This window comes from Hyperoodon ampullatus (assembly GCF_949752795.1).
Source record: "Hyperoodon ampullatus genome assembly, chromosome: X".
Classification (NCBI taxonomy): Eukaryota; Metazoa; Chordata; class Mammalia; order Artiodactyla; family Ziphiidae; genus Hyperoodon; species Hyperoodon ampullatus.
This window is the reverse complement of record NC_136913.1, coordinates 80475086-80547174: the sequence shown is the minus strand read 5'-3', so window position 1 is coordinate 80547174 and position 72089 is coordinate 80475086. Positions and strand designations below refer to the sequence as shown.

The following is a 72089-nucleotide window of genomic DNA, read 5'->3' as shown; positions in this document are numbered from 1 at the left end:
GATGGGTGGGAAGCTGACACTACTTCATGGGCTTTTTTTAGCTCTTCATGCCCCTAAACCAGTATGCAAAGAAGGGACTCACTGTATTGAATTAGGTAATTGATTCCAATTTTAGGGGGAAATTGAGCTGTTGCTACACAATGGGACAAAGAGGATTATGTTTGGAATCTAGAGGCTTGACAGTTGGGCAAGGGAGTAACAAGAGGCACCCCCTCTTGTGCCTCTTGTTACTCCCTTGCCCAACTGTCCTCATCAACTGAAAACTGCAACAACCCAACAAAGTCAGGACCACGGGACTCAGATCCTTCAGGAATGAAGGTTTGTTACACGCAACCAGGTGAAGAACCCCATCCATCCAGGTGTTGACAGAGGGTAAGGGGAGCAGAGAATGGGAGAGGAAAGGCAGCTGTGGTTACCAATATAGCCTCATGAATAGTCACAGAGGAGAAAAATACAGCACTATGTTTTTTGTTCTTTTATCTTCTCCCCTACACTCCACCACTGTTTTAATGAATAACCTCAGTAGTGGCTAATATTTTACATGGAGTATGATCAAAATGACATCACCCTGCAATGATATGGTAGCTTGTGTGACTTCATGCAACCCACTGGGTGGAGACATGAAATTTTTACTCAGATGAAGGTCAAGAACGGATGCTGAGGTGCAAAAGGAGTGTACAGTGCTGGTTATCTTTCATTTGCCCCCGCAGCTGTTCTCTCCACCCTTTTTTTTTTTTTCTTTTTTGCGGTATGCAGGCCTCTCACTGTTGTGGCCTCTCCTGTTGCAGAGCACAGGCTCCGGACGCACAGGCTCAGCGACCATGGCTCACGGGCCTAGCCGCTCCGCGGCATGTGGGATCTTCTCGGACACGGGCACGAACTCGTGTCCCCTGCATCGGCAAGCGGACTCTCAAACACTACGCCACCAGGGACGCCCACTCTCCACCCTTTTTCAACTGGCTTGGTGCCCCAGGAGGCTGACTTATGTTGGACTATACTGACGAGATCCCATGACTTCTGATTTACAGTTGAGTACAGCTAATGGGGAAAAAAGACAGGAGGTCAGAAAGAAAGAGAGAAGTGAGATCACGGTATTTGTTCTCTGAAATGTCAGCTCAGGCTGACTGTGAGCATGCTCAACTCAAGGCGGTCTTCTATACACAACTTTTACCTCTTCAGGTCTATAAGTTGTAACAGCTCATTATTACTAGCCCCAGGTTACTGCACTATCTCATACGGTTCTCCTACATTCTGCCAACACCTTTGTAAAAAAAACCCTTTTATAAATAAACCCTTTTAAATTTTCCTAATTTGTGTGTGCATTCTGTTAAATGATTGGATCTCTGATATAATCCCCTAGGCAGTGCTCTTGGTACAGCCTACAATCTATGGCTGGGTGGGTATGTGCCAGATATCTATAGGCAGTTTCTAAAATTTTTATGTATATACATGGATATATATTTTGGGGGCAATCACTTTTTGTCCTGTTACTTAATAGCAATTGTCTTTTAGAATTTGATTGTTAAAGATGTATGCAATATTACAAAGGACTATTGGGCTTATAGAAATTATTCATATGGGATTCTTCGTTATGCCTAGAAATATATGGCCATCAGGCTTGAGCAGTCATTAAGTGACTGCTAAATGGCAAAAATATGTCTTTTTAAAGTTTCAAATTTGGTGGGTTGTTATTTATTTTTCTATTTTATCTTGTTTTATGTACTGTCATATTATTGAGATTGTTTTGAGTTATACTAGGTCATGGATTTTATTCACTGGTTTCCCTCCTGTTCATTTATGATGGATGTAATGGGATTAAAACATATGGTTCTTTACTTTCTATTGTTTGTTGTACTGGTAAAATCTTTATCTGAGTAAAGAGGCTATAACAAAGCAAAACATCTTCCTGTGGATTATATCTGAAGAAGGTCTAGATAAATTAATATTGTGAAGTTTGGGATAAGAAATAAATAGGATACATTTTTAAAAAGAGTTTTAGGTAAACTAATTGAATAAAGATTAGAATGTGGGGTGGATGGGTTGAAAGTGAGATATACTGATAACAAAATAAATTATTTTGTTTTGGGGCACTGAAGACAGAAAGACAATTACCTCTGTGAAAGAAGACAATCTGTTTCATGAAGAGAAGACAGGAGAAAATGAGATCTTAAAAAATACAGGGAATTTATTTTACTACTTGCACTTTGGTGATGTATTGATGTAGATATATATACACACATGTGAGGCAAGGGAGTATTAAGACTTGGGGCACAGTGGAGTGCTATATTGGGATGCAAAGGGATATCTGAAATGGAAATGATAGGAGTGGTGGAAAAGCTGGAGAGTTTGAAAGCCTAAATATTTCCATGGATTAACTCATTTAATTGTAGGGCTTCTGTGAGGCAGTCTGTCTCCAGGGTCTACACACTTAATCTCCACACTGTACTGCCTCTAAATTTGGCATTAAGTTTTTGCACCTAAATTTGCAAATAAAGTTAATGGTAAAAGCTGCAACATGGACTAATCCAAACCAAATAACTTATACCAAGCCCCTGTTTCATAGCATTTAATGTCAACTATATAATAACTATGCTTAGGTAAAGTGATCGGAAGTTGAGGTCTGGCCTAGATTCTGAACTGGGATGGGAGGAAGGTAGTCTCATGGCTATCAACAGACAACTGCAATTGTCTGTGTATAGAAAAGACTTAGAAATACTAATATGAAAAGGGGTTTTCAAGTCCAGAAACAAAGAAGTACGTTAAGTACTTATTTTAAACATATGCAACAACAATCCTGCCATGAGGTTGGGGAGGAGTTAATGCAAAGTTCCCTTGGTGGGAGACTTTATTGCCTACAGTAGTCCTTCAAAGAATGTGGGGTGGGGGTGTCCTTTGGTCACACTATGTATTTGAATCCTGTAAGAGGTTGATACAATGCTATCAAAGGAAACAAGATGGGGAACAGGGTTCAAAACCTTTATTTATTTATTCAAAATCTTTAATTTTTATTATCAACTAAAGGTTTTTGAAGATATACTTTTAGTATTTCTGCTAAACAGGCTTTTCATGGAAGTACTACGTATAGTCAGACTCCATAAGTAAAATAATGAATGAATGAATGAATGAATGAATGAATGCTTTCCTGAGTTGTCAGCATTATTATCTGAAGCTCTTTGATGTAATTCCACAGAATCTAAAAACATCAGGGAATAGCCTGAATGGTGGGAATACTAACCTCATAGTCGGCAGGCCTGTCACAGAGCAGGATGTACAAACCAAATGCAGAGACCCTCAAACCACCCAGGTTTTTCTTCTTGTATGCAGAATAACCTGGATTTTACAAGATCATATTTTAACCATTCATTCTTAGATAGTATTATTGCTAAAAACATTTGATCAAGATGTTTTTGAAAAATAAAGTTCATAAAAATTTGATGATAATATAATCATTTTAAGTGATACAAATGGCTATTTTAATGGTTAATAAGTTAGTTTCTATTTATATTTCATTAGTTTCCATAGAGCTATAGCATTTTGTGTTCTCAGTAAGATAGCAAAATGGGTGATCATTTTTCAGCATATAAAATAATTCTATAAACTTTATTTCAGCTTTAATTCAAGGAAAAAATAAAAAGTTTATTTTCTCCACGTGGGAAACAAGATGTTAAAAATAACTAGCAATAAGATGATTTATCATGGCAATATTATTAATTTTTGTAAACAGCTTCTGAGAAAAGACATCTGAAAATACCATATATAGAGTTCAAATTATACCATTCATAGTAGCTTATTGTAGGGAATATTAGCATATCCAAGCTATCCTTAAAATAATTCTGCTCTTGGCAAGTTTCTGAGCACAAAATCATACTTGTGTTGTGTTAATATTATCATCCTCCATCATAAAAATTGATCCAATTTCTTCTTATGAATACTTATTTGAACATTTTTACATCTGGAAAATACAATCCCTCAAGTAGCTTGCTGTATAATCAGGATTTTAAAGAAGTGCAAATCAGCACTATTCACAACAGCCAAGACATGGAAACAACCTAAATGTCCATCGACAGAAGAATGGATAAAGATGTGGTACATATATACATGGAATATTACTCAGCCATAAAAAAGAATGAAATAATGCCATTTGCAGCAACATGGATGGACCTGGAGATTATTGCACCAAGTGAAGTAAGTCAGAAAGAGAAAGGCACATATCATATGATATCACTTATATGTGGAATCTAAAGTATGATACAAACGAACCCATCTATGAAACAGAAACAGAATCACAGACATAGAGAACAGACTTGTGGTTGCCAAGGGGGAGGGGGCTGGGGGAGAGAGGGAGTGGGAGGTTGGGGTTAGCAGATGTAAACTTTTATATAAAGAATGGATAAACAACAAGGTCCTACTGTATAACGCAGAGAACTATATTCAATATCCTATGATAAGCCATAATGGAAAAGAATAAAAAAAGAAAAAAATAAAGAAGTGCAAGTCAGATTAATGATGCCCACCATATCTATGTACGGAAAGTGGCGTTTCTTCTGGTTCTAGCAGAAATTTGGTAAGATGCACTAGATTTTCTTTCATTTTTATCTTGGTATAAATGTCCTTGATACATATTACAAAACACATGAACCTTGAAAGTATTATGCTAAGTTAAAGAAGTCGGCCACAAAAGACCACATATTGTGTAATTCCATTTATATAAAATCTATAGATACAGAAAGTATGTGGAGGCTGGGTGGGGGGAGGATAAAATATGGAGTTTATTTTTTGAGGTGATTAAAATGTCCTAACATTGATTGTGGTTATACTTGCATATATCTCTGAGTATACTATAAAAAACGAACCACATATTTTTAAAAAGTGAATTGTATGGCATGTGAATTATGTCTCAATAAAGTGTTTAAAAAGTGAGTCAGGGAGCTTATACATAGCATTGGTACATTGGATTTATTCAGATTCTCCTTTCTCCAAGGGCCTGACCAACTAATTCAATTTAATGAAAATCACAAGGCAGCTATCATGTGCAAAATGCTGTGTACCATCATTGCAAGAGATAAAATATGAAACCACCTTTACGTTTCAGGAGGTTACAGTGCAGGAAGGGAAATGATGATATAATAATAATGGTGATGATGATGATGATGATGATAGGAAGCGGAGGGAAAAGAAGAGAGAGCGTTCACTGAGTATTTGCTTTGTTCCAAGAACAGTGTTAAATACTTTAAATGTTATTTTGTTTTATTCTCATAGCAACCATAGAGATAGACACTGTTATTTTTCTGATTTTTATCTGAGGAAACAGACACATAAAAGGTGAATTAACTTACATAGGGTCACATATCAAGAAATGGCAGGGTGAGAATTTTAACATAGTGCTCAGCCAAGAGCCAGCGCTCTTAACAACTTGAGTCCATAGATACACAAAATACATAATACAAGGTAGATTCAGGTGTGTCATGAAGGAGTCAAATAAAAGTGATAGAGTCATCTGAAGAAAGAACACATCTTATTTGTGGTTCAGTAAGGACTAGAAAGAACACATCTTATTTGCAGCTCTAAAGTACATGGGTATGTTTGAATACTTGACTACAGTTTTCATGAGTCATGAAGTAGCTTCAAACCTACATCACAAATTTAATACTTCTTTTTTTGGTAAAATAAATATGGTCAAACAGAAAATGACTACAGAATCACAATGTCAAAGGTGAAACTTTCTCAAAATAAATTTATAACAGACAAAGAAACTATCACAAGATATAAAATCAGAACCCCCAATTCTATTCATTCTCCTTATCTCCAATCTAATCCTTTATTTTCAGCCTGAGATCTTTCAAACTCTTCTTTTTGTGCTTGCAATTACATTCCTAATCTAGATTGTACTGATTTTGCCCCCTCTCCTGTCTACTTTCTTATTGACTTTCCCACTGCTTCCCTTCCCACAGTTAGTTGAATATGATAGCTAAAGCTATTCTTATGAATCACATAAAGCACATCACTAATAACAACTTTAGTGATTTCCACATAAAGGCTAAGTTATTTTGCTTTCAGTCTGGAGGCTACATATTAAATGTTCACCTATATCTACTTAGTCCATTGTCCTTTACATATTTCTATATCACTTTTCTCTACCATCGTCTATACTTACATCTAAAAAATAGCATCCCTGTTCTTTGTTGAATTCCCATGAGTGCTTTTAAAATTGCCTTCCTAAAACCTTTACTGGAAGATTGTTTTGGCCATAATCAGAGGAATAATGAAGTAATTTTACTTCCTAGACAGTCAGCATTGCTGTTAAGTATGAAACATGCTAGACCGCCCTCCTCTTCAGTCATTACATAAAAACCAATGTAATTTTATTAAATAACATTTACTTCTGCTATGGCATAAGTGATCACCTCTGAATCATTCTGCTGACTACACAAAGATGTGATAAAAAATATGTGAAATATTTTATGTAAATAATGAAACAGACATTCTAACTTTGGGGATTTTTTGTTCTTCTTTCTCTAATTGCTTTAGGTGCAAGGTTAGGTTATTTATTCAAGATGTTTCTTGTTTCTTAAGGTAGGACTGTATTGCTATAAACTTCTCTCTTAGAACTGCTTTTGCTGCATCCCATAGGTTTTGGGTCATCATGTCTCCACTGTCATTTGTTTCTAGGTATTATTTCATTTCCTCTTTGATTTCTTCAGTGATCACTTCGTTATTAAGTAGTGTATTGTTTAACCTCCATGTGTTTGTATTTTTTACAGATCTTTTCCTGTAATTGATATCTAGTCTCATAGCATTGTGGTTGGAAAAGATACTTGATACAATTTTAATTTTCTTAAATATATCAAGGCTTGATTTGTGACAGAAGATATGATCTATTCTGGAAAATGTTCCATGAGCACTTGAGAAAAATGTGTATTCTGTTGTTTTTGAATGGAATGTCCTATAAATATCAATTAAGTCCATCTTGTTTAATGTATCATTTAAAGCTTGTGTTTCCTTATTTATTTTCATTTTGGATGATCTGCCCATTGGTGAAAGTGGGGTGTTAAAGTCCCCTACTATGAATGTGTTACCATCAATTTCCCCTTTTATGGCTGTTAGTATTTGCCTTATGTATTGAGGTGCTCCTATGTTGGGTGCATAAATATTTACAATTGTTATATCTTCTTCCTGCATCAATCCCTTGATCATTATGTAGTGTCCCCCTTTGTCTCTTCTAAGAGTCTTTATTTTAAAGTCTATTTTGTCTGATATGAGAATTGCTACTCCAACTTTCTTTTTGTTTCCATTTGTATGGAATAAATTTTTCCATCCCCTCACTTTCAGTCTGTATGTGTCTCTAGGTCTGAAGTTGGTCTCCTGTAGACAGCATATATATGTCTTGCTTTTGTATCCATTCAGCCAGTCTGTGTCTTTTGGTTGGAGCATTTAATCCATTTACATTTAAGGTAATTATCGATATGTATGTTCCTATTCCCAATTTCTTAACTGTTTTGGGTTTGTTATTGTAGGTCTTTTCCTTCTCTTGTGTTTCTTGCCTAGAGAAGATCCTTTAGCATTTGTTGTAAAGCTGGTTTGGTGGTGCTGAACTCTCTCAGCTTTTGCTTGTCTGTAAAGGTTTTAATTTATCCATCAAATCTGAATGAGATCCTTGCTGGGTACAGTAATCTTGGTTGTAGGTTTTTCTCCTTCATCACTTTAAATATGTCCTGCCAGTCCCTTCTGGCTTGCAGAGTTTCTACTGAAAGATCAGCTGTTAACCTTATGGGGATGCCCTTGAGTGTTATTTGTTGTTTTCCCTTGCTGCTTTTAATATGATTTCTTTGTATTTAATTTTTGACAGTTTGATTAATATGTGTCTTGGCATGTTTCTCCTTGGATTTATCCTGTATGGGACTCTCTGTTCCTCCTGGACTTGAATAACTATTTCCTTTCCCATATTAGGGAAGTTTTCAACTATATTCAAATATTTTCTCAGTCCCTTTCTTTTTCTCTTCTTTTTGTATAACCCTTATAATTCGAATGTTGGTGCATTTAATATTGTCCCAGAGGTCTCTGAGAATGTCATCAGCTCTTTTCATTCTTTTTTCTTTATTCTGTTCTGCAGTAGTTATTTCCACTATTTTATCTTCCAAGTCACTTATCCGTTTTTCTGCCTCAGTTATTCTGCTATTGATCCCTTCTAGAGTATTTTTAATTTCATTTATTGTGTTGTTCATCATTGCTTGTTTCATCTTTAGTTCTTCTAGGTCCTTGTTAACAGTTTCTTGCATTTTCTCTATTCTATTTCCATGATTTTGGATCATCTTTACTATCATTATTCTGAATTCTTTTTCAGGTCGACTGCCTATTTCCTCTTCATTTGTTATGTCTGGTGGGTTTTTTATCTTGCTCCTTCATCTTCTGTGTGTTTTTCTGTCTTCTCAGTTTGCTTATGTTACTGTGTTTGGGGTCTTCTTTTTGCAGGCTGCAGGTTCGTAGTTCCCGTTGTTTTTGGTGTCTGTCCCCAGTGGCTAAAGTTGGTTCAGTGGGCTGTGTAGGCTTCCTGGTGGAGGGGACTAGTGCCTGTGTTCTGGTGGATGAGGCTGGATCTTGTCTTTCTGGTGAGCAGGTCCACGTCTGGTGGTGTGTTTTGGGGTGTCTGTGGACTTATTATGATTTTAGGCAGCCTCTCTGCTAATGGGTGGGGTTGTGTTCCTGTCTTGCTAGTTGTTTGTCATAGGGTGTCCAGCACTGTAGCTTGCTGGTCGTTGAGTGAAGCTGGGTGTTGTTGTTGTGATGGAGATCTCTGGGAGATTTTCGCCATTTGATATTATGTGTAGCTGGGAGGTCTCTTGTGGACCAGTGTCCTGAAGTTGGCTCTCCCACCTCAGAGGCACATAACTGACTCCTGGCTGCAGCACTAAGAGCCTTTCATCCACAGAGAAAAAGTAGAAACGAAGAAAGAAGAAAGAAAGAAAGAAAGAAAGAGAAAGAAAGAAAGAACGAAAAAGAGGTAAAAGAAAATAAAATAAAGTAAGGTAAAATAAAGTTATTAAAATAAAAAAAATAATTATTAAGAAAAATAATTTTTTAAGTTAAAAAAAACAAAAAACGGACAGATGGAACCCTAGGACAAATGGTGAAAGCAAAGCTAAACAGATAAAATCTCAAACAGGACCATACACATACACACTGACAAAAAGCGGAAAAGGGAAAAAATAAATAAATCTTGCTCTCAAAATCCACCTCCTCAATTTGGGATGATATGTTGTTTATTCAGGTATTGCACAGATGCAGGGTACATCAAGTTGATTGTGGAGATTTAATCCACTGCTCCTGAGGCTGCTGGGAGAGATTTCCATTTCTCTTCTTTGCTCGCACAGCTTCCGGGGTTCAGCTTTGGATTTGACCCTGCCTCTGTGTGTAGGTCGCCAGAGGGCGTCTGTTCTTCGCTCAGACAGGACAGGGTTAAAGTAGCTGCTGATTCGGGGGCTCTGGCTCACTCAGGCCAGGGGGAGGGAGGGGCACGGAGTGCGGGGTGAGCCTGTGGCGGCAGAGGCCAGCATGACATTGCACCAGCCTGAGGTGTGCCATGCGTTCTCTTGGGGAAGTTGTCCCCGGATCACGCGACCCTGGCAGTGGCGGGCTGAACAGGCTTCCTGGAAGAGAGGTGTGGAGAGTGACCTGTGCTCGTACACAGGCTTCTTGTTGACGGCAGCAGCAGCCTTAGCATCTCATGCCCGTCTCTGGGGTCCGCGCTGTTAGCCGCGGCTCTCTGGAGCTCCTTTAAGCAGCACTCTTAATCCCCTCTCCTCGCGCACCAGGAAACAAAGAGGGAAGAAAAATTCTCTTGACTCTTCAGCAGCTCCAGACTTTTTCCTGGACTCCCTCCCATCTAGCTGTGGTGCATTAGCCCCCTTCAGGCTGTGTTCACTCAGCCAAACCCAGTCCTCTCCCTGCACTCCGACCGAAGCCCGAGCCTCAGCTCCCAGCCCCTCTCACCCCGGTGGGTGAGCAGACAAGCCTCTCGGGCTGGTGAGCGCTGGTTGGCACCGATCCTCTGTGCGGAAATCTCTCCGCTTTGCCCTCTGCACCCCTGTTGCTGCACTCTCCCCCGCGGGTCCGAAGCTTTCCCCCTCTGCCACCCTCAGTCTCTGCCCGTGAAGGAGTTCCTGGTGTGTGGAAATCTTTCCTCCCTCACGGCTCCCTCCCATTGGTGCAGGTCCCATCCCTATTCTTTTGTCTCTGTTTATTGTTTTTTCTTTTGCCCTATCCAGGTACGTGGAGAGTTTCTTGCATTTTGGGAGGTCTGAGGTCTTCTGCCAGCGTTCAGTAGGTGTTCTGTAGGAGTTATTCCACGTGTAGATGTATTTCTGGTGTATCTGTGGGGAGGAAGATGTTCTCCACATCTTACTCTTCCACCATCTTCCCCCTCTCCCTTGAAACAGACATTCTAGAGTTATATGTTACTATTTAGAGTAGGATAGGTGATTGCTGTGGTAATAAAAAAAGACCCCAAATCTCAGTAGCTTAACACATAACAGTTTATTTCTCACACTCAGAATATTCACTGTAAGTCCATTAGCTCTCCAGGGCAGGTCCCTTACAAATAGCAACTTAGAGATACAGGTTGCATCCATCTTGTAGGTACACTATTTGGAGGACACTGCTTTCAGTTCCTCATGGCAGGTAAAGAGAGCTGGAGGGTCACGCAGGAATTTTTACTGCTCTGGTATTGAAACGACAGATTACTTCTGTTTACAATCTCTCTGTAATCCCTCTGCTAGAAGTAATAAATGGCATTGCCTAACTACAAGGGGCTGGGAAGTGAATGGGGGCACATAGATATTTGATAGCTGTTAATGTCTTTGCCACATTCTACAAATAATATAAGCTTTTTTTCATATTTTAATGAAAAACAACTTTTGAAAAACTCTATATGGATAGAAAATATCTCTTAAATACAATAGTTTTTATCAGCATATAGACATATACTTTAGGAAACAGCTAAAGTTATGAAGCTTCAATGTGACCTAACAAGGCATTACATTTATAATGGTCCAAGAATGTTACTGAGAGATTCCGGGGTATGCACTGCAAAAATTTGTGGACCCAATATGTTATTTATCTACCAGATGTTTTCTATCTTTATAATAATTTTACTTGTGATTCAAGGGAGCTGACATGAAATCAGCTATTTAAAAAAATAGCTATTTATTCTCTCCTCATGCTAAAATACTTTGTACATATGACATTACAATTAGCACATCCTCTGTAACAGGTGCTTTTGTTAGACATCAATTTATCATTCATATTACTATGATATAAAAAATGTAGAGTAAAAATAAATTTCAACTTATTTCAGCATAGTGGCAAATGTGATTCAGCAACAAACACAAGGCAACAAACTCCAAATGTTAGTAAAATGTGAAACAGAAAGATTATAATCTCCTAAATTTAACTCCTAGTTTAATTCAATATTAATGCTTAAGACAAGAAATTTTTAAACAGCATACTTGCTAAGATTTTGGCAGTAGTTTTATGTAACAAGATATACAGCATACTAGATGTCTGGCACTCAACTTGCTTACAGTAAACCAGCTTCAATATGAAGGCATTAAATATTTTTTTTAAAACCTTCTTTTTACATGCTAAATATTTTGGCAAGTGTGCAATTAAACACAGTCATGAAATTAATATAGTAAGATTAAGAAATTACAAACTTGAAACTTGTATCCTAAGCATAAATCATATAAAAAAAGGATTACTGGTTATATAGAATATCTCTGGATAATCAAAACTTAATAGTATATAGCATGCAAAATATTTCAGAATCTTTATTAATCAAAATATACCAGGGTCTATTTAAAATTATTCCCCTCCAAAGGGTATCAAAGTTAATTCAAATCATGTAACACTCTAACACTAAATATTATTCAGTACTGTCAAAATGGAGGTAAATTTCATAAAACTGGGGCCTTACATATACTGTAAATTGCTGCCTTTCTTGTTCATGTGAAACAGCATACATTACTAAGTAAGAAAAGAATGGCTGCAGCACTAGCAAAAATAGGATGTGTAAGGATCAAAGGCACACTATTCAGCTCGCCAAAGTGAGAGCAAACTCTTTTTCCCCCACAAACCCTTTCCCCATGTAAACAAAAGTTCATTAAGGAGAAAAGAAAAATAAACTAAACTTTTAATCTTCAAAAGTAAGTATTTTGAGACAATGTTAAGTCCATGCTTCAAAAATATCAGCTATTGTCCCCTGGATATTTCTGATTATATTTTAAAGATGTAGCCATAAATCAGAAACTAAAAAAAAAAAAAAAAAAAAAAAAAGATGTAGCCAAATTAGATACTTTTAACATTAGATCCACTGTTTGGTCAAAATTATTTACCATCTAAAACATTTTACTTTAATTTCAAACATTTTAACCACTAGTATGACAACACGGTTTTAGCTCTCAGAAGAATTAGCCAGTGGAGGGAAAAACACATAAAACCCCCCAAAATCCTACATTTAAGCTGCAGGCAACAATTATGGCCCTTTCTGGCACAGTAGCATTTGACTGGCAACTCAAAGTCCAGGAATAATTCTACTAACACAGGGAAACTCATGCATTTTGGTAAATATGCCCTAGCATTCACAGTTGAAGTTTCCTTTACACCTTGCTTTTTTCAATAGGGAAATCTTGCTTTCTTTCTTGATATTATCAGGACTTGTGGCTTGAACCTGACTTCTTTTTCTTCTTCTTACTATGTTTTTTGTGCTGTTTCTTCTTCTTCTTCTTTGCTTTTTCCATTGCTTTTTCTCTCTCTTCATGTCTTCTCTTCTTTTTTGCTTGTACCTCCTCTTCATAATCTGATTCTGATGAGGACTCCAATGATAAAGGTTTATCCTCAGGACAAGTCTTCTTTCTTTTTTTGCTGAGACTTCTAATATACTTTTCTTTTTCTGTTTCATCCTTTGACTTCTTTTTCTTTTTTACAGATTCTTTGCTCTCTGATTCAGATTCACATGTAGAGCTTTCTGATGATTTGTATAAATGGTTCTTCTTTTTCTTTCTCTTTTTTCCTTGTTTCTTTTCCTCATCCTCAGAATCTGAAGAACTGCTTGAAGAATCAGAGCTTGATGTAGAAGATGAAGACTGACAAGATTTCTTCTTTTTCTTTCTCTTTTTTCCTTGTTTCTTTTCCTCATCCTCACAATCTGAAGAACTGCTTGAAGAATCAGAGCTTGATGTAGAAGAAGATGAAGACTGACAAGATTTCTTCTTTTTCTTTCTCTTTCTTTCTCTTTTTTTGGATGAGCTCTCATTTCCACTTAATAATTTCTCTCTGCTTTTTTCTAGTTCCTTCTTCCAATTCTCATTCATTTTTTCTTCAAATTCAGCTAATGCCTTGGAGCCTTTCTTTTTATTTTCTAATTGTTTCTTCACTTCTTCCCAGGTGGGCCTTGGTCGATTCAGATAATCTTGTATTGTTGGGCCTGCAGATTGAGATGGGCCCCTCCATCTGGCCATTGCTATAGGATTCATATAGGCCACCCGATTGTCCCGCTTCCCCATGGTACCTGATGGTTCCCAGAGCTGACTCTCAGTTGCTAAAGAGAATAAAGATAGACATCCTCCTTAAATTCTTCATCTGCTAGTATACCAAGTAGGCTCCATTCTGTGAGAGAAGCAGATGGAATGATTACAAAACACCTTTAATATAAGACAAAGTAAGCACATAAGTTTAATTGGTCACTATGTATCACACAGTACAGTAGAAAGATTTCCAAAATCTTAGACCTTGAGAAAAAAAATATACACACAAGATTTTTGCATGTTTTAGACGTTGTGGTATGAATATAATATAAAGTGTTTTTTATATTTCATGTAGGGTTCTGTTATCTAAATTTTTTAATAACTATTTCCTTTTATATTGTGTGATAATTACCTTTTTTCTTTCTTTCTTTCTGCCTTACATGGTATAAAGAGAGAGAGGAATTTCTATAGCTAATTTCTATACCAGGCAGACCTTCTCCATTTAAGTAGAGTGCAGCACAATCCACTCCACTCTTTGATAGAAACCTAGGAGTCATACCTGAAAAATCCTTCTCCCTCAATTCTCATATCCAATTCATATTAAATCCTGCTGTTTAAACCCCCACAGCAATAGGTCTCATGTCCATTCACTTTTCTCCAAATATATTGTCATCAACATTAGTCCAGGTACTGTCATTTTTCATTTTGACTATTAATCTCTAGTATTTATTGTTTATTATCTGCCAGGGACTGCTTAGTGTTGTGCAGTGGATTATCTCATTGAGTCTCCAGACTAACCCTACAAAGTTGATCCTATTATTATCCCTGTTACACAGATGAAGAAACTGAGGCTTAGAGAATTTGAGTAATGAGTACTTGCATAAAGTAGCATAAAAAATGGCAAATGGCCAAACCAGGATTTAAATCAAGGCAGCCTGACGCCAAACCCTGCACACCTAACACAACATTATATTGCCTCCTTATATCAACCTCTTATTTATTTATTTATTTATTTATTTATTTATTTATTTATGGCTGTGTTGGGTCTTTGTTGTTGTGCGCGGGCTTTCTCTAGTTGCGGAGAGCAAGGGCTACTCTTCGTTGCAGTGTGCAGGATTCTCATTGTGGTGACTTATCTTCTTGCACAGCACAGGCTCTATGTGTGTGGGCTTCAGTAGTTGTGGCTCGTGGGCTCTAGAGTGCAGGCTCAGTAGTTGTGGCACACGGGCTTAGTTGCTCTGTGGCATGTGGGATCTTCCGGGGCCAGGGATCAAACATGTGTCCCCTGCATTGGCAGGTGAATTCTTAACCACTGAGCCACCAGGGAAGTCCCTCAACCTCTTAATTGACAGCGCTACGTTTACTCTTACTCTCTTCCATTCCAGTCCCACACTGAAATCAGAAGGATCTTAAAATACTCCAATGGCTTTACATTTTAATGAGAATTAGATCCACACTCCTATAAAGATCCTGCATGATCTGTCTTGCTTATCTCTCTTACATTTCATTGAGAGTTATTCACTCTTTTACTCAATTCTATCTTTTCCAATCTTCTCTTGGTTTCTGGAACATGTTAAGCTCCAAGCTTAGCCACCATGGCCAGTTCCACCTCATCTTCATGCCTCAGTTTAGAGGTCAATTCCTCAGAAAGGAAATTATTAGGTGGAACTATATAAAATCACCAATTATACAGAAAAAAAGTCAAATAACAGCAATTTCACATGGCTCAACCTTATATTATGTTGCCTCTGTATCTATCCCTTATAGTCATTATTCTGCATCACAGTTCCTTGTTTCTTTTATTTGGAGCACTTAGAAAATTGAGGATATTTTTTTATTTGACTATTTGGATGTGTGTGTTTGTGTGTGTGTGTGTATGCATGTGTGTATTCATTGCTAAATATAAGGCTAAGAAGGATAAAGGTCATGTTTGATCTGTCTTATCACCATGGTGTTCCCAGTACCTAACATGGCATCTGGCCCACACTAAGTACTCAATAAATATTTGCTCAATAATAAACAAAAAAATGAATGGATTGATGCAGGGGTAACTCTGTGAGAGAGGGGCATTCACAGAAGCCTCCTGGAGTTGGTGATGTCAGTAGAGGATTTTGAAGGATAAATAGGAGTTCACCCGGGAAATGAGGAAATGATAGACAATCCAGGCAGAAGAAACAATATGTGAAAAAACAGAGAAATCTGAAAGAGCACCATGTATTTAGTGTTGATAGAGCCTAAAGTGCAAGAGGGTAGCAGCAGGAGGTAAGGCTGCATAGGAAGTAAATAGCCTGATCATAGAGGCTTTCTTAGGTAATTTTAACATCTTGGATTTTGTCCTATACTTGTTAGGAAGCTAGCAAAGTCTGAAGAGAAAGATGATCAGACATATCACAGATTTTTCTGTCAGTCTCCATCTTGACTTTGACCCTTTAAGTCACCCTAACATACCTACCGATCACAAACTCAATGCCACAGATTTTACGGTGACTCTTGGTAATAGTTTCTTGGGTTTGATTTGTTGTGTTATCTTATTCTCCTTCCTCTTCAGTTCTGCCCAGCTCCCCTTAGGTATTTTTGTCATTTTAATTCTTACTGCTATCCTAAATGTCTGTCAAATATCGTTGTTTCCCAGACTTGATCATCAAAAGCCCTTAATGACTTTATTTCATATTCAACTTGCTGGTTGTTTCTGCTACTGCACACTTAGAATAACAAAATCCATTCTAATTACAGTTCCTTGAGATCTAGTCCTGACATCATCTAGAAAGACAGGCAAAGACCAATTCACAAAGGATTTGGATGCAATGCTGAGGTTGGGATTTATTCTATGGCACTTACAGTGAAGCTAATGGGGAGGTGCGGACTATTTTAAGCCAGACAGTGATTTGGTCACATTTGAGTGCTTAAGAGACAATTTCTTACCAGCTGAAGACAATGAGATTCATTCAAGTATTCATACAGATATAAAATGAGTCTGAACTAAAAATAGTGGTATAATGAATGAAAAGAGGGGGAAATACATGAGACATATTTAGGAGATGCTACTGAGATTACCGATTAGTGAGATACAAAGGGTGAGGAAGAGAAAGGAATCTAGGGTAAAGTTCTGGCTTGTGAGACTAGATACAAGACAATGCTAATGACTGGGTAATATAGGAAATGGCATAGACTTTGAGAAAAGGTCTGGGTTCAGTATTGGATTCATAAAGTTTGAAACATGTGAGTGAATCCACATGTAGGAAATTGGATGTATGGGTGTTAGCACTCTGGAATGTGACCTAAGTTAGAGATATAGGGTTGGAAGTCACTGAGTGATGGCTAAAGTCATGAGAGAAAATTAAATTACCTTGGGGAAGATTTCAAATGAAAAAAGGTTTGAGCGCTGGATCCAATTTAATAACAACACACAAGGGGCTGGCAGAGAAATTAAAGCTTCAGAAAATTAGCCAGAGTGGTAAGAGCTAGACCAGTCAGAAAATAAAGTTAGAGCCACAGAAACACAGTAGGGAGAGTAAAGTTTCAGGGTGAGGGCAATAATCCTCAAAGGTCTATGGTCATGAATTTCATTTGAGCAATTTTTGAACATTAAAATTTAAGGAAAAAACCTAAATATCCATCAATAACAAACAGGTTATATCAATTATAGTATATGTATACCATGGAATACTATATCCACAACATACTGTTGAGTGAAAAGTTCACCAAATGTAAACACTGGTTATCTCTGCATGTGGAGAGGCATTATTTCCTTTTGTAATTTTTCCTATACTATTTATATTTTTTTACAATAAGCAGGTATTATCTTTAACTTTAAAAAATCCAGAAAAAAAGGTGTTATGGACAACAATATTAAATGCAGCAGATAGGTCAAGTGAGATAAAATCTGAAAATGTCTATTATATTTGGCTATGAAGAAATCATTAGTAACCTTTGCTAATGCAATTTCAATTAATTAGGGCAGAAGCCAGATGACAGTGGGTTAAAGACTAAATGGGAGGTGAGAAACTAGGGACATAGGGTACATAGACTCATTTGAGAAGGACAGTAAAGTGATAAGAGGACAACTATAATGAGGGAGGAAGAATTTTTAAAAAATGATTTTTTACTGTTGTTTGTTTTTATCAAAGAAGAAACTTGAACATGTTCAGAGGGTGACAAGGTTAAATAGAAAGACTTAAGAAGACAGGAAAGATGGAGGAGCTTCAAGATGGTGGAAGAGTAAGACACAGAGATCATCTTCCTCCCCACAAATACATCAGAAATACATCTACATGTGGAACAGCTACAGAACACCTACTGAACGCTGGCAGAAGACCACAGACCACCCAAAAGGCAAGAAACTCCCCACGTACCTAGGTAGGGCAAAAGAAAAAACAATAAACGGAGACAAAAGAATAGGGACGGGACCTGCACCAGTGGGAGGGAGCTGTGAAGGAGGAAAGGTTTCCACTAAGAAGCCCCTTCGTGGGTGGAGACTGTGGGTGGCTGAGGGACGAAGTTTCAGAGCCACGGAGGAGAGCACAGCAACAGGGGTACAGAGGGCAAAGCGGAGAGATTCCTGCACAGAGGATCAGTGCCGACCAGCACTCATCAGCCCAAGAGGCTAGTCTGCTCACCTGCCGGGACAGGTGTGGGCTGGGAGCTGAGGCTCTGGCTTCGGAGGTCAGATCCCAGGGAGAGGACTGGGGTTGGCTGCGTGAACACAGCCTGAAGGGACTAGTGCACCACAGCTAGCCGGGAGGGAGCCCGGGAAAAGGTCTGGAGCAGCCGATGGGACAAGAGATATTTTCTTGCCTCTTTGTTTCCTGGTGAGTTAGGAGAGGGGATTAAGAGCGCCACTTAAAGGAGCTCCAGAGACGGGCGTGAGCCACGGCTAAAAGTGCGGACCCCAGAGATGGGCATAATATGCTAAGGTTGCTGCTGCCACCACCAAGAAGCCTGTGTGCAAGCACAGGTCACTCTCCACACCTCCCTTCCCGGGAGCCTGTGCAGCCCACCACTGCCACGGTGCTGTGATCCAGGGACAACTTCCTGGGAGAACGCACGGCACGCCTCAGGCTGGTGAGACGTCATGCTGGCCTCTGCCACTGGAGGCTCAGCCCGCACTCTGTACCCCTCCCTCCCCCTGGCCTGAGAGAGACAGAGCCCCCAAATCAGCTGCTTCTTTAAGAAGAAGGGACATATGTCCTGTCTGAGAGGACAGACGCCCTCAGGTGACCTACACACAGAGGTGGGTCAAAATCCAAAGCTGAATCCCAGGAGCTGTGGGAACAAAGAAGAGAAAGGGAAATTTCTCCCAGCAGCCTCAGGAGCAGCGGATTAAATGTCCACAATCAACTTGATGTACCCTGCATCTGTGGAATACCTGAATAGACAACGAATCATCCCAAATTGAAGAGGTGGACTTTGGGAGCAACGATATATATTTTTTTTTCCCTTTTTCTCTTTTTGTGACTGTGTATGTGTATGCTGCTGTGTGTTATTTTGTCTGTATAGCTTTGCTTTTACCATCTGTCCTAGGGTTCTGTCTGTCTGGTTTTTTTTTTTATTATTACTTAAAATTTTTTTCTTAATAATTTTTTTTTATCTTTTATTGTAATAACATTTAAATTAAATTTAATTTAATATTAATGTATCTTCTTCTTTCTTTCTTTCTTTCTTTTCTCCCTTTCATTCTGAGCCATGTGGAGGACAGGCTTTTGGTGCTCCAGCCACGTGTCAGGGCTGTGCCACTGAGGTGGGAGAGCCAACTTCAGGACACTGGTCCGAAAGAGACCTCACAGCTCCACGTAATATCAAAAGGCAAAAATCTCCCAGAGATCTCCATCTCAACACCAAGACCCAGCTTCACCCAACAACCAGGAAGCTACAGTGCCAGAAACTCAATGCCAAACAACTAGCAAGACAGGAACATAGCCCCATCCATTAGCAGATAGCCTGCCTGAAATCACAATAATGCCACAGACAACCCAAAACACACCACCAGACGTGGACCTTCCCACCAGTAAAACAAGATCCAGCCTCACCCACCAAAACACAGGCACTACTCTGCTCCACCAGGAAGTCTACACAACCCACTGAACCAACATTAGCCACTGGGGACAGACACCAAAAACAACAGAAACTACGAACATGCAGACTGCAAAAAGGAGACCACAAACACAGTAAGTTAAGCAAAATGAGAAGATAGAGAAACACACAGCAGAGGAAGTAGCAAGATAAAAACCCACCAGACCTAACAAATGAAGAGGAAATAGGCAGTCTACTTGAAAAATATTTCAGAATAATGATAGTAAACATGATCCAAAATCTTGGAAATAGAATACGGAAAATGCAAGAAAAGTTTAACAAGGACCTAGAAGAACTAAAGAGCAAACAAATAGTGATGAACAACACAATAAAGGAAATTAAAAGTCCTCTAGAAGGGATCAATAGCAGAATAACTGAGGGAGAAGAAGGGATAAGTGACCTGGAAGATAAAATAGTGGAAATAACTTCTGCAGAGCAGAATAAAAAAAAAAAAAGAAAAGAAAGAAAAGAATTGAGGACAGTCTCAGAGACGTCTGGTACAACATTAAATGCACCAACATTCAAATTATAGGGGTCCCAGAAGAAGAAGAGGATAAAAAGGGACTGAGAAAATATTTGAAGAGATTATAGTTGAAAACTTCCCTAATATGGGAAAGGAAATAGTTAATCAAGTCCAGGAAGCACAGAGAGTCTCATACAGGATAAATCCAAGGAAAGATATGCCAAGACACATATTAATCAAAGTATCAAATATTAAATACAAAGAACAAATATTAAAAGCAGTAAGGGAAAAACAACAAATAACACATAAGGGAATCCCCATAAGGTTAACAGCGGATCTTTCAGGAGAAACTCTGCAAGCCAGAATGGAGAGGCAGGACATATTTAAAGTGATGAAGGAGAAAAACCTACAAGCAAGATTACTCTACACAGCAAGGATCTCATTCAGATTCGACAGAGAAATTAAAATCTTTACAGACAAGCAAAAGCTAAGAGAATTCAGCACCACCAAACCAGCTTTAAAACAAATGCTAAAGAAACTTCCCTAGGCAGGAAACACAAGAGAAGGAAAAGACCTACAATAATAAACCAAAAAAAAAATGGAATAAATGGTAATAGGATCATACATATTGATAATTACCTTAAATGTAAATGGATTAAATGCTCCAACAAAAATACATAGACTGCCTGAATGGATACAAAAACAAGACCCGTATATATGCTGTCTACAAGAGACCCACCTCAGACCTAGGGACATATACAGACTGAAAGTGAGGGAATGGAAAAAGATATTCCATGCAAATGGAACTCAAAAGAAAGCTGCAGTAGCAATTCTCATATCAGACAAAATAGACTTTAAAACAAAGACTTAAAAGACACAAAGAAGGACACGACATAAAGATCAAGGGATCAATCCAAGAAGAAGATATAACAACTGGAAATATTTATGCACCCAACATAAGAGCACCTCAATACATAAGGCAGATGCTAACAGCCATAGAAGGGGAAATCGACAGTAACACAATCATAGTAGGGGTCTTTAAGACGCCACTTTCACCAATGGACAGATCATCCAAAATGAAAATAAATAAGAAAAACCACCTTTAAATAATACGTTAAACAAGATGGACTTAATAGATATTTATAGGACATTCCATACAAAAAAAAAAACAACACATTTTTCCCAAGTGCTCACGGTACATTCTCCAGGTTAGATCATATCTTGAGTCACAAATCAAGCTGTGGTAAATTTAGGAAAACTGAAATCATATCAAGTATCTTTTCTGACCACAATGCTATGAGACAAAATATCAATTACAGGAAAAAATCTGGAAGAAATACAAACACATGGAGGCTAAACAACACACTACTTAATAACCAAGAGGTCACTGAAAACATCAAAGAGGAAATAAAAAAATACCTAGAAACAAATGACAATGAAAACACGATGACACAAAACTTATGGGATGCAGCAAAAGCAGTTCTAAGAGGGAAGTTTATAGCAATACACTCCTACCTTAAGAAACAAGAAGCATCTCAAATAAACTACCTAACCTTACACCTAAAGCAATTCAAGAAAGAAGAACAAAGAACCCCAGAATTAACAGAAAGAAAGAAATCAAAAAGATCAGATCAGAAGTAAATGAAAAAGAAATGAAGAAAAAATAGCAAAGATCAATAAAACTAAGAGCTGCTTCTTTGAGAAGATAAAATTGATAAACCATTTGCCAGACTTATCAAGAAAAAAAGGGAGACGACTCAAATCAATAGAATTAGAAATGAAAAAGGAGAAGTAACAACTGACACTGCCAAAATACAAAGGATCATGAGAGATTACTACAAGCAACTATATGCCAATAAAATGGACAACCTGGAGGAAATGGACAAATTCATAGAAAAGCACAACCTTCTGAGACTGAACCAGGAAGAAATAGAAAATATGAACAGAACAATCACAAGCACTGAAATTGAAACTGTGATTAAACACCTTCCAACAAACAAAATCTCAGGACCAGATGGCTTCACAGGCGAATCTATCAAACATAGAGAAGAGCTAACATCTATCCTTCTCAAACTCTTCCAAAATATATCAGAGGGAGGAACACTCCCAAACTCATTTTATGAGGCCACCATCACTCTGATACCAAAACCAAAGATGTCACAAAGAAAGGAAACTACAGGCCAACATCACTGATGAACACAGATGCAAAAATCCTCAACAAAATACTAGCAAATGGAATCCAACAGCACATTGAAAGGATCATGCACCACGATCAAGTGGGGTTTATCACAGGAATGCAAGGATTATTCAATATATGAAAATCAATCAATGTGATACATCACATTAACAAATTGAAGGAGAAAAACCATATGATCATCTCAATAGATTCAGAGAAAGCTTTTGACAAATCTCAACACCAATTTATGATAAAAAACCTCCACAAAGTAGTCATAGAGGGAACTTTCCTCAACATAATAAAGGCCATATATGACAAACCCATAGCCAACATTGTCCTCAATGGTGAAAAACTGAAACCATTTCCACTAAGATCAGTAACAAGACAAGGTTGCCCACTCTTACCACTATTATTCAACACAGTCTTGGAAGATTTAGCCCCAGCAATCAGAGAAGAAAAGGAAATAAAAGGAATCCAAACTGGAAAAGAAGATGTAAAGCTGTTATTGTTTGCAGATGACATGATTCTATACATAGAGATTCCTACTGACGTCACCAGAAAACTACGAGAGCTAATGAATGAATTTGGTAAAGTAGCAGGATACAAAATTAATGCACAGAAATCTCTTGCATTCCTATACATTAATGATGAAAATTCTGAAAGTGAAAATAAGAAAACACTTTCATTTACCATTGCAACAAAAAGGATAAAATATCTAGGAATAAACCTTCCTTAGGAGCCCAAAGCCCTGTATACAGAAAATTATAAGACACTGATGAAAGAAATTAAAGAGGATACAAATAGATGGAGAGGGATACCATACTCTTGGATTGGAACAACCAACATTGTGAAAATGACTCTATTACCCAAAGAAATCTACCGGTACAATGAAATCCCTATCAAACTACCACTGGCATTTTTCACAGAACTAGAACAAAAAACTTCGCAATTTGTATGGAAACACAAACGACCCCGAATAGCCAAAGCAATTATGAGAAAGAAAAACAGAGCTGGAGGAATCAGGCTTCCTGGTTTCAGACTATACTACAAAGCTACAGTAATCAAGACAGTATGGTAGTGACACAAAAACAGAAATATAGATCAATGCAACAGGATAGAAAGCCCAGAGATAAACCCCCACACCTATGGTCACCTTATCTTTGATAAAGGAGGCAAGAATATACAGTGGAGAAAGGACAGCCTCTTCAATAAGTGGTGATGGGAAAACTGGACAGCTACATGTAAAAGAATGAAATTAGAACACTCCCTGACACCATACACAAAAATAAACTCAAAATGGATTAAAGACCTAAATGTAAGGCCAGACACTATGAAATTCTTATAGGAAAACATAGGCAGAACACTCTATGACATAAATCACAGCAAGATCCTTTTGGACCCACCTCCTAGAGAAATGGAAATAAAAACAAAAATAAACAAATGGACCTAATGAAACTTAGAAGCTTTTGCACAGCAAAGGAAACCACAAACAGGACGAAAAGACAAACTTCAGAATGGGAGAAAATATTTGCAAATGAAGCAACTGACAAAGGATTACTCTCCAAAACATACAAGCAACTCATGCAGCTCAATATCAAAAAAAAAAAGAAACAACCCAATCCAAAAGTGGGCAGAAGACCTAAATAGACATTTCTCCACAGAAGATATACAGATTGCCAACAAACACATGAACGAATGCTCAACATCATTAATCATTAGAGAAATGTAAATCAAAACTACAATGAGATATCATCTCACATTGGTCAGAATGGCCATCATCAAAAAATCTACAAACAATAAATGCTGGAGAGGGTGTGGAGAAAAGGGAACCCTCTTGCACTTTTGTTGGGAATGTAAATTGATACAGCCACTATGGAGAACAGTATGGAGGTTCCTTAAAAAACTAAAAGTAGAACTACCATATGACCCAGCAATCCCACTACTATGCATATACCCTGAGAAAACCATAATTCAAAAAGAGTCATGTAGCAAAATATTCACTGCAGCTCTATTTACAATAGCCAGGACATGGAAGCAACTGAAGATTCCATCAACAGATAAATGGATAAAGAAGATGTGGGGGCTTCCCTTGTGGCGCAGTGGTTGAGAGTCTGCCTGCCGATGCAGGGGACACGAATTCGTGCCCCAGTCCGGAAAGATCCCACATGCCGCGGAGTGGCTGGTCCCATGAGCCATGGCCACTGAGCCTGTGCGTCCGGAGCCTGTACTCCGCAAGGGGAGAGGCCACAACAGTGAGAGGCCCACGTAACAAAAAAAAAAAAAAAAAAAAGAAGATGTGGCATATATATACAATGGAATATAAGTCAGTCATAGAAAGGAATGAAACTGAGTGATGTGTAGTGAGGTCCATGGACCTAGAGACTGTCATACAGAATGAAGTAATTCAGAAAGAGAAAAACAAATACTGTATGCTAACACATATATATGGAATCTAAAAAAATAAATAAATAAATGGTCAGAAGAACCTAGGGGCAAGACGGGAATAAAGATGCAGACCTACTACTGAATGGACTTGATACCGGGAGGGGAAGGGTAAGCTGGGACAAAGTGAGAGAGTGGCATAGACATATATACCCTTGCATGGAAATATATACCCTGGCATGGACATATATACACTACCAAACGTAAAATAGATAGGTAGTGGTATAAGCAGCCACAAAGCACAGGGAGATCAGTTTGGTGCTTTGTGACCACCTAGAGGGATGGGATAGGGAGGGTGGGAGGGAGGGAGATGCAAGAGGGAAGAGATACGGGGACATATGTATATGTATAACTGATTCACTTTGTTGTAAAGCAGAAACTAACACATCATTGTAAAGCAATTATTCTCCAATAAAGAGGTTTAAAAAAGTAAAAGAAGAAAGGAAAGAGGGAATGGTTCTTTATGGCAAAACCATAGAAGAAACAGAGAGGAATCAGAGTCATAAGTAAAAGATCTCTCTTGAAAGAGCAGAGGCAAAGAATAAAGGGTATGGGTGTAGAGTTTTGTGTGTGTGTCTGGGGGGGGGGTGGTGGTGATGAAAGGGAGAAAGTTGAAATATTTCTTATCTAATAGCCTTCATTTTCACTCAATGGTAGGAGCCAAGGTCAGCTGCTAAGATTAAGGCAGGTTGAGGTTGCATAGGAGTCTTGAGACAAATGATTAAAATTTGGAATAACTGCAGAGGGGAATGCGAGAGAATGCTGACAGCAGACAAGTGTTGTTGGAGGCCTTCAGAACTGCAGAATCTGTGTGCTCTTTTTGCAGAAGATAAAGCACACTGAGAAAAAAGAAAAAGTAACACCAACAAATTCTCTTGCTCAAATACTCTTTGTTTTAAAAGTGCTGTGGCTTACCTTCTGTTTCTATTTTAGAAGAGAAAGTTTATTCTCTTTATCTCTGTTTATTTGTATGAAGTATGCTAATTTTGTATAAAGATTAGATACAAATTGTAACAACCCTGCTGGTAATCTGAGTGTTATAACAGTTATTTGTTCATTCATTCTTACAGCTCCCTTTTGATCATCTATTATGCACCAGACACTGTTATATGCCATGGAGATTATAGTCTAGTAAAGGTAAAAGTCATTACACAAATATCAAACAAATGAGTATATAATTATAATCGTGATTAAAACGATGAAGGAAAAGCACAGGATGCTATGAAAAGTATAATGAGTAACCTAATTTAGAATGGAAGGTCAACTCTGAGACACTAACAGATAATTAACATGTAATCTGAGACCTGATGGATAAATCAGAGCTAGCCAGATGAAGTGATTAAACAGGAAAGGAGTAATCAAAGAGCCAGAGTTGATTGCATGTTCCAAGCACAAGGAATACCAGATGGTAAGGTCCTGAGGTGAAAAGGAAAAGCCAAATACAATGCAAATATTCACATTATTACACTGTTGTAAAACAGTCATCATATCAGCTTCTCATTCTTAAAAGTGATCATATCTATAGCATTTTTCATTGAACATGCTCAGGTAAAAGTCAATATGAATTTAAATTAATTAAAAGCATATTTTAACATTTCACATTCTAATTTCAGTTGTAACTATCACCTAGGCTAGTAATTTTAAGGACCTATTCTATTTTGCAAATCATTTCATTCAATTTTTAGTGATATGTCTAACTGTAGGCATCATACTGTCTCATAGACATATGCACTTCAGTTGAAAATTCTTTCCAAATAATTGGCAATAGCTCTGCGACTTAATCTGAAACACCCAACTCTTCTGCAAAGGTATGGACATTTGGATGAGGCCCCTATTAAAAAAAAAAAAAACTTAATATTCTTTGTTCCCACTAGCTAATGTAAGTTTACGTACCATGCTACTGAAATAAATGCCTCTTCTAAAGCTACTAAAGGCTTTAAGATAGTAATGAGTCTGCTAAATTATAATATAATAATAATCTGTACATATATACTGCTAATACCTTTAATTATCACACTGTGTTCTGCCATTTCACATTGATTGATTGATAATAGAGAGGGCAGCCACAGAATTATCTAATTCACAGGCTGAATAAGAGGCAAAGACGGTTTATGAGGATATTTAATGATACTCGAAAATTTCCTGAAAATATCTAGCTCTAGCAAGTGCATAAAAAATGATATTATTTCTTCTAAATAAAACTCAAGTAATAACACATTCTATTCTAGTTGTTAACGTGAATGTTTTGAGGGAGAAATTATCCCTCTTATTTTGATCAACATGATAGAAAGCTGGGATCAACATGATAGAAAGCTGTGCCGTGTTAAAAGCATTCACCTCTGGTGAATTCCCTCTGGCATAGTTGCGTCATGGAGCATTTCTCATTCTAGGGAAAGGGTGTAGAATTTGAAATACTGCCTCTTCTTCCATCTATAGAATTGTCAAATGACAAGGGATCAGTCTCTAATATCTTAAGGATGATACCAGAAAGTTTATAGCAGGAACAACACATTGCAGATTCAAGAGATAAAACAGAAAATAATAGTTATGAGAGGGTAGAAGCTCTAAGTATAAATTTTAGCTAAGTCTTTAAAGAAATGAGTACTTCACCCTCTTCTTTCTCTTAATTTAGTAATACATTTTGGATTTTATATTCAGAAAAACAAATCATTGTTATTGTTTAGCTTTTATGATGATGAAGTGAATTTTTTTACATCTTTATCGGAGTATAATTGCTTAACAATGGTGTGTTAGTTTCTGCTTTATAACAAAATGAATCAGTTATACATATACATATGTTCCCATATCCCCTCCCTCTTGCGTCTCCCTCCCACAAACAAACTTTCAGTTTTAGGATATCTTTAGATTTACAAAAAAGTTGCAAGTATAGTAGAGTATCTTCTGCATTCAGTTTTCTTATAGATAATGTCTTAAATTAACACGTATATTTGCCACAACTAATGAAACAATACTGACACATTCATATTAACTAAAGTCCATTCTTTATTCAAATTTCCTTAGTTTTTAACCTAATGTCCTTTTTCTATTCCAGGAATCCATCCAGGATACCACATTACATTTAGTCATCATGTCTCCCAGGATCCTCTAGACTGGCAGTTTCTCAGAATCTCCTTGGTTTTGAGTAGTACTGATCAGATATTGATTTTTAGAATGCTCTTCAATTTGGGTTTGTTTGATGTTTTTCTCATGGTTAGAGTTAGAATGCAAGTTCTTGGAAGGAAGAACACAAGTAAACTACCATTTTCATTACATTACATCCAAGGTACATACTAAGGTGGCTTATCATTGATGTTAACCTTGATCACGTGAGTGGGGTAGTTAGTATTTGCCAGTTGTATCCACTGCAAGAGTACCCTCCGTTTCCATTCTGTATTCTTTGGAAGGATGTCACTATGTGCAATCCACACTTGTAGATTTATGCGCTATCTTCTTGATGGTGGAATATCTACATAAAATATTTGAAATTCCTGTGTATGGGAGATTTGTCCTTTGCATCAGTATGGATCATGAGTATTAACTTTATACTTTGGGCAATATTTCAATATTACTTATTTTGTTGTTGAAATTGTTCCAGAGTTGGCCTTCAGGAGCTCTTTTAGCTGGCTTCTGTAACCTTTTGACATATCCTTATGATTTTGTTTCTTAAGTACTTCCTTACTTTCTGGTTCAATAAGACACTCTAGCATCATCTTGTGTATCCTCTGCATTAGCCCTAGAATCATATTGGGGTATTGCTGCTTCTAGAACCTCTCATCAGACAGCTAGAAGATACAGTAAGTCCCCTACATACGAACCTTCAAGTTGTGAACTTTCAAAGATGTGAATATGTGTTCGCATGTCCAATCATGTAAGTTAGTTCACGTGTCTGGCATACATTGCCACATGCGTGCACCCTCTCCGAGTGGTTGTGCTTTTGCATTCTTTACTTTACATTACTGTAGAGAGTAAAGTAGTACTGGTTCTTAATTTCAAGCCCAGGATGTCTGGAAGCAAGTGTAAAAGCAGCAGTGATGTAGCTGGTACTACTATACTTTTCAAGGTACTGCACTGTAAGATTAAAAATGTTTTGTTTATTTTTTGTGTTTGCTTTTTAATGTATTATTTGTGTGAAAAGTATTATAAACTTATTACAGTACAGTACTATAGAGCTGATTGTGTTAGTTGGGTACCTAGGCTAACTTTGTTGGACGTATGAACACACTGGACTTAATGAACATGCTCTCAGAACAGAACTCGTTCGAATGTAGGAGACTTACTGTATATGAAACGATTTTAATTCATTCAATCACATATTAATTTTGAACTAAGTACCTGGCACTTGGATGACAAATATAAATTATTTAGATATGGAATACAGATATGGATATGGAATGTGGCATTTAGGTGACATGACTGACTCATCATCTATAGAGTCCATGTTATGGTTATTTCTCAATTAGTAGGAATGGATCTCTCCTGCATACATTTCTTTTTTAAAAAAAAATGTTTATTTATTTATTTATTTTCTTATTAGTCATCCATTTTATACACGTCAGTGTATACATGTCAATCGCAATCTCCCAATTCATCACACCCCCACCCCCACCCCTGCCGCTTCCCCCCCCAGGTGTACATACGTTTTTTCCTCCACTTCTGTGTCTCAGTTTCTGCTCTGCAAACCGGTTCATCTGTAACATTTTCTAGGTTCCACATATATGCATTAATATACAATTTTTTTTTCTCTTTCTGACTTACTTCACTCTGTATGACAGTCTCTAGATGCATCCACGTCTCTACAAATGACCCAATTTCGTTCCTTTTTATGGCTGAGTATTTTCCATTGTATATATGTACCACATCTTCTTTATCCATTCATTTGTCGATGGACATTTAGGTTGCTTCCATGACCTGGCTATTGTAAATAGTGCTGCAATGAACATTGGGGCGCATGTGTCTTTTTGAATTATGTTTTTTTTCTGGGTATATGCCCAGTAGTGGGATTGCTGGGTCATATGGTAATTCTATTTTTAGATCTTTAAGGAACCTCCATACTGCTCTCCACAGTGGCTGTATCAATTTACATTCCCACCAAAAGTGCAAGAGGGTTCCCTTTCCTCTACATCCTCTCCAGCATGTGTTGTTTGTATATTTTCTGATGATGCCCATTCTAACTGGTGTGAGGTGATACCTCATTGTAGTTTTGATTTGCATTTCTCTAATAACTAGTGATGTTGAGCAGCTTTGCATGTGCTTCTTGGCCATCTGTATGTCTTCTTTGGAGAAATGTCTATTTAGGTCTTCTGCCCTTTTTTGTATTGGGTTGTTTGTTTTTTTAATATTGAGCTGCATGAGCTGTTTATATATTTTGGAGATTAGTGCTTTGTCTGATGATTCATTTGCAAATATATTCTCCCATTCTGAGGGTTGTCTTTTCATCTTGTTTATGGTTTCCTTTGCTGTGCAAAAGCTTTTAAGTTTCATTAGGTCCCATTTGTTTATTTTTGTTTTTATTTCCATTTCTCTAGGATGTGGGTCAAAAAATATCTTGCTGTGATTTATGTCAAAGAGTGTTCTTCCTATGTTCTCCTCTAAGAGTTTTAAAGTGTCTGGTCTTACATTTAGGTCTCTAATCCATTTTGGGTTTATTTTGGTGTATGGTGTTACGGAGTGTTCTAATTTCATTTTTTTACATGTAGCTGTCCAGTTTTCCCAGCACCACTTATTGAAGAGACTGTCTTTTCTCCACTGAATATCCTTGCCTCCATTGTCATAGATTAGTTGACCATAGGGACATGGGTTTACCTCTGGGCTTTCTATCCTGTTCCACTGATCTATATTTCTGTTTTTCTGCCAGGACCATATTGTCTTGATTACTGTAGCTTTGTAGTATAGTCTGAAGTCAGGTAGTCTGATTCCTCCAGCTCTGTTATTTTTTTTTTTCCCTCAAGACTGCTTTGGCTATTTGGGATCTTTTGTGTCTCATACAAATTTTAAGATTCTTTGTTTTAGCTCCATAAAAAATGCCATTGGTAATTTGATACGGATTGCATTGAATCTGTAGATTGCTTTGGGTAGTATAGTCGTTTTCATGATATTGATTCTTCCAATCCAAGAACATGGTATATCTCTCCATCTGTTGATATCATCTTTAATTTCTTTCATCAGTGTCTTATAGTTTTCCACATACAGGTCTTTTCTCTCCCTAGGTAGGTTTATTCTTAGGTATTTTATTCTTTTTGTTGTAATGGTAAATGGGAGTGTTTCCTTAATTTCTCTTTCAGATTTTTCATCATTAGTGTATAGGAATGCAAGAGATTTCTGTGCATTAATTTTGTATCCAGCAACTTTCCCAAATTCATTGATTAGCTCTAGTAGTTTTCTGGTGGCATCAGTAGGATTCTCTATGTATAGTATCATGTCATCTGCAAACAGTGACAATTTTCCCTCTTCTTTTCCAATTTATATTCCTTTATTTCTTTTCTTCTCTGATTGCCGTGGCTAGGACTTCTAAAATTATGTTGAATTACAGTTGTGAGAGTGGATATCCTTGTCTTGTTTCTGATCTCAGAGGAAACACTTTCAGTTTTTCACCATTGGGAATGATGTTTGCTGTGGGTTTCTTGTATATGGCCTTTATTATGTTAAAGTAGAAGTAGGTTCCCTCTATGCCCACTTTCTAGAGAGTTTTTATCATAAATGGGTGTTTAATTTTGTCAAAAGCTTTTTCTGCATCTATTGAGATGATCATATGGTTTTTATTCTTCAATTTGTTAATATGGTGTATCATATTGATTGATTTGCATATATTTAAGAATCCTTGTATCACTCAGATAAATTCCATTTGTTCATGGTGTATGATCCTTTTACTGTGTTGTTGGATTCTGTTTGCTAGTATTTTGTTGAGGATTTTTGTATCTAAATTCATCAGATATGTTGGTCTGTAATTTTCTTTTTTTTGTAGCATCTTTGTCTGGTTTTGGTATCAAGGTGATGGTGGCCTCATAGATTGAGTTTAGGAGTGTTCCTTCCTCTGCAATTTTTGGGAAGAGTTTGAGAAGGATGGGTGTTAGCTCTTGTCTAAATGTTTGATAGAATTCACCTGTGAAGCCATCTGGTCCTGGACTTTTGTTTGTTGGAAGATTTTTAATCACAGTTTCAATTTAGTTACTTGTGATTGGTCTGTTCATATTTTCTATTTCTTCCTGGTTTAGTCTTGGAAGGTTATACCTTTCTAAGAATTTGTCCATTTCTTCTAAGTTGTCCAATTTATTGACAGAGAGTTGCTTGTAGTAGTCTCTTAGGATGCTTTGTATTTCTGTGGTGTCTGTTTTAACTTTTCCTTTTTCATTTCTAAGTTTATTGATTTGAGTCCTCTCCCTCTTTTTCTTCATGCGTCTGGCTAATGGTTTATCAATTTTGTTTATCTTCTCAAAGAACCAGCTTTTAGTTTTATTGATCTTTCCAATTGTTTTCTTTGTTTCTATTTCATTTATTTCTGCTCTGATCGTTATGATTTCTTTCCTTCTGCTAACTTTGGGTTTTTTGTTCTGCTTTCTCTAGTTCCTTTAGGTGTAATGTCAGACTGTTTATTTGAGATTTTTCTTGTTTCTTGAGGTAGGCTTGTATAGCTATAAACTTCCCTCTTAGAACTGCTTTTGCTGCATCCCATAGGTTTTGGATTGTTGTATTTTCATTGTCATTTTTCTCTAAGTATTTTTTGATTTCCTCTTTGATTTCTTCAGTGATCTCTTGGTTATTTAGTAATGTATTGCTTAGCCTCCATGTGTTTGTGTTTTTTAAGTTTTTTCTGTGTAACTGATTTCTAATCTCATAGCATTGTTGTCAGAAAAGACGGTTGATATGATTTCAAGTTTCTTAAATTTACTGAGGCTTGATTTGTGATCCAAAATGTGATCCATCCTAGAGAATGTTCCATGTGCACTTGAAAAGAAATTGTAATCTTCTGTTTTGGGATGGAATGTCCTGTAAATATCAATTAAATCTATGTGGTCTATTGTGTCATTTAAAGCTTGTGTTTCCTTATTAATTTTCTATTTGGATGATTTGTCCATTGGTGTAAGTGAGGTGCTAAAGTCCCCAAGTATTACTGTGTTACTGTCAATTTCCTCTTTTAGAGCTGTTAGCAGTTGCCTTATGTTTTGAGATGCTCCTATGTTGGGTGCATATATATTTACAATTATTATATCATTTTCTTTGATTGATCCCTTTATCATTATGTAGTGTCCTTTCTTGTCTCTTGTAACATTCCTTATTTTAAAGTCTATTTTATCTGATATGAGTATTGCTACTCCAGCTTTCTTTTGATTTCCATTTGCATGGAATATCTTTTTCCATCCCCTCACTTTCAGTCTGTATGTGTCCCTAGGTCTGAAGTCGGTCTCTTGTACACAGCATATATATGGGTCTTGTTTTTGTATCCATTCAGCAAGTCTGTGTCTTTTGGTTGGAGCATTTAATCCATTCACGTTAAGGTAATTATCGATACATATGTTTCTATTACCATTTTCTTAATTGTTTTGAGTTTGTTTTTGTAGGTCTTTTTCTTCTCTTGTGTTTCCTTTAGCATTTGTTGTAGAACTGCTTTGTTGGTGCTGAATTCTCTTAGCTTTTGCTTGTCTGTAAAGCTTTTGATTTCTCCATGAAATCTGAATGAGATCCTTGCTGGGTAGAGTAGTCTTGGTTGTAGGTTCTTCCCTTTCATCATTTTAAGTATATCATGCCACTTCCTTCTGGCTTGTAGAGTTTCTGCTGAGAAATCAGCTGTTAACCTTATGGGAATTCCGTTGTATGTTATTTGTCGTTTTTTCCTTGCTGCTTTCAATAATTTTTCTTCATCTTTAATTTTTACCAGTTTGATTACTATGTGTCTCAGCATGTTCTTCCTTGGGTTTATCCTGTATGGGACTCTCTGTGCTTCCTGGACTTGGGTTGCTATTCCATTTCCCATGTTAAGGAAATTTTCGACTATAATCTCTTCAAATATTTTCTTGGGTCCTTTCTCTCTCTCTTCCCCTTCTGGGACCCCTATAATGTGAATGTTGTTGCATTTAATATTGTCCCAGAGGTCTCTTAGGCTGTCTTCATTTCTTTACATTCTTTTTTCTTTATTCTGTTCTGCAGCAGTGAATTCCACCATTTTGTCTTCCAGGTCACTTATCCGTTCTTCTGCCTCAGTTATTCTGCTGTTGATTCCTTCTAGTGTAGTTTTCACTTCAGTTATTGTATTGTACATCTCTGTTTGTTTGTTCTTTAATTCTTCTAGGTCTTTGTTAGACATTTCTTGCATCTTCTCGATCTTTGCCTCCATTCTTTTACCGAGGTCCTGGATCATCTTCACTATCATTATTCTGAATTCTTTTTCTGGAAGATTGCTTATCTCCATTTCATTTAGTTGTTTTTCTGGGGTTTTATCTTGTTCCTTCATCTGGTACATAGCCCTCTGCCTTTTCATCTTGTCTGTTTTTCTGTGAATGGGGGTTTTGTTCCATAGGCTGCAGGATTGTGGTTCTTCTTGCTTCTGCTGTCTTCCCTCTTGTGGATGAGTCTATCTAAGAGGCTTGTGGAAGTTTCCTGATGGGAGGGACTGGTTGTGGGTAGAGCTGACTGTTTCTCTGGTGGGCAGAGCTCAGTAAAACTCTAATCTGCTTGTCTGCTGATGGGTGGGGCTGGGTTCCCTCCCTGCTGGTTGTTTGGCTTGAGGCAACCCAACACTGTAGCCTACTCGGGCTCTTTGGTGGAGCTAATGGCAGACTCTGGGAGGGCTCATGCCAAGGAGTACTTCCCAGAACTTCTGCTTCCAGTGTCTTTGTCCCTTGGTGATCCACAGCTGCCCCCTGCCTCTGCAGGAGACCCTCCAACACTAGCAGGTAGGTCTGGTTCAGTCTCCTATGGGGTCACTGCTCTTTCCCCTGGATCCTGATGTGCACACTACTTTGTGTGTGCCCTCCAAGAGTGGAGTCTCTGTTTCCTCCAGTCCTGCCAAAGTCCTGCAATCAAATCCTGCTAGCCTTCAAAGTCTGATTTTCTAGAAATTCCTCCTCCTGTTACCAGACCCCCAGGTTGGGAATCCTGACGTGTAGCTCAGAACCTTCACTCCAGTGGGTGGACTTCTGTGGTATAAGTGTTCTCCAGTTTGTGAGTCACCCACCCAGCAGTTATGGGATTTGATTTTATTGTGATAGCGCCCCTCCTACAATCTCATTGCGGCTTCTCCTTTGTCTTTGCATGTGGGGTATCTTTTTTGGTGAGTTCTAGTGTCTTCTTGTCAGTAATTGTTCAGCAGTTAGTTGTGATTCTGGTGTTCTTGAGAGAGGGAGTGAGATCATGTCCTTCTACTCCACCATCTTGAACCAATCTCCCCTCCTGCATACATTTCTGAAACTGTTTGAAAAGTCTAAGAGTATAGTCTACAGAAAAAAGCAAAGGCCCTCAGAAGAACTGGCTTTTCCCCTTTAGCACTTTGCCCTAGTCAAGAAGCCATGAAAAAAAAAGTGTTGTTTATAGGGTCAGAATCAATGTTTTAAGAAACTCTCTGTAGAAAACCATTATATACATGAGTACCAAATTCAACTAAGCAGTTGCCAAGCAGGTATTTATTTTGTCAGTGCATTTGATAAGTTTTAGATACTCACTAGTAACTTTCCTGAGTCTTCCTTGACAACAGATTTTGCCCTATTATGCATGTTTAGATGTGGTAAGTCATGGCTATATAGGATGTAATTAAAATGTTCTAGGAGCACTGAAAATTCCAGTTCCTCTATTCAAGGGGTCACCTTACATGAACCAATCCTAACTGAATAATAGTTTCTTTCCATCTGTGTGACATGACTTCTATGAAAATACACCCCCCAAATAAGGTTTGCCACATCTCTTCTCCCCATTGTCCCAACTTCTATTTTACAAATGAATTTTGTATAAATCCCTGACAAGATCCCTCATGTCACAAAGCTCGTTTGTGTTTTTTAGCACTGAACATCTAAAATCAATTTCATTCACATTTGATCAGGGTGCAAATGTAATATCATGCATACATTAGACTTTCAAAGTGAGACAAAACTGTACCTTCCATTTATTCTTTATAATTTTCTCTACATTTTGTGTTAAAAAGTGATATATTTTATATAAGAGAATAACGAGATACTTCTTGAGGCAATGCACTGTGAATCCCAACTGCTTTGTAGACTAAAATCTGTCAACTTTTCCCTGGATCTAGTTGTGCCAGGATATACTTGTCACCTCGTCCAGCAACTTATAAAAGATAAGGCCCTAAGCATGAAAGCAAACAAGGAGAAATCTTTATTATTTTGCCAGGGAACACAGTTCAAAGCACATCTATTTATGCATGGCTTTAAACAGCCTTACTTGGTTTCTCATATATCAACACTTCAATGACTACCTTCTGTACTCTGCCACCCTGACGTGAATTTTTTAAAGTGTATTTCTTAAAACAGAACAGAGAATTTGATGTAATGTGTATATACGAATATACTGGCTATGAAATAACTGAAAGCATCACAGCTATTTATTGAAGCTAGGTACACTTACATGAGTCACCTCTCTTCTCACAAATGACTACATATGAAAATTTCCTAAAAATTCAAAGGCCAGATAATATAGACTTATTTGTTATAATAACTAACATATAGATGCTTATTGGAAACAGTAATAAGGTACACTGAGAAGCATCAGAAAGTGTGAAAATTTGTATTAATATTACTTTAGTATGCTGGAATCAAAGGGCACTACCTTTCCATGACTTGCCTGTTTTGAAAAATCATATGGAAGATATAACTCAGTATTCATCCTCAGGGGGAGAAAAATTAGTTTTAAATTCCAGGAAGGGCACTGAGGAAGAGTTGGCTTGATGAAGGCAGATAAAGTATCTTAGGTAAATTCACTAGGCAGGCTGTTTAACTTCACCCACCAATGCAGCAATCATCATTATAATTCATTATCATTATAGACGTGAAGGACCAGCTCCCCTTTTTACTTGCTGAGTGCTCTCAGACAAATGATATAACCTCTCTTTGTCTCAGTTTTCAATCCCATCCCCTGCCCTCAGGTTCAAATGAAATATTCTTTGGCCATAGTTTGAAAACTGTTTAAGTCTATATAAATGTAAAGACTTGATATTCCTATGATTATTTTCATCAATCATGTAATAATGATTACAATTATTCAGTATTCACCATGAATAGGTACTGTTCCAAATGGTTTACATGGATTATCTCATTTAATTCTCACTACTTCATGAAGTAGGTATTATTATTTTCCCCATTTGACAGATGAGCAAACAGTCTCAGGATGTTTAAGTAATTTTTCCAAGGTCTCATAGTAGTAGAGCCAAGATTGGACCCCTAGCACCCTGATTTAAAGCCTGCATTATTAAAGAACGTTATAGCATGAAAAGTGGCTGCAAATTCTAGCAGAGGATTCTAATGAAGATATGATGGTTATTTGTAGCTCTACATCTATCCCTTAAGTTCAGAAGGTCACAGGACAAATGCTCCCCTGAAAAGGCAGAAAAGTGTCTAATGTTAACAAAATTTAAATTGGTTGATAATATCAGTTTCTACAAATTGGGACAACCTGAAGCAGGTGTTCTATTAATTTATCACTTCAATCTAGAATTTTCAGACACATGAAGCATAAATCTTTCTCGGGTGTGGGAGTGGAGATGGGAGTCTAGCTTAAACTAGTCAATGCATTTTTCTGCATAACCATGTGGCTGGATACAACTAACTTTTATGATAATGAAGAGAACTTGGGAAAATGGAAATGTACAGAAAACTCAAAAACACCATGTAACTTATTATTTTCACTTTCTTTCCTTACCCAACCTGATTACCAGAGCTGATAAAATGGACTGATTCAAGTTTTCCCTTCTCTCTTAACATCTGCAAATATGGGGAAGCTCAAGGAACAGTATTAACTAGAATCAGCAAAAAGCAAATGGAAACCATTCAAATCATCTGGATAATCTATAAACTACTAAGAGTTTCTTCCCTTTATATTCCAGATTACTTACTACCTATCTCTATTCCTTCACATGGCTGTATATGTTCCTGCCATTTATATACGTAGAGTATCACTTGTAATTTCCTTTTCCCTCACTGGATTGCAAATCCCTAAAGGGTAAAGACTATAACATTGCCCAGACTACCATGATCTCTATCCACTGCTTTGGTAGATATTCTGAATCACAGAATTTGCTAACCTGACACTTAACATGTCACAGCAGTTATTTTTACCTATGTGTTATATCATTGCCAGCAGCAGTTGTCATGCAGTAGTCAGGAATACAGGAAAGTTCCACACTAGGAAGTCAGCTATTTTTACCCAGATTCCCCTGAATCTTTTTCACCCTTTGAATGACACTGAAATAATCTGCCTATATTATTGCCTGAATAAGGAACCTGAAGACCCCAGTACATTTTCTTGATTTACTCCCAACTCAGTATAACTCTAGATAACTGTTTTTCTCTATGGAAGAAGTCAATTCTAACCCCAAATCCCCCAACAGTCCTGAATGTGAGCGGACAGATTACTTATACAATCCCTTAAATCTTCTGATAAGCAACCATATCAAAACTTTATAATCTATTTGGTTTATCTATTCCAAAATGTTTGTGCATGAAATTCCTCATCTTTAAAATAAATTTGATATCCTAAAAATTAGAGAAACACCTAAAATGTTTATGGCATGCTGAAATGGAAGAAAACTTGCTTTTCATCAGCCTGAATTACTACTGGTTTAGAAAATAAATCATAACTTAATTTTGACCATAATACAATTTAAAATGGAAAAATATCTTAAAATAAGATTGAATCTGTATGGTGAAAACATAAAATCTGAATGTAGGTGTTCCACTTATTTACTCAAAATATGTTTACTGAGAACCTACTATGAGCCAGGCACTAGTGTTAAACAAGACAGATAAAGTCCATGACTTCATGGGATTTACATGTTAGAGGAGAGAAATAATTAACAAATTTGGGCTTTATTCCAAATATGTCAGAATGAAACTAATCAAGACTTTAACAGAAAATACTGGGTGGTGGTTGGGGGATGGGGGAAACAGAGGAACAAGTTAAATGATGTAATAAGTAAACACAGATAAATCCAGAATACGGGACATTCTATAAAACAAACATGTGGTCTTTTCCAAAAATTACATGAGAAAAAATGAAGACTGCTCTAGAAAAAAAAGAAGATTTAAAGAGACATAATTAAATGCCATGCATGAACCTTGATTTTATCCCAGTTCAGTAAAAAACAGGTATATGAGGTTTCTTTTTAGAGTGATGGAAATGTTCCAAAATTACATTGTGGTGATGGCTGCACAACTTTTGTAAATTTGCAGTAAGTCATTGACTATTACATTTAAAATGAATAATTTTCACGGTGTGAAAACTATACCTAAATAAAGCTGTTAAAAATGATTTTGAAGGGACACCTAGAGATATCTAATATTGATAAGTATTAGATGACATCAGGGAATTATTTTTAATTACCTTAAATATTATAATGTTAAGAGTATGGAAGATAATTCCCTTATTTTTAGGAGATGCAAGCTGAAGAAATTGCATATGAAGCATCATGAGTTCTGTAACTTACTTTCAAATTGTACAGCAAAACAAAGGAAGCAAATACAGCAAAATGATAAAAGTTTTTGGCTCTAGGTTATGAGTGTATAGGTGTTCACTGCAAAAGTCTTTCAAGTTTTCTATGTGCCTGAAAATTTCATAATAAAAAGTTGGAAAATACATTAATTTTTGTTTTTTGGGTTTTTTTTTTTTTGGCAGTACGTGGGCCTCTCACTGTTGTGGCCTCTCCCGTTGCAGAGGACAGGCTCCGGATGCGCAGGCTCAGTGGCCATGGCTCACGGGCCTAGCCGCTCCGCGGCATGTGGGATCTTCCCGGACCGGGGCATGAACCCGTGTCCCCTGCATCAGCAGGCGGACTCTCAACCACTGTGCCACCAGGGAAGCCCATACATTAATTTTTGAGAGAAAAAGAGAGAGCCATTGGAAGATATGAGGTAAGGAATGATAATGATCTGTTATTTTTGGCCATCTTAGCAAACAAATTGGACCTTCTTACTGTATGATTTGATCAGTTAGACAGAAATCTCTCAATTGCTGAAGGCTGAGTAAATTGACTGCATTGGAAAATAACTGATTATGAAATCACAAATAGACTTGGCCTAATGTCCTGTCTGTAGCAGTATAAACAATGTTCATGCAACTCACCTTTCCATTCCATTTCCTATCTGTTCCGCCTTTTACATTTCAATTTTGGCTGGTTTACTTTTGTTGTGGCCAACACATAAAGTCAAGGATCCCTATACTCTTGGCATAAAAACCAAAGATCCTAAATGAGTCTATGGGCTCCAACCTAAATAATCCTGGTCACTGCTTATTTCCTCAACCTTATCTTCTGCCCCACTCATCCTCCTCCCTCTCTGTGCTTCAAACTCAATGGTCTTCTTTCAGTATCTCTGATGTGCCATATTCACTCTACCCAGGGCCCCTGCAAGTACTATTCTCCCTCCCTAAGTGCAACTTGAATATCATTTATTTAGCGAAGTCTTTTCTGATGTCCTTGAAAAAGTTCAGTCTGACAATTATGCTCTTATAGAACTTTGTGCTTTTTCTTTTAATATTCATTACAATGAATATTATCTAATTATTTGTGTAATCATTTGTTTAATACCATTTCTACTCACTAGATTATGAGTTCTATAAGGAAAAGATCTATGTGTATTGTGTTCACTACTGAAGCTCTTAAAAAAAAACATTAGCATAGAAACCTGCTACTCTTTCATTTGAACCAATAAAAACCACCTGTCTTAACCCTATTTCCCCTTTTATCTACTGCTCCATTTCTCTGTTGTTCTTTTTTATTACAACTCCTGGAAAGAGCTGTTTACAGTAAGTCCCTTACCTACGAACGAGTTCCATTCTGAAAGCGCATTCGTAAGTCCAACAAAGTCAGTCCTAGGTACCCAACTAACACAATCGGCTATATAGTACCATACTGTAATAGGCTTATAATACTTTTTACATAAATAGTACATAAAAAACAAACACAAAAAATAAAGAAAACATTTTTAATCTTATAGTAAAGTACCTTGAAATGTATAGTGGCTTGAAATAAAAATACTGTACTACTGTACTCTATGCAGTATTATACAGTAAAGTACACAAAAGCACAACCATTTGGAGAGGGTGCACGCATGTGACAATTGTACGCCAGACACGTGAACTTATGTGATTGTACATGTGAACGCATTTTCACATCTTTGAAAGTTTGAAACTTGAAGTTTCATACGTAGGGGACTTACTGTATACAGTTTTCAACACTTCTCTTCCCATTCTCTCTTGAACCTACACCCATGGGACTTTCACCTCAACCACTCCATCAGAACTTTTGTTGTCCAGGTCATTAATTACCTCCATGCCACTAAGTCTAATGATGAATTCTCATTTTTATCCTAACTTCATCAATCAGCATCAATTGACAGACTGGATCACTCACTCCCTCCTCCTGGAAACACTTACCTCAAATGGCTTCCAAGATTACAAACATTCAGTTTTCCTCTCACTTTTCCAGCTGCTTCTTTCCAATCTGCTTTCCAGGTTCTTCCACTTTGACCAAAGATAAGAAATGAGATAATATTTGTTAAAGTCCTTGCATAAGTTTGCAGTATGTTTTAGGTTATAGAACTAAAACTTAAGTACAAAAAAAAATCTAACCAAATTTGAAGAGGTATGCTGACCAGAAGAAAAGGTTCTTTTATTCAGGCAAAGTAATAACCCTCCTTAAAAGGTTATGATTAGCACTTTCTCACCATTCCAGTTATTTATTCAACTGTAAATATCTACTATAAGTAACTACAGATTATTCCCTGCTTTTATACTTTTCCTTTTCCTGCCTATAATTGGTCACCTAATGTATTCCTTCCTCATTGCCAATTGACAATCCTCTACCTTCAAAGGAATCTTTGTTCTGAAACCCAATTTCTTTAAACAAAATTTTTCCCCAACACCTGGACTCCTATTTTATATTTCTATAGTGCTTTGAAATTTACAAAGTAAGTTAATAAAAGAGCAATATTGTGGTAAATTTTATGAAATAATTTAACAACCCAAAACAGTCTAAGGAATAAATTAATTTTCTACTTTTTTTGGTGTCCCTAAGCTTTGATGACCAACACAGACTGACCAACATAAACCTTTCTGAGAGCAATAATAGATATTACTCTAAGACACTAACTCAAAGTGTGGTCCCAGGACACATGGGAGCCTCCAACAACCTTTCAAGTTGTCTGCAGGCTTCTCTTTTTTCCAACTATGTTATTTGTGTGAGGCCTATTTTTTTTTCATATACTTCAACCAAAACATCATATCAAAACAAATTGTAGAAACAGATATGAGAATAATTAAGTTAGCATTAAATAGATTTAAAAATGTAAACTAATACATGTCTGTTCATTAAATACTTTTAATTTTGAAAATATAATTACTTTTCACAAAATGTTATCTAGTTAAAATTTAATGGTCTTATTATTGGTATTTTAAAATGGATTAATAATATTTTTAAAATTTCTCAGTTTTAGTTTTTAATACCATAAATATAAATAACTATTATATATCAGATATTCTTGACCACATAAACAAACCTTCTTTGGGTCTTCAGTAATTTCTAATAGTGTAAAGGAATCCTTAAACCAAATGGTTTGACAACTACTCCTCTGAGAAAATGTTTCTTGATGTGTGTCCACTGACCATCTGCATCAGAGCTATCTCAGATACTTGATAAAAATATAGATTTCTGGACTCCATATAAGACCTACTAAATCATAACTTCTGGGGTCATGAACTTACATTTTTACCACGGCCTTCAGGTGATTCTTATGCACACTAATGTTAGAAAAATCTAATAAAGAAGTTTATAGACTTTGGAGTCTGATGGATTCAAACTCTAATTCTGCCACTTCCTGTTTGTCACCCTAGCCTATACCACTCTCTACGAACCGATTTCCTGCTCTTACTTTCCCCTCACCCCATCTCCTGAATCCTCTTCCAACTGCATATCCTCAGTTAAATAGTTCCTGATTTCCAGAGTAAGCTGGAAAATTTCTATGTAAGAGGTATTTAGGGGCAGCAATCTGGTTCTTAGAGAAAGTTAGGAACTCAAAAGTTGCACTTCCATAGGAAGCACATTGCTTTTACTTAGATTGTTTCATTTGGGGCAGCTATGTGGAGACGATAAGATTTTGGAGGGGGTAATATCACCTAGGCTACACCTCAGCATTACCACTTACCTATTTGCTTCTGCTGGTGAACAAGGAAGACCTCAGAGGATTTTATTTTCTATTCTTCACCTTGGAGCACATAGCACAGTGAAGATGGCAGCCATTTGGTCTTTCCTTGGCCCTGCCCCAAGTTGGTTATCCTTACAAAGCTGTCGTCCACTCCCACTACGTTCACTGTGATTTGCATACACAGTTCTGACCAATCAGAGGTCTGAAACTGGTTTCAGATGTCACTGGTTTACCCAGTTAACAGAAATCTAACAGAAATCTGTGAAATTTTGCCCAGCAGTGAACAATCACTTTAAGAACCATAGGCTTATTTAAATATAGAAAAAATTTCTGTAGAACAGTGCTATTCAAGGTATAGTCCACTAAAGCACAAGCTCAGAATCATATAGGTCATTTTTTAAAAAATGCAGAGCCCTATGCTTCATCCCAGACCAAGTATTATCATAGTCTCTGGGAGTAAGAACTCCGAATTTGTAATTTTAATAATTTCCTCAGGTTATTATGGTAGAAAGTACAAAAACCATTGTCATGTGGAAATTTCAACAAGGAACAATAAAAATAAGAGGAAACATAAGCATATTCTGTATCACCACCTAGTTCTTTAATTGATAGTAAATGGATAAATGATGTCACCCACATGCTTTTCCATATAGACATAATATTTGCTTCAATCTATGTAAGACTTTATACTATTCTATCAGTGTGCCAGTAGTACGAGGATGAGGGAGGCTAATTCACACTAACAAAAGTCACACTATATCAATGTATAAATCAGATGCCCATCCATTAGTTTATAATTGGAAATATTGTAAACACAGGAATGTTCAGTTTGATAACCAGCATATCCTGAATCTATTAGATAATACATGTACAAAACAAAATTATAATCATAAATTACCATGGTGAGCCTGGAATCATTAAAAAAAAAGAGTCAGTAGATATTCTTAATGATTACTGCCTCAAGATTTAATCTGGTATACCTACGAATCTCCACCATTGGGTTGGGGACTAGAGTATTCCAATCTGATCAGGGCACTCTCTTTCCTAGCCATTTCTGTAAACTCACAGCTAGTTCTATGATTTTCCCTAGTGTAGTAATTTACTTTCTGATAATTCAGTCTTCCATTAACTGATTAGATTTTACCTTTTCAATTTATGAACACATTATATTCATGCCTCCCTGAAGCTCAAGCAAAACTTTGAGTATTTCCAAATTGAATTATCTACTCACAAGCAGGCTCTTGGGTTAATTTTGCAGGTGGCTTATCTTCTATGGCTTTTAATTTTTCTCAACTTCACCTTGAGTTTTTGACCCCATTGCACAGAAAAAAGACAAAACTATGGAAACAATAAAAAAAAATCAGTGGTTGCCAGGGATGGGGCTGTGGGGGAGGGAGATGAATAGGCAGAGCACAGAGGATTTTTAGGGCAGTGAAAATACTCTGTATGATACTATAATGGTGTATACATGTCATCATACATTTATCCAAACCCACAGAATATACAACACCAAGAGTGAACCCTAAGGTAGACTTTGGGTAATTATGATGTGTCAGTGTAGGTTCATCTTTGGTTTAAAAAAATACCATTCTGGTGAGTGATGTTGATAACGGGGGAAGCTATGCATGTGTGGAGGGCAGAAAGTATATGGGAAATCTCTGTACTTTTCTCTCAATTTTGCTGTAAACCTAAAACTGCTCTAAAAAATAGTCTTAAAAAAAGACATTCCAAATGAAATTACTATAAATGATAAGCATGCCATACCATCTTTCCCAAAAGATGTTCAGCCATATTGGCATTTCCATCTTTTTACATCTCTACTCCACTTTGTCTGGTCTTGTTTTTGCTTTTTTTGATCTTATCTTAACCTTCTAAACAAATGAGATGATTCCTTTCCTGCCAACCCAATGCAATTCTTCTATGTGGGCACTCATTCTTATCTGAAGATTTTTTAAAAGGTCTAAAATATTGTGTTTTTCACTAGCTGATAATCAACATTTATTATTTAACGAAGACTGTATTTATAATTCATTTATCTAGGAAATTCTTTTTTCAGTCTTTGTTTAGACCTCATAGATTGTGGAAGTATTTCAAAAGAGCAACTTGAGGAAAGCTAACCTTGTTGTTACTTCAAAGTTATGGAAGCTCATTATGAAACTTTTATTCAAAAGTATTAGTTATAAAAAGCAAAAACAGTAAAATTAGTATTAAAATGCATGAATATGTGGTAAATTGAGAAGGACCTTGGATTTAGAAAAGGGTTCTAATGCTGCATCTTAGCTATACTAGTTGTAAAACCTTAGGCTATTATTTTAGCCTCTGTGAGCCCAGTCTTCACATTGACAAAATAAGAAAAGTTGTCTCTGTCTATTTTATGGGTTTGGGTGAAAATCAAATAAGGTAACATATGTGAACATACTTCAAAAAGGTAAATGTTACAGGCTGATGTAATTTCATATTCTTATAATTGTTAGTATTAAGAATTATCAAGATATCATGAGGACATAAAGGGAGGACCTATGACAAATTTGGAAATTAAAGTATATCTGAGTGACATTACACACACACACACACACACACACACACAACACACACACACACACACATACAATGGTAAGATCTTAGGAGGGTGCTATAAAAAATACAGATTGCTATGCAAATGTTGTGCATCACGTATACCCCACTTGCATACATATTATTATTTACTCTTTTTTGTGTCCAGTCCATCTTCCACACTGCTAACTCTAGTCACCTTTCTTTAAAGTTGGCCACTCCTTAATGCTTATTTAATTAGAGTTGAATTCCTTAGTTTGGCAGAATGACCCTGATTTTGAGCTTCTCCAAACTCATTTCTCCTTAACTTTCTTCCTCTTATTCTCTCTTCTTCCTCCATGTATCACTGAAATCCCTATGCTTCAGCCACATAAAATACCTCACTATTCCTCAAATATTCCAGTATCTTTCCTAACTCTTTGACTTTGTACAAACATGTTGTTTCCTTTGCCTAAAATACCTTTCTTTTAATCCCCAACTTTCTAGATCCTCCTAGCAGGAAACAATTTCTTTCTCCTTTATGTTGCCATGGCATGTTCACTAACTCATTCAGCCAATATTTACTGAGTGCTTACTATGTGCCCAGCACTGTGCTAGAAAATGCCGGTGACATTACAATACAATCACGGTCCCTAAACTCATAGATTTTAGGACCACTCATATTAAATAAATAACCTACAAATAACTATAGAATTAAAACTGTGATAGTGCTATAAAGAAAATGCATAGGGTTTGATAATAGCACATAGCTAGTACTTAGTAAATGGGATCAGGGAAGACCTCTCTTTGAAAGAGGGATTTAAAATAAGACTTGAAAGATGAATAGTCATGAGCCAGGTAAAGAGGATGAGGGCCAATTCAAAGCAGAAGGAAAAACATATATGAAGGTACTGAGACAGGAATGGGCTTGGCTCCATCAAGAAACAATAGGCTAATATGACTGGAGGGTAATGATTAATGGTGATGGTGGCATGGGATAATGCTGAGGAAATGGGCAGGAGCATGATCATGAAGGACCTTATTGACAATATTAAAGATTCTGAACTTTGTCCAACAACTCATGGGAAAAGTTCTGAAAAGAGGAGAAATAGAGACATGCTCATATGTGTATTTTAGAAAAATCATTCTCTCTACTATGTGGAAAAGAGATAGGAGATAAGATTGGATACAGAAGGAATGTTAGTCTAGGTGAGATATGACGGTTAGTTGGACTAGATTGGGGTTAGAATGCTATGGCTCTTGAATAACACACTTAACTGGGCAACATATTGTACATCAAATGTGGAACCACTGAAAAATTTAAGCAGGGAAGTGACGTTATCCTATATTCATTTTTAAAAGATCACTTTGCCCCACGTATGAAGAAATGATATTTTGGTTTAAGAAGGAATACAGGAGTCCAAGTATGATAATTTGGATGGAGTGGTGGCAGTCGATGAAGATAGTCTGGACTAGGATGTTGGCACTAGAGTAGGAGACAAATGAGCAGATATGAGATACTATTTTGGAGGTAGAAGCAAGAGGACTTGGTGACTGATTGGATATGGGGTAAGGGAGAAAATGAAATCAAGGATAACTACCAAGTATCTGGAATTCATTAGACAGAGGTGCCATTTATTGAGATGGGGTCACTAAAGAAGATTAATAGTAAAAGGTGGGTGAGCAAATTCATTTCTGTACATGTTAATTTTGAGATATCTGCTAGACAGACATCCAAATAGAGATTTTGAATAGGCAGTTGATTATGAGTCTGGGGCTCCAAGGATGCACACTTAGCTGTCTACCTGATATTGATACTTCAGACTCTGAAGACTTGTAGACTTGAAGCATACTTGCAGACTCTGACACTACATGGAGAATTTCTTTAGGGTAGCAATAATGATTAATTCATCTATTGTTTCCTGTGGTATCAAACACATAAGAAATGCTTGATATATCTGTTTATTTGAATTAAATTATGTAGTCAATTTCAGTCACTGTTTCATCACAACTCTAAACACATAATCAATGCTATACAAAAAACAATATTCAGTAACCCATATGTTTTGTCTTTACATGACAAGTGGTAGTTTAACATGTTTTTTGAATGAATTGGCATAACTCAATAGATATTCTATCACTGGGCTTTTGGAATTAGAAGTGCTTGGAACACAAATTCTCATAAAAATACACACATGTTAGAAATTCCGGCTATGGCTAGGTGAGGAGGTTAGGAAATCTTTCCCAAAAACACTATAAACCTGGACAAAATTTAAAAAGCAACCATTTCAGCACTCTGGAAATTGACCAAAAGTATATATCCATCTGAGGAGTGTTTATTCCTGAAACATCGCTGACCTTGGAGTACAAAGAGTGGGAATCTGTGACATTAGGACCTGGAGCTGCTCCCATACCCTCCCCCCTCCAGTTCATTCAGCACAGAGGTTCTGTCAGGACTTATACACTAAAAACCACAAAACATTGCTGAGAGAAATTAAAGAATATCTAAATAAATAGATATGTCATGCTCTTAGATAAGAAGACTCAATGTTATCAAGATAGTAATTCATCCTCAATTGATGGATAGACTAAATGCAACACCTATCAAAGTCCCAGCTGGCTTCTTTGCAGAAACTGATATTGATGAGCTGATCTTAAATTTCATATGGAAATACAAGGGGCCAGAATAGCCAAAACAAACTTGAAAATGTGGAACAAAATTGGAGGACTCACACTTCCCAATTTCAAAACTTAAGATAAAGCCACAGTTAATCAGACAGTGTAGTATTGGCCCAAAGATAGGCATACAGATAAGTGGAACAGAATTCAAAGTTCAGAAATAAATTCTAACGTTTATGGTCAGTAGATTTCCAACAAAGGTACCAAGACAATTCAATGGGGGAAAGGATAGTTTTTTTCGACAAAGGAGTTGGGAAAACTGGATACCCACATTTAAAAAAAAAAAAATAGAGAGGGAATTCCTTGGCGATCCAGTGGTTAGGACTCGGTGCTTTCACTGCTGAGGGCACAGGTTCAATCCCTGGTTGGAGAACCAAGATCCCGCAAGCTGCATGGTGCGGCCAAAAAAAAAAAAAAATTAGAGAAAGAAATTAGACCCTTAATTCGTACCATATACAAAAAATTAACTCAAAATGGATCACAGACTCAAATTTAAGAGCTAAAATATATAACTTCTAGTAGAAAATATTTGTGACCTTGAGTAGGGCAGAGAGTTCTTAGATACAATATTGAAAGCATTATACATAGAAGAAAAAAATGATCAATTTGAATGTATCAACTTTCACTCCTCAAAAGTCACCAATAAGAAAATAAAAGTACAAGCCACAGACTAAAAGAAAGCATTTGCAAATGATAGATCTAATAAAAAGCTTGTAGATCCACAGCCATGGCCAGTCCAGGGGCTGCTTTCTGCTGTCTGGGTGCCTTGTCTGGAGTGGGGGCCTTAGGCCTGGCCTCGTATGGGGCACACTTAGCCTAGTTCCTGGATGCCTACAGGAAGGAGCTCTTTCACAAGACCAACAAACCCCACTTTTTACACAGCCTGGCCCTGCTAGGGGTGCTCCTGTGCAGAAAGTCCCTCTGCGCAGGGTTACTGCTAGCTTCTGGAACTACCTTTTTCTGCACCAGCTTTAACTACCAGGCTCTGAGTGGACACCCCAGCGCCCATACTTTGGCCCCTGTGGGAAGGAGCCTGCTACTCTTGGGCTGGCTTGCCTTGGCTCTTTGAGTTTCCTTGTGTTTAATTTCTGGGGACATTTTTTAGAATTGGAGCAGGGATGGGATTAAAAGAGAAAGGCAAATTAAAAATATAATAATAAAATAAGAAGCTTTTATACAGAATATTTGAATAACTCTTACAACTCAATAATTATTAGGAAGACAAAAACCTAATTAAAAATAGGCAAATGATTTGATTAGACATTTCATCAAACAAGTTATGAATAGCTGAAAAGGATATGAAAAGATATGCAACATCATTAGTCATTAGGGAAATGTAAATCAAAATCCCAATTAGAAACTACTACATATCCACTAGAATGGCTATAATAAAAAATACAAATGGTACTAAGTGTTGGGGATGCAGAGAAAGCAGACCACCTGTGCATTGTTAGTGGGAACATAATATGGTACAGACACTTTGGAAAATACTTTGCAGTTTCTTAACAAGTTAAACATAAATTTATCATATAATAGCCATTTTACTTTTAGGAATCTAACCGTAAGAGATAAAGATATATGTTCAAAAATATATGTCCACACAGAGGCATGTTGTAACTATTCATAGTAGTAGTATCCATAAAAAGAAAAAACTGGAAAAAATCCAAATACCAATCACCTAGTAAATGGATGAACAAAATGTGATATATTTACACAATGGAATACTATTAATCATTTAAAAGGAACAAGCTATTGATATATGCTACAACATGAATACACCTTAAAAACATGCTCAGTGAAAGAAGCTACACACAATGGACCACATATTATATGATTCCATTTATATGAAATGTATAGAAAAGGCAAACTTACAGAGAAAGAAAACAGAAGAGTATTTGCTTAAGCCTGGGCATGGAAGAAGAGATTAACTGCTAATGAGTATCACAGAACTTTTGGATGATGGAAAAATTTTTAAATTGAATTGTGGTGATTGTTGCATGATTCTATTAATTTACTAAAGTCATTGAATTATACACTAATAAGAGTGAATTTTATAGTATGTATACTACATTTCAATAAATCTGTTTTAAAAAACACAGAGATATTTTAAATGGAATAATTTGGTGGACTTCCTTTATGGCACCTGCATGGCTTTCCTCAGGCTTACCATATTTTCATAATTTCTTCATTTACACTAACACTCCTTACATAACAATGAGTCACAAGCCTATATTTCCAGCCCTAACTGCGAAGCTTTTTCCCAGTTCTAACCTCATATATCCAGTTACGTTTCAGACTACTCCCTGCTAACTTCTCCACCTCAATAAACTTTCCTTCTCATTTTTCCCATAACTATTAGTTATTCCTGCTTTTTACATCTTCTTATACCCTTAGTACTGATATAAAACATTTTCACATGATATGTTTTACTTATTAATATAACTGCTTCTGGGATACTGCATGCTTTTATTTTTTTCTCTCCTAAATTAGACAGTGAGCTACATCAAAGGCAACTTTCATAGTTTTTTTTTTCTGTACCTTCAAAACAATCAACACAGTGCTGAGTATACAGAAGGTGATCATTAAATGAATGTTGATTTAAATTAATAATTTGCAATTCTTGCATTTGTTTATCATAAGTTTATGAGTGCCTACTATGTGTAAAACACTGGATTCAGTGTCATCAAGGAAGCAAAGAAATATATGATACATGATCTCTCTTCTGAAGGAGTTTATAATCAAGCTGGGCACATAAAGAGTTAGCAAATACAAGACTACCATTCAAAAAAGATGTCAAGAAGCAATCTATGATTAAGAAAAAATGAGGAAACAAAACCTGTGATTCCAGGATCAGAAAAAGAGCTAAACTGAGCCTTAGAAGAGATAAGTTGGATATTAAAAAGTGAGAGAGGTTGAGAAGACTTCAGGCAGGGAAAATGGACTGAGAAGGGCAGGGATGAGAATTCAGGGTTTATGTAGAGGATTTGGGAGAAAATTAAGTTAGAAAAGTGGATTGAGGTCAGAAATTGAATGGCCATGAAGGCCTGATTAAGTTGTCCAGACTTTATTCTGTTAAAATAGTCATTAACTGAGCATTTACTATGTGATTTGTGGTTTATATGCATAGTGGGCATTTGTTGTATGTTGGATATTGGGTATCCATTCCCTCAGTCTCATAGCACTGATTTTCTTTTGAGAAGAATCCAGTGGGTCTGTAACTAGAGGCCTTACCCTACTGTAGTTAAGGGGCAAGCAATTAAATTGAAAATGACTGAAGTTTCAGTTTAAATCATCTTCAACATCATGATTAGACTATTCTGGTTATGAGGCCCTTGTGTTTTCTGCTTCCTAGGTATTCAGAGCTACTTCAGTTCCTGCCTGTTTCCAGACCTGACTCACCAGCTTTCCACAGATTCTGTGATACCTTGTTATTTTCCAATGAATTAAACTTTGAATAAAATAGCCAGAGTTGATTTATGGTGCTTGCAACTGAAAAGTCCTAATTGATATAGTTATATATTATTTTCCACATTCCACTGATAAAGAGACTGTGGGTTAGTGAGATTAAGTAACTTCCCAATGCCAGACAGCTAGCAAGTGGCAAATGTGGGTATGTTTGATTCTGGAATCTAATTTCTACAAAATTACTTACCAGAGGCTGCATGTCATGACCAAGACTCAAACTCTAGTTTGTCTGACTTCGAAACTGGTATTCTTTTCCCTACACCACTCTGCCTTTCAATGAGAATTCACTGTAGATTTTCAAGAAGGGTATGATATGATGAAAATGTCATTTTAGAAATGTTAATTTCACAATAGAATATAGGCTGGAAGGGAAGCAAGAGAGCTTGAGGTAGGGAGATAGATGACGAGGATGAGGTAAATAATCCAGGTGGACAATGACAGTGGTCTGAAATAGTGAAATGACAGTTAGAATGCAAGAGAGTATAGACGGGAACAGTAACTAGAATACTTTATCAGTTGTCATAGCTATCTCTCTGAAATGTGCATCCCATTAATTTTTACTATTTTATAATAATTTCAGTTCAGTGATTTCAAATTTCAGTCCAGTAAGCATATGTCTTTTACTGAGTTAAACAGAATCTCTTAGTAAGCGTATTATAAATGTATATCATTTGCAGCTAAATTATATGTACATCATTTGCAGAAAAATGCAATTTGCCTAGTGATTTTATGATCAAGCAATATTTTATGGCTTTAAATTTCTTCAAATCATCACAAAACCACAGGAAAGAAAGAAAGGATATCAAAATCCAAATAGTTATTTTTAAGAATTGACCTAAGTTTTCCCCACAAAGATAAAAATAAATTTCTCAGAAGAATGGTTAATCTACTCATACCTTCATTTTCCAGACAACCTGAGCCTCTAGAAGCAAGAGTCATTTTCTCAATTAAAAATGGCTGTACAAGTCAATAGGAAAAATGATATGAGTTTTTAAATAAGAGGAAAGGAAACAATTTGAATGAAAGAAATGTATACAGATCAGGCTATATAAGTGCTGCTCAAGCAAAAGATACTTCATACTTTGCAAAAGCAATAATTGGGACAGTACTCAAGCTCTCCATATACACTTTGCTTGACTAAACAACAACCCAAACTTTGCACAAACAACGTTATTCATTGTTGCCTTAACTTTTTCCTTTTTAGTTACAAAAATAATATATGCTCATTATTTTAAAATTCAAAAAGTACTTCAGAATAGAAAAAGAAAAGTTTAAAGCTTTTTCTTCTACCTAATTACATCAGTTTGGTGTGTATATTTTCAGACATTTTTCTATGAGTATGAAAACATACACACATGCACACTCCATATATGTACCTTTTTATATGTATTTTTTACATAGATGAGATCATACTGCAGATATTGCTTTGCGACTTGGCTTTTTCATTTGACACTCTACTGTGGGCATCTTTTGCACATATTGAAAACCAGCTCTTTTGTTCTGTTACCAAGGCAGATGTGTTCTCAAGCCCTAGTTTCTGGCATTTTCCCAATTTTCTGTGTTAAAAAAAACTTGACTTCCCAAGGAAAAGTACCTTTTAAATAATAAAGAAATTGGGGAATTTGTTTCTTCATATGCTACAAGAAAGGAAAATTCAATGTGACATGTAGATGCTTAATTCAAACAGCAAGGCTCTGGTAACAAACAAAATCTGGTTCTCAGAGTAGCCTTTTCAAAAAATTATTTTATTGTGATAAGAACTCTTAACATGAGATCTATCCTCTTAACAAATTTTAAGTGTACATTATTGTTGACTATATGTACGATATTATACAGCAGATCTCTAGAGCTTATTCATCTTACTTAGCTGAAACTTAATTTGTGGCTATTTTTATGATATCCAGAGTATAATTTATTAAAAGGAGATGCCCTGATATTTTGATATATATTTTCCTTTAAATGCTGATTCTTTGTAAAGAAATTTTCAGATAATTATTTTCTAGAAATCTTGTCTTATGAAAGAAAATACTAATGAAACAGAGGGTTAAGTCAAGAGATATTTTAATTTAATATTATAGATCCTCATTAAATTCCAGAATTTTTCTTCTAAAGACTCTGCATAGTCTCCTAGCTATTAATAAAGTATGTGAGGTGCTCTTATTTAGAAGTTGGTTGCTAAAATCTAATTCTTTATATACTGAAAATGTACTAAACTAATGTGATTTGCTGCATGGCAGGCATGCACCAGTAAATCTGGCATATTTAGGAGATAGGACAATTGTTATATAAAAGTAGGATGTAATTAAAGGCTAAAAATGTTTTTTACTTCAGCAGCAAGTAGAAACACTCCTGCTCTCAGGAATCCAGTTCATTAGTTTAAGAAGTTGTTTTTTTAGTACTAAGTTTGTTCTTGTGCAGAGCAATACTCTGTGTGAGGAGGGAGAGTTACATACAAGAAAATATCTCAGTCCCCGTCCTAGGGAAATTTAAAATATACTTGGGGAAAGAACGTGTGTTTGTAAAAGAAATGTGGCTATGTGGTTCTGTTATAATGTTTATCAAAAAGTATACAAAATTTTAATGTAGCTTCAGTAAATAAGCCCTGAAATAAATGAAGAGTTGAAGAACTACATCCCACTGGGCAAGCATTCCTGGAAAAGATAAGTTTAGTAAGGAAGTTAGAATTCACTGATAGAGCACTCACCATGTTCAAAGGATTTTTACATGTATTATGTTATTTAAAGCTCACCATGGTTCTATGGGGAAGGTACTATTAGTATCCTCATTTCACAGATAAGGATACTGGGGCAAAGGGAGTTGAAAGATTTGCCCAAGGTCACCAGATACAGCTTATACTTATATGCACAGATCTGATTCCAGACAGTGGAGTATCACCAAAACTTTGGGATTAGAACAGGGATAGGATTAGTATTTTCAGGGAGACTTTTCAAAACACTATGTATAGCATATATTAGAAACTAAGGAGCAGCATGGAGAGCACTGTAAGCAGATTGGTCATGTAGTCTAATAATTCATGTAATTCTGTCTCTGCCATTTTTAACCTTTCTTCCAAAGAAGGTTAGACACATTCTCATGATGCCAGATAATGAAATTGTGTTAATTAGAGCATTTGGTTACCTCTAAACAAACAATGCTTAATTAGTCTTTTAGACAGACAAACATTGGTTATAAAACAAGACAGACAAAACTGGTCAATATCATAATTTTGAAATTTTGGTTACAACTGTTTTAAAAGAGTCACTAAAACACAGCTATGAATCTGGAGAGTTTATGGTTGCATTTCTTGTTTCTTTCTCTGTATTAAATAGATTTTTTGATAACTAAAACAATGAGTTCATTAGCCATCCTGTTCATTTTCTCGCTTGTAGTCAGTCATGATGTCATTTCCTCGCCTCTTTTCTTTCATTGATGAGTTACAGAAGAGTGAAGAGTTAGCTATCTTCACCTTGAAAGTATTAATACTAAGTAGATTTGCTGAAGCATTAGTCTTTACTACATGATAAGCATGTAATTTAAATGAAAAGCCTGCCACAGTGGACAATAAACCAAGGATATTAGTTTTCACTTTAACAACAAAATGTGACTTTGGGTCACAAGGCAAATTTAACTTATCTTCTAAGTTGAAAGGTATGGTTCGCATATAAAACACAGGAACTCAAGCTAATTAAACTTATTAGCCTTGGCCCTGGATGATACATAACTGGGATAGGCATCTCTATGCAGCCCTGTGAATGGTATAATAACAGACAGCACTTATAGAACCTTTATGCATATGAATAAATAATTTACACAGATTAGCCCCTTAATGCTTATGTAACAACCCAATAGGGCTATTCCTATCATCATCCTCTTTTTAAAAGAAAACTGAGAGTTGGAGATGTGTGACTTGTCTAGAGTTATACAGACAGTAAGCGGAAGGATTTAAATCCAGGCAGTCTGACCCCAGAGCCTGTGCTGTTGCCTGAAACCCAGGAAAATGGAGTGGATCATCATAATGCATCATCCTGGGTGTCAGTTTTACTCAGGGACCAGGAATCTTATATAAAAACTATGTCAATAAATTAGGGAACACAAGTCAAATATTGAAAAGAAACGTATAGATAAAATGTATAGATTTCAAGGGAGTTTCCTGCTTTCAATGGGTAGCTTCAGGTCATATCTTCAGGCTCCTTGAAGTACAGGTTCCTTTGCTGCTGGGGATAATAAATGGAAAAATTCCTAGGATATTTTTCATTTAACTGTGGATTGAATACATTGGCATTTACTTTAAGTTCTGACCTCCCAGTGTTTGGCTGTTAACCAAATAAAGTCATTAGGCATGTTAAATTGAATGAAAACCATCTTTTTCATTAAACTAGCTTGTTCTAGTATACCTTGTCAGTTCAAGCTAAGTCTCTTGTAAGTCAGAGTAACTTGAGTACTGATGCCCCTATAGGTGCTAATACCATGAGGACATAACTATTACCAGAGGAATGGAAAGTGGCCAGGGCTGTCACTTAACTCCAGTTCTAGTGCCTCTGTCCAAGAGTTCATTCACTTCTGTTCATTAAAGATGGTACAGTAGAGTGGTTAAGAACTCAGCTTCTGGAATCAAACCATCTGGTTTCACATCCGGGCTTTTTTGATTATAAACTGTGTGACCTTGAACAAGTTATTCACTTAGTCTCAGTATCCTCATTGAGGATATGATACTAAGGATGAGATGAAGATGTCATACAAGGATAGTATAAGGATGATAATGAACCCCTCAATGGGTTCATTAAAATACTAAAAATAAAGCACTTAGTCCAGTGTCTGATGCATGAAAGTGATAAAGTTAGTTATTATTATTCAGTGACAACTATGTATACTTACTATACAATGCTTATGCTTCGGGTAATCATCCATTATTAGAGGACCTGAACAATCTTTATTTACTCCTTAATTTGCCCCTAAACCAAAAACATTAACATTTGTGAAAATGACTTTTTGCATACATAATAATATATGTAAAAGTGTGTTAACTGCAGAATTGTTTGTAGTGACGAATACATGGAAAGTCCTAGAATGTCCATCTAATAAGGAAGGCCTCAGTTTTCCCAGTCTGTATAAGGAGATTGGACTAGATCATTTCAAAATCCCTTCCATTTCCAACAAGGACAATATTTTCACCAGTTGTTAGTTAGGCTTGACACCAATACTCTAAGCAATAGAAATGAGACAGGAAAGTCTAAGGTATTAGGTGGGTATTTAAAATTAAGTCACAGTGCACAGTACTCTACAATTAACCAACACGTAAAAAGTTAAAAAATATGTTATTAATATCAAGAACAGAGATCATTATTTAACACATTGGGAGTTATTTTATTATATTTTAAGATGTATGTAATTAATTGTATGCAAATTTTACACTCTTAACCTTTATAGTGGAATAAAAAATAAAAGGTATCAAAAATAAACATGATATGCGTTTGAGGTTTAGATAATGAAGATGAATAATTTAGGACTATCAGGAAGTTTGAAAGCTCTCAAGAAAGAAAGGGGGCTGTGTGTGCTGTAAAACACTAAAATAACACTTGGTTTGAGTTTTATTTAAAATTGTGTTGATTTTTTTTTCTTTGAAATAACAGGAGACATTCTGTAGGTAGACAATGCCAAGCAGGATGAGTGGCTATTTGACTTTAGAACTATCAGGACCTAATATTATTATTAATATCAAGGAGTTGACAACATCCATGAAAGTTCCACCCTCATGCATATTTGAGTTGGAAAATCTCTATTTGTAGAGGCCCATGCTGTTTCCAAAATAGAATACACAGTATAGTCACAAAGAAATGCTATGAGTGGCTTGAGACTATATAATAAGAAAGGTCCCTTTACACATAATCTTGATCAATAATATTATGAAAAATAGTAAAAAATGTTGAATTTGAGATCTATGTGCCATTTTTAGCCCCATTTTATTTTATTTATTTATTTTAAATTAATTTTAACTAATTAATTTTTAATTTTTATTTTTGGCTGCATTGGGTCTTCACTGCTGTGTGCAGCCTTCCCCTAGTTGTGCCGAGCAGGGCCTACTTTTCGTGTGGTGCACAGGCTCTTCATTGCGGTGGCTTCTCCTTGTTGTGGAGCACAGGCTCTAGGTGTTTGGGCTTCAGTAGTTGCTCAGTAGTTGCAGCAAGTGGGCCATAGAGCGCATGGCTTCAGTAGTTGTGGCCCGTGGATTCAGTTGTTGCAGAGCACGGGCTCTAGGGCACACGGGCCTCAGTAGTTGTGGTGCATGGGCTCAGCAGTTGTGGCTCACAGGCTCTAGAGTGCAGGCTCAGTAGTTGTGGTGCAAGGGCTTAGATGCTCCACGGCATGTGTGATCTCCTCGGACCAGGGATCAAACCCGTGTCCCCTGAATTGGCAGGTGGATTCTTAACCACTGTGCTACCAGGAAAGTCCATAGCCCCATTTTAGAGAGGAAGAATAGAGGTAATAAAAGTGAGTTAGCTTGCCCAATATCTAATACAACTAGTAAGAGGAAAAATCAGGATTCAAGCCCAGCAATTCTGACTCCAGAACCTGTACTAAAATCACTTAGGTCATAAAATCTCACTAAGGAAATCAAACACTGAAACTTGATTATTATTGAGATTCTACTCTTTTAAACTCTAAGAAAGGGTTTTTAAAATTATGTGTATGTTGTTTGATACAAAAATGACCATCACCTCTGAAGAGCTGTGGAATAGGTATTTGTTCCCACCAGGAGGAATATCTGCAATTCTGTAAGACTTACTTTTTCTCAGAGGACGCACTTAATCAAATTAATTAAATATATTTGGGCATTCTGGATGAAAAATTGCAGAAAATATCATTTGTGCTTGTTCTACATTGTCCAAATATAATACAAAATTTAGAAATAGTTATGGTAGTCATACATACATGCATGGACATTGCTCACCATTCAAATCCTTTGAATTTTTCCTCCCTTTTTAGTCGAATGAAATAAAATGCATGCTTCCAAACTTGCGATTAAAAAGGTTTGCTTTATTTAAGTTTTGATGTGAGGATTCTTCAAATGAGTACAGTGGGCACAAGATTCTTGAGTGTCCTTGTAAAAGTGTTTCTCTGTGATGTGGATTTACATTTTTGAACAATGTATGCTATTTTTAAGTTGAAAACCAGCATTAGAATAAATATCCAAATTAGTAACTGATTTTCCTTTTCTGCTATTGCATTAATTGTAACTGTTCTCTTAAATTACATGCAGTTAAGTTTATAATGCCAGAAATGTAATTCACAAATATTTCTTTTTAAAAATCTAATGTTATGGGGGAATATTCCATTTGTGTCAAAAAAGGTTATGCATGTTCATTGGTACAAAGTTTGATATGTTTATTAAATCAAGTTTCTTAAAAAAATAAATAAAATGTTATAGCTATATACCATATTCTATTCATTTGTGTGTACCCTTATTTTAGGAATGAGTATGGAATGATATAATTTTGATTTGAAAAACAGTAGTGTGAAATACTAACCAATTTTTATTACTATTCCTTTTTAAACCATAATTTATTAACAGCTTGAAAAAGCTGTCTATTTAATTTTACCAAAGAGGTCTCTCTTAACCAAGGCGAGAAAAACAGAGGCATTATTTGTACTCCTGAATAATGCTAGCTACCATTCCTGTGGCTGGATTATAGACAGCTACACACTGGCAACTCCAGAAACTAGAAGAGCATTTGAAGTTTCTTGTGTTGATTGGTTTTCTAGGTTATTACTGTTGTTATTTGCCTCGTTCTCTCAGATATTTGAGAGCAGAAATGAAAGGCCAAGGATGAAGATCCACCTTCTATAACTGTCTCCACTGCAATGAAATTCCGTTATCCTACAATTTGGTTCTATTTTCCTCTCAAATAGACCTAACAAATATTTACCAAATAGGTGATTAAAATCAGTGCAAAAGGGAACAGAATAGAGAGTACAACATACACCCACACATATATGGACAACAAATTTTTGATGAAGGTGCAAAAGTAGTTCAGTAGAGAAAGGAGTTTTTGTAACAAATGATGCTGGAAGAGTTGGTTATCCATTTGCAAAAAAGAAAAAAAAGAATTTCAATCCACATCTTCTACCACATACAAAAATAGATCAGATTGAAATATAAAACCTAAAAGTATAAAACTTTAAAAAAAGATAGAAGAATATCCTTGTGACCTTGGGCCAGGCAAAGATGATACCAAAAGCATGGGGACCTAGGGCCAGGACAGGAATACAGACGCAGACATAGAGAATGGACTTGAGGACACGGGGAGGGGGAAGGGAAAGCTGGGATGAAGTGAGAGAGTAGCAATGACATATATACACAACCAAATGTAAAATAGATAGCTAGTGGGAAGAAACCACATAGCACAGGGAGATCAGCTCGGTGCTTTGTGACCACCTAGAGGGGTGGGTTAGGGAGGGTGTGAGATGCAAGAGGGGATATGGGGATACAAAAATACATATAGCTGATTCACTTTGTTATACAGCAGAAAGTAACACAACATTATAAAGCAATTATACTCTGATAAAGATGTTAAAAAAAGCATGGCTCATAAAATGAAAAAAATGATGATATATTGGACTCTATCAAAATTACAAATTTTTGTTCTTTGAAAAACTGTGAAAGGCACTTTTTCAGTTTTTCCTTTTTTTTAAGAGGATGAAAAAAATTCATGGATTGGGAGAAAATATTTGCAGAGCTTATACCTGATAAAGGACTTGTATCCAGATTAGAAAATGAATTCTCAAAACTCAATAGTAAGACAACAACTTAACAGAAAAATGGGTAAAATATGAATAGATACTTCAACAAACAAGATAAGTAGATGGTAAATCAGTACACAAAAAGATGTTCAACATCATTAGTCATTAGGGAAGTGCAAAGTAAAACCACAATGAGATACTCTTACATACCTATTAGAATGGTTAAATTTAAAAAGACTGACCATACCAAGTGTTGGTACTCGTGGTGGGAATGCAAAATTGTACAATCACTTTGGAAAAGAGCTAATTTCTTAAAAGTTAAACATACACATACCATGTGATCCAGTCATTCCACATCTAGGTATTTTTCTAAAGGAAATGAAACTATATGTCCATACAAAGACTTATACACAAATGAACATAGCAGCTTTATACATAATAGCCCAAAACACAAAACACAAATGCCCATCAACAAATTGTGATATATCCAAGCAATGGGTAACTACTCAGTAACAAAATAGGAAAATGACTCCTTATGCACATAACAATATGGAAAAATATAAAAATAATTATGCTAAGTGAAAGAAGATAAGCAAAAAGGGGATATATTGCATGATTCCATTTATATAACATTCTAGAAAATGCAAGCCAATCTATAGAAACAGAGAGATGATCAGTGGTTGCCTAGGGATGGCGTAGGGCATGATGAAACTTTTGGGGGTGATGAAAATGTTCATTATATTGACTGTGGTGATGACTTCACAGGCGTATAGATTTATCAAAACTTAGCAAATTGTACACTTTATGTACGATTATATCTATTGCACAGGTGACCCTTGAACAACTCGGGGGTTAGGGGCACCTATCCTCTTCAGAGTCGAAAATCTTGTATAACTTTATAGCCTGCCACAGTATCCACGGTTTTGCATTCAGGGATTCAAGTAACTGCAGCTTGTGTAGTACTGTAGTATTTACTGAAAAAAATTTGTGTATAAGTGGGTCCATGCAGTTCAAACCTGTGTTGTTCAAGGGTCAACTGTACTCCAATAAAATTGTTTTAAGAAAGAATTAACTTGTTTATTCAGATAAAATCTGTCTAGATGAACCAAAAAAAAAAAAAAAAAAAAAAGAACACCAAACAATAAGTCCAAAAATAAATGAATTTGCAATGCTTGGCTTCTTAAACATCTACAGCAAAAGATAATGCTACAGCAGTTTTCATTGTGTATTATGTATGTGTTTTTGTGTGGCAGGGGTGGTGGGTGGGATTGTGTACATGTTCATAACAGGGAAGGTGTAAACAGATGTCCAAGAGCCATGTTCAGCTTGGAATATACCAATAGATTCTGTGTTAAGCATCATCTCATGTAGAACTATGAACATTTAACCTTCCAAAAAGAATATTACAAAATAATGGAACAGAGATCATATTACTATGCAAGTAATTTATAGATAGCCTTATGAAGAAAAATAGCGTATTATATGCTAGCACAAATCCTTATAAAAATAGAAAAAATATGGCATTATACATAAATTATATTCATTATATGAATATAAAATTTATTTTCTTTTAGGGACCTGACATTATAAAATTAAGTTAACTAATAGACCAAAAAAGCTACAAAAATAAAAGTGTGTTATGAGATACATAAAGTATTGCATACACACCAAAAGTAGACCGTTGTTAGAAAAAAGCACCTAAAATCTATGGCTTGGGACAACAGACTTCCAATCAAAAATCAGAATAGCTCATTAATATATTATCTTTGTATGAAGTTTATTTACAAGATTTTTTTCTCTTTTTATTCTCCCTGTTCCATTCCAGACTTTTCTGTATTGGTGTGAAAGATTAAGTATTAATTCTTGAAAAGCATCTAAACAAGCCTCTAAGTAGATAATTTTAGGATGAAAGTTGTAGTTGAGTCACATTTGTCCAATATCATAAATCAGAAGAGGGGTATTTTCTAAAGGAGTCACAGTTGTCTTAAATCAAGGTCAAAATAATTTTACCCTTAGGATTTCACCACTGATTAGTTTCTTTCTCAATTCAGTCGAAAAACAAGCAAAGGATATGAATAAGCAATTCCCAAGTGGACAATAAACATATGAAAAGACATTCAATCTTACCAGTAATCTAAGAAGTAGAAATGCATAATAATAAATTAATTTGGAGATGTTTATTAAAATGTGAATAGTGATTATCTCAGCATATTTTGAGTTATTTTAAATTTCTTATTTGGATTTCAATGTACTGACTTTTTTCAACCTATATTATTTTCAGGAAAGATAAAGTTATTAAAAAACTGCCTCAGTTATTTTCAGATAAATTATGGACATTGCATCAGAAATCAGAACTCAGAAACAGAACCAAACAATTCAGTTAATACAGAAAAGGTGGTATTTCAAATAAGTGTGAGACAGAAAGATTATCAAATAAGTGGTACTAAGAAAATTAACTAGCTAATAAAAATACATTAAAAAAGTCTGAATCCCTAACTCATTGCTAACTCCAAAATACTAATTCTTGTTGGTACAAAGTTTAACATGTATATGAAACCATTAAAGTACTATAAAATATAAGTGCATTCATTACCAAAATACGTCCATCATTTTAAAGGAAAATAATAATCTGTATAACAATATTTACAGCATAACTTCATTGATTTAAGTCATTGTTTCCATAGTATATGTTTTAATTAAAATTATAAAATGAAAGGATATGTACCCAGCAAGTTATATTCAGCATTATATCATCATCCTCTACCACAGGTGCCTGGCACATGGCAGGCACAAAAATATATTAGTTGAATGACTAAATAAATGACTCATGCATTGTTGGTGGGACTGTAAATTGTGATAATTTTTCTGGAGAGAAGTTTGGCAATATGTATCAAAGAGTAAAATAAGCATGCAACTTATTCCAGCACTCCCATTTCTAGGGATTCATCATATGACTAATTTTTACAAGTGCATATAGTAGGTATACAGGGGTAACATTTTTATAACAGGAGAAAATATGAATGTTAGTGGACAGATGGTTTGGGAAGTAGCTGCCCTACAATAAGGAATCTGGTTAAATAAATTAAGGCAAATATTTCCATGGAATATGCATCTATTTTAAAATAAGATGTTGATCATTTACTATGAAAGTATAGTCACAATTAATTGATAAATGAGCAGATTACAAGACATAATATGATGTCACATAGATAAAACAGTATATATAAACAGGCAGGTGTGAATATGTACAAAGAAAGTTCTGGAAAGAAATGCATCAAAATGCTAACAATGATTATCAAATGATTAAGATTGTGTTTTTATTATCATTGGAATTTTCTATATTGTATTTTTCCTTACAATGCTTACATACTTTGACAACCAGGAATAAACAATAAAAGTAAATTCATTTACAAAATAGAAAATAAAAGTGTTTCCTAACTTTTAAAAAATATGACTAAATGACTAAGCACAAATCCTATAATAAAAAGGTAACATAAGGGTTAATCTAACTTTAATATTTTCCTCACTTGAAATGAATAATTCATCATATTTTATATTTTAATTTGCTACTTGTATTCTATGAGCAGGTTTAGAAAGTGAATGTGATTAATTAGGTTATTTTCTACATTAGCATTCCAAATCACCTCCGTGGATTTTTCCGCTTCCATAGAACTACTAAGATATCTTCCAATTAAGTCTTTAAAAGACTATATCTTGTGAATTTTTATTCAAACACAGATAGGTAATTCTTGTCATTCATAAAAATGGGCTAAATATGTTCCTTACCTTTTAATGAAAAGTAAACACTGGTCTTTTTGGTTGTACCAAGGGAGTTGTTCTGTTGCAGAAAAGAATCCTGTAAATAAAAAGAACAGATACTGTTTTTAAACTTCATTTTGCAAAAGTTTATTCATATATTACTGGACTTGTAAATCATACTTTAGTATGGCTAGAATTTTACAGTGTTAGAAGGAAACTGGTGGAAGATGACAATGTAAAGAACACCCTGAAAGAGGATGCAGTTTCATCCGCACAGATTCCCCCTCCCGTCCTGCTATTCGTGGAATTGAAAACTGCTGCACGAAAGTATAGAACAAACCGTCTGCTTTTAAATAATACTACTTAACATTTGAATGCCTTTTTATTTTATCTATAAGGTTGTTACAATCATTGAGAAGGACTACGTGGCAAATCAGCAGCAAGGATGGGGTCTATTATATGCCAGCTTAAAAAGAGAAATATAGTAAAAATGGTGTAACTGACTCACGGTAACATGGGTTCGCAAACCTTGTAGATGGATATAAACCAGGCTTGCCAAACATCACAGACAGCACTTATTAAAACTGCTACGTGGAATGCAATATGCCTGCTTTCTAGCCCCTCCCCCCTTCGCCAATAAACGACTCCCTCTTTTTCCCCCAGTGTAAAAATACATCCTCATAGAACAATTAGATAAAAAAAAAGAACTTTAAAAATCATCAATAATCACACTACCCAATGATGCCACTTGGAACATTTTCACCGAATTTTTTAAAAACAGATTTTTGTTACGAGGCCCCTGACAAACCAAGCGGGAATTAAGGATGAGCGGATGGGAGAAGAATATTCCTCTTCCCTTGTTAGGAATCATGACTAGTATTTTTACCTCATATCTAAGCTTTTTTTTTTTGTAATTATAAAACTATAAAGATAGAATTTTGAGGGGGGGAAAAAACGTCTTCCAGGGGTGTCTGCCTCAGCAACCAAGGAGCGTCTGGGAAGGAGGGCGGAGCCTGGAGGGGGAGGTGCGTTTGGTCACTCATTGGGCTGAGGGATTGTCAATCAAGCTTGCCCAGCAAATGAGGTGCGAGCTGAGGGCACACTGGGAACTAAATGAACTGGAGGTCTGACTGTGAGGGGAGGGGGCTCGAGATGTAAGCAGTGAAGAGATCTCGGGGTCTTGCACTGCGCCATTCGGCTGCGGCACGCCTCAGTCCGCGTCAGCTGCAGCTGGGAGAGGCCTTGCCTTCGCCGCTCTCTCCCAGGTCTCCGCTGCCGCTGTCACCTCCGTTGCGATCTCCTCGGCCCAGCCGCGCCCCGCCCCGCGCTCCTGCTGCCTACACCGCTGCCAACTCCTCAGCCCGAGCCTCCGCCGCCGCCACCCAAGCATCCGTGAGTCATTTTCTGCCCATCTGTGGGCGCGCGGTAGTCACCACCCTAAGAGGTGTGCAGGCTTGCAAAATGGCAGAAGCGGATCCTAACAGGGTCTTGGAACCTGCCGCCCAGGGGGTGGATGAAGAGATGGTGGCTAGCTCGCCTAGCGATTCTGGGGAAGAATCTGACAGCAGCAGCTCTAGCAGCAGCACTAGTTGCAGCAGCAGCAGCAGTAGTAGTGACAGCAGCAGCAGCAGCAGTAGCTGCAGCCGCTTCTATAAAAAGAAGAGGGTACCTGGGCCTTCCAGAAGTGCGCGGCGGGCTCCGTCGGGTAGAAGTTTCGTGGATCAGCTGCCTCGGGCAGTTAGAAATCGTGTGCAGGCGCTCAGAAATATTCAAGATGAATGTGACAAGGTAGACGCCCTGTTCTTAAAGGCAATTCACGATCTCGAACGAAAATATGCCGAACTCAATAGGCCTCTGTACGATCGGCGATTTCGAATCATCAATGCAGAATATGAGCCTACGGAAGAAGAATGTGAATGGAATTCGGAGGATGAGGTGTTCAGCAGTGATGAGGAGGTGCAGGAAGAAGGCCCTAGTGAGATGCCTGCCTTAGAGGGTGAGGAAGAGGAGGATGACCCGAAAGCAAAACCTGAGGTCAAGGCTGAAGAAAATGCAGCTCCGAAAGAAAATCCCGAGGCAAAGGCTGAAGAAAAAGCAGAGTCTAAAGATGCTCTGGAGGCCAAGACTGAAGTAAAAGAAGATCCGAAAGAATCCCCCCAGGCAAAGGCAGAAGATAAAGAGCAGCCTAAAGTAACAGAGGCTAAGGCAAGGGCTCCAGGAAAAGAGGCTCCTAAAAGAGTTCCTGAGGTCAGGCCTAAAGAAAGAGCTCTTAAAAGAGCTCGCAAGGGAAAGCCTAAAAGAGAAGATCCTAAAGGCATTCCCGACTATTGGCTGACTGTCTTAAAGAATGTTGACAAGCTGGGGCCCATGATTCAAAAGTATGATGAGCCCATTCTGAAGTTCCTGTCCGATGTTAGCCTGAAGTTCTCAAAACCTGGCCGGCCTATAAGTTACACATTTGAATTTTGCTTTCTACCCAATCCATACTTCAAAAATGAGGTGCTGACCAAGACATATATAATAAAGTCAAAGCCAGATCACAATGATCCCTTCTTCTCTTGGGGCTGGGAAATCCAAGATTGCAAAGGCTGTAAGATAGATTGGAGAAGAGCAAAGGATGTTACAGTGACAACCACCCGGAGTCGCAAAACTGCTACTGGAGAAGTTGAAACCCAGCCAAGAGTGGTTCCTAATGCATCATTCTTCAATTTCTTTAGCCCTCCTGAGATTCCTGCAATTGGAAAGCTTGAACCACGAGAAGATGCTATCCTTGATGAGGACTTTGAAATTGGTCAAATTTTACATGATAATGTCATCCTGAAATCAATCTATTACTATACGGGAGAAGTCAACGGTACCTATGATGTTGGTAAAGATTATGGAAACAGGAAATATCGAAAATAAAAAAGAGACTGCATGAAAGAATTTTCAAGAATCTCAAATTTCAAGCAGAAGTGAAGTAGGTTTATATAGTCTTGGAAAAAAAACAAAACAAAACAAACAACCTACCCTGTAACCTCAGCACTAGTATTCCTCACAGTCTTGAATTTTCGTACTTTCTTGGTAGCCTAAAATATTGTCTTAAAGTGTCTAAGTATCAGTTTATTCTATCTAGCCTGTTGTAGTGTAATATTCTTCAAAATATGTAAACTGTTGTCAATTATCTAAAGCATGTTAGTTTGGTGCTACAAAGTTTTGATTTTTGTGAAGTCCTTTTGTCATGTTCCTATTAGAATGTAGCTGTGAAAACTGTCAGAATTGTTAACTGAGACAAATATTTGCTTGAAAAAAAAAAGTTCCTGAAGCATCAATGCAAATACTTTTTTTTTCTTTTTCCAGCTCAGAAGACTAAGGGTTTAAATCTGCTTGTACTAGCTGTGCCTTCATTACTTTGCTATAGAAATACAGTATTATACTAACTAAAACAGTGCATTGTGAAACTTGACCGCTTGAAAAAAATAGCATACATTTAATAATGTTCATCAAGACCATATATAATATGACTGTGAGTTTGTTAATGTGCCATAGTGGTTTATAAATTTAAGCATAATGAAGTTATTGTTTACCACTGAGGTGTTAATATAACATAGTATTTTTAAAAAGTTTGCTCATCTTATCCTGTGTAACTGTAAACTAAAGGTACTAACCACATTTTCTTTGTAATATGTTCTACTTTGTCTTTCACTGGAAATGATCACTTTACATCATTGGTATTTTTTTTCATGTTCTTCTATTACAACCTAAAATAAATAAATGTCAAAATGTATCGTGCTATAAAAATCTACCAGTTTTGCCTCATTATAAAAAATATGGTGCTTATTATAGAAAAAGTAGAGAATCCTTAGGAAAAGGGACATTTAAAAATATATAATTATCAATATAATGAACATTCTGATGCATTTCACAGATCTTAGCTCTTTTTTTGGTGGATACACATTCCAGTGATTGGAGAGAAATGGGACGGGGAGAAGGACTAAGATAGGGGAGAGAGGAAGAGGAGGGGATGAAGGAATGGGGAGGAGGGTTGAAGTACAGAAAGTGGGGAGGGAGAAAGGAGAGGGAGGGTACAAGAGTGAGGAGGGGGGTGGAAGGAGAAGAGGGTGGGAGGGAGGAGGAAGGGAAAGGAGGGGAGAGAAGGAAGGGAGAGGGGAGGAGGGAAGGGAGGAGGGTGGGGAGTGGAAAGGATGGGAGGAGGTAGGGATGGAGAAGAGGGGAGATAGGCAGGAGTGCCTCACCCAGAAAGGACATCCATATAAGTTGTTGTCTTCACTTCCGGGAGTAGGATGGGTAAATGACCCAGGCCCACCTTCTACCATGACTTGGGAAGAGGTCTCATTCCCATGTGTGGTTTATTTTTCCTTATAGGTGACATTATGCTTTCACCAATTCTGCACTATGTGGTTGGTTACAGAGTAATTTGATCCGGAGATTTTGGTTTGAATTTATTGTGAGAAGGAAGCCCCTTAAACTCAGTTTACCAAAGAGCTTTGTACTGGGCACAAAGTCACAAGCACAGCAAATAATATTTTATTTCACATCTGCCATTTCCCCAACTGCATATACTTTCCTCCAAGACCTTACAGGAAAGAGCTGTGGAAAGAGGAAGACAGGATTTGGGAATTTCTGGGTCTCTAGGCATAAAAGTACCTACTAGTCTTCCCAGATCCCACCATATATGTAGTTTAGTATCTTGCATTTATCCCTGCTTAACAATAGTTCCCCCCCATGTCTATAAATGTAAAAATATTCCAACCTATGAGATAGATATTTAACCAATCATGCATGTTTGGATATTTAGGTCACAATTTATACAAAATCAGGAAGTAAATTATTGCTTTTAGCAATAGCAGTGATATTCTGAGAGTCACTTTTTTGTAGTTCTGAGATTTTTGCAACCATCAAGGAGGGGTGTGGTAGCAGATTTACTTATAAGTCTGTGCCGAATCGAAGACTATAATAAATAGCATGTACCTGGCTCACTGCTGCAGAGGTTCTCAAATGGAATATATACTGTGCTTGCCAGACATCACAGACAGTAGAGCCCTTAAAACTTCTACATGGAATGCAACATCCTTATTTCATCTTAGAACACTTACCGAAGTAGTTAGCCCCTTCCTGCTCTGTATTTTCCATTGTTAAAGGAGTGCATGACATTATAGAATATTTGCAAAATAGAAGGAGAAGTGCAGATAACAATTATTCAGTGTAGATAATAACAATTATTCAGAAGCATACTACAGGAAGATATGCCTTGTATGTATAATAGATTGGTGTATTTTCTCCCAGTCCATCACTTTGATTAGATTTTATCACAAGTTCTTGTCTCAAATCAAGTTGGGTGGGTGTAAGAAGCTAATTCGAAAGACAACTTATTTATTTATTTTTTAAACATCTTTATTGGAGTATAATTCCTTTACAATGGTGTTAGTTTCTGCTGCATAACAATGTGAATCAGCTATGTACATATATCCCCATATCTCCTCCCTCTTGCGTCTCCCTCCCACCCTCCCTATCCCACCCCTCTAGGTGGTCACAAAGCACCGAGCTGATCTCCCCGTTCTATGCAGCTGCTTCCCCCTTGCTATCTATTTTACATTTGGTAGTGTGTATATGTCAATGCCACTATCTCACTTCGTCCCAGTTTACCCTTCCCCCTCCCTATATTGGTATCTTTGCCTTTTCAGGTTAAGTCTGGTGGGGGTGGGGGTGGGGAACGGGCAGGTGTCATGGATTTTTGAATCAGTAAAAGCTAGGATTCCGGAAATTCAAACGGTGGGTGGTGGGTGCTTCAACCACCTAGGCTAAGTCACAGGTGAAAAGAGCTGGGAAACCCGATGGGCTTGCACGTTCGTTGGGCTGAAGGTTTGTCCATCACACTCGCTCAACCAATGAATGATGCCAGAAAGAAGAGCTGGGTGGGAACGAAGCTCCTGGGCTGGGTGCATGGGCCTGAGAAGAATTTTACGGGGTCTTCCTCGGTGCCTTCTTATCGGCGAGCTGTTTCCTTTGGCTGTGATTCAAGGCTGAGGTCAGCCGTTCCCTTCTCTGACCAGAGCCCGACCGAAGAGGTCGTCACCTCCTCCGCGCTGCAGTCGTCCCCGCCTTCTCCTTTGTGTTTTTGCCATCCTGAATTGGGCATTGAGCGTCCAGGGTCTTCACTCTAAAAGTTTGTTCTTTTCCTGTAAGGTGGCAAACTCAGATAAGAAGGGGTTTTCCTAAGCAGCAGCAGAGACTGCTGAAGAGTTAAGTGAAGAAAGGGACCACACGGATAGTCAAATGATACCAGTGCCCCATTCTGACGGGGTCTAACGATACAGGTATCCTTGCCCTCAAAAGGCTTCAGGGGTCAAGTGATAAGATAGAAGCTGAATTTGAAAAGGAATTGCAAGCTCTTGTAAAAAGGATAAGTCCTCACTTGATTAGATGTTCGTGCCCACCAGCGTAAGGATTAGGACAATCTGCAGTATAATAACTTCAACACACTTATGCATTACTTCAAATTTTATGTTTTGTGTTTTTTGTGAAGTATATCTTTTAAATTTAAAAATGAAATATTTAAGTATTAAAACACATGGCATTTAGAAATATACTTCTCTTCAAGAGATCTGGAACACAACACATTCTCTAAAGCCTCTATGTAGTTTAGTCCTTATGATGTCCTTTTATCATATAGCTTTTAGAGAGTAACTGGTAAAATTATCAGGACTCTTCACTGAAGCTAATATTTACTTGGGAAAAAAGTACTTTAAAGAGCCAATTCACGTGTGTGTTTTGCCTCACCTCAGAGGTAGGAAGGGTTTAAACCAACCTGGACCAGGTGTACCTTATTGCTGTGCTGTAAATTATTTATTATGCTATGGTACATTATGAAATTTTATGATTTGCATAAAGTAGCATAGAGTTAAGAATTTTTAATAACACATTAATATCAAGTCTCCTAGATTACTTATCTTTTTGAATTTTGCCTGACAGAGGGATTTATAAAAACATAATGGAGCTGTTATTTCCTTCTGTGTTGCTAATAGACATTAGTGTTTATAAGTGGTTTTCTCATCTTTTACTCATAAGTTATGTAAACAAAGGGGATTAGGTATATTTTCTTTGCAGTATGCGTCACTGAAAGTTATCACTTTATTATTATTTTATTACATCTTTTGATTATATTTGATTCCAAATTTTCATTATAGAAAATTTGAAAAATATACTGAAAAGTATAAAAATTATTTTAAACAATTCTACCTTCAAAGATAACCACATTTCCTATGAAAAGAAAATATCTATATCTATCTTTATTAACATAACTACTATTCTATTCCTTTCACTTTTCACTTAATATATTTTGGAACCCTTTCTATATCAGTGCATGTAAACTTCATTCTGTTTAACATAATATACCATAATGTATTTCATCAGTTTCTTATGGGCATTTAGGTTAGGAGCATCTTTTTCTAACTGATTGGTAATTGTAATCACTGTCTATGAATTAAGGTAAAATGTTGCATATAGTGAAATATTTTACCTTTGGATTTTGTTCAGTTGTTTTTTTTTCTTTATTTCCTGCAGAAGTGTTTTAATGTTAATAAAGTCATATTTATCTTTTTTTCCCACATTACAGATTTTGGGTATTTAGTTTAGAAAGGCCTTTCCACACCAAGATCTTTTTTTTTTTTTTCTGTAATTGCTCATATTTTCTTAGAATACTCTTATAGTTTCATTTAAAGCTTTAATCTTTCTGGAATAAGTTTTATGTAAGGATTGAGGTAGCTATACCACTTTTTTTCTCTCAATATAACTAATCAATTGTTTTGACACCATTTATTGAATATTGAATATCCAATGTAATTAATTTCTGCCTTTATTATATAATCCATTCCCTTATGTGTTTGGGCCTATTTCTG

At 36.6% G+C, this 72089-nt stretch overlaps 2 protein-coding genes and 1 pseudogene across 3 annotated transcripts; 2 read left to right on the top strand and 1 right to left on the bottom strand.

The window, feature by feature from the left end:
• Positions 1 to 12701: 12701 nt before the first annotated feature.
• Positions 12702 to 44284, bottom strand: FAM133A (family with sequence similarity 133 member A; the record flags this gene model as incomplete). The annotated part of the gene is made up of 3 exons (XM_079727797.1): positions 44249 to 44284; positions 41252 to 41338; positions 12702 to 13659 (listed from the first exon to the last, which is right to left on the bottom strand). The coding sequence occupies exon 3, from the start codon at positions 13554 to 13556 to the stop codon at positions 12702 to 12704; it is 855 nt and encodes a 284-aa protein (XP_079583923.1). The 5' UTR covers positions 13557 to 13659; positions 41252 to 41338; positions 44249 to 44284.
• A 4671-nt stretch (positions 44285 to 48955) lies between these two features.
• LOC307068966 (transmembrane protein 256-like) lies at positions 48956 to 49297 on the top strand (annotated as a pseudogene). Its single transcript has one exon. The product of its transcript is annotated as a transmembrane protein 256-like (transcript).
• Positions 49298 to 65652: 16355 nt separating this feature from the next.
• Positions 65653 to 67095, top strand: NAP1L3 (nucleosome assembly protein 1 like 3; the record flags this gene model as incomplete). The annotated part of the gene is made up of 1 exon (XM_079728316.1): positions 65653 to 67095. The coding sequence occupies one exon, from the start codon at positions 65653 to 65655 to the stop codon at positions 67093 to 67095; it is 1443 nt and encodes a 480-aa protein (XP_079584442.1).
• Positions 67096 to 72089: the final 4994 nt, after the last annotated feature.